At 43.1% G+C, this 71625-nt stretch overlaps 5 protein-coding genes across 7 annotated transcripts; 3 read left to right on the top strand and 2 right to left on the bottom strand.

Moving 5' to 3' along the window:
- Positions 1 to 8977: 8977 nt before the first annotated feature.
- sema6d (semaphorin 6D) lies at positions 8978 to 20583 on the top strand. 3 transcript variants are annotated; one of them, XM_076077853.1, is made up of 19 exons: positions 8978 to 9101; positions 9641 to 9752; positions 10869 to 10929; positions 11111 to 11173; positions 11274 to 11375; positions 11563 to 11653; positions 11895 to 12014; positions 12350 to 12438; positions 13225 to 13442; positions 13533 to 13664; positions 14222 to 14377; positions 14813 to 14983; positions 15322 to 15462; positions 15691 to 15768; positions 15887 to 15945; positions 16520 to 16576; positions 17090 to 17272; positions 19092 to 19333; positions 19453 to 20583. In XM_076077853.1, exons 1-19 carry the CDS (start codon positions 8978 to 8980, stop codon positions 20581 to 20583), a joined length of 3330 nt encoding a protein of 1109 aa, XP_075933968.1. The 3 variants fall into 3 exon arrangements, with proteins under 3 accessions (XP_075933968.1, XP_075933969.1, XP_075933970.1); XM_076077854.1 differs by lacking the exon at positions 17090 to 17272; XM_076077855.1 differs by lacking the exons at positions 16520 to 16576; positions 17090 to 17272.
- A 20438-nt stretch (positions 20584 to 41021) lies between these two features.
- Positions 41022 to 43840, bottom strand: rnf128a (ring finger protein 128a). The gene has a single exon (XM_076077979.1). It carries the CDS (start codon positions 43389 to 43391, stop codon positions 42306 to 42308), a length of 1086 nt encoding a protein of 361 aa, XP_075934094.1. The 5' UTR covers positions 43392 to 43840; the 3' UTR covers positions 41022 to 42305.
- A 2491-nt stretch (positions 43841 to 46331) lies between these two features.
- Positions 46332 to 54476, top strand: slc24a5 (solute carrier family 24 member 5). The gene is made up of 10 exons (XM_076077713.1): positions 46332 to 46341; positions 47851 to 47988; positions 48365 to 48544; positions 49344 to 49427; positions 49679 to 49782; positions 49921 to 50021; positions 51192 to 51475; positions 51563 to 51772; positions 52835 to 52936; positions 53458 to 54476. The coding sequence occupies exons 1-10, from the start codon at positions 46332 to 46334 to the stop codon at positions 53778 to 53780; spliced, it is 1536 nt and encodes a 511-aa protein (XP_075933828.1). The 3' UTR covers positions 53781 to 54476.
- A 101-nt stretch (positions 54477 to 54577) lies between these two features.
- Positions 54578 to 63087, bottom strand: myef2 (myelin expression factor 2). Its single transcript, XM_076077714.1, has 17 exons — positions 62907 to 63087; positions 61987 to 62189; positions 61203 to 61255; positions 60209 to 60216; positions 60013 to 60106; positions 59553 to 59744; positions 59313 to 59466; positions 59154 to 59203; positions 59010 to 59070; positions 58328 to 58456; positions 57925 to 57969; positions 57731 to 57826; positions 57504 to 57599; positions 57245 to 57304; positions 55654 to 55838; positions 55151 to 55202; positions 54578 to 54956 (listed from the first exon to the last, which is right to left on the bottom strand). The coding sequence occupies exons 1-17, from the start codon at positions 63014 to 63016 to the stop codon at positions 54793 to 54795; spliced, it is 1752 nt and encodes a 583-aa protein (XP_075933829.1). The 5' UTR covers positions 63017 to 63087; the 3' UTR covers positions 54578 to 54792.
- A 4170-nt stretch (positions 63088 to 67257) lies between these two features.
- On the top strand, positions 67258 to 67564 carry ctxn2 (cortexin 2). The gene has a single exon (XM_076077598.1). The coding sequence runs from the start codon at positions 67319 to 67321 to the stop codon at positions 67562 to 67564; it is 246 nt and encodes an 81-aa protein (XP_075933713.1). The 5' UTR covers positions 67258 to 67318.
- The last annotated feature ends 4061 nt before the right edge of the window (positions 67565 to 71625 follow it).

Genomic DNA, 71625 nt, shown 5'->3' with positions numbered 1-71625 from the left:
CTCTCAGCAGAGAAGTCTTTTCTTTTTTTTTTTGCTTGTTCCTTACTACAGACAATTGAGCTCTCTTTGACATGGTTGAATTCAACGAGACAACGTTTCATTTTGTACCCTTTGTTTTATATTCTCAAGTGCTCTAAACATCCGACCCTTTGGTTCCCTCCATCTTTTGGCCTCAGCCGCAACCTTTAAGCCTCTGGCCCCCATCTTTGACACATGGCCATCTGTACTGGCATTTCAGGCAGTAAATAAGGGAGTGGAGGGTTGTGCACTCTCTGGTAGACCCAACCTAAGGCCAAGCCCTCACATTCTCCTCTGCACCCCGAGGCCCACCCTCACACACCCCATGGGGTTGACCTACACACTGCAAAAGTCCCCAAGGGAGCATATCATGCTTTGGGAGAAGCACAGGCCTTCTTGCTCTGTCCACCACTCCCTTTACCCTCCACCCACATAATGCTACTCTCCCACCATCACCATTCATCTCTCCATCTCCCAACATCAATACATTCATCTGTCCATCCCTACTATCAATCCAAACATACGCTTATTCTCAAAGACCTTTGTCATTCACCCATCTGCTCCACTTATACGTCTGCTATATTTGTAAATCATGTCTCAATATCATCATCTATCCTCACAAAATGCGATTTCTTAAAAAAATCCTCTTCAATCAATTGAAATTTTTAATAACAGAAGGAAGAAAAGTCATTATTTGTTGGGCTAGTTAATTTAAAATGCGGCCTCAATCTCATCAGTGCAACTTTTCTTTTGTATTATCTTTCTTAAATAATCATCAATATATTACAGAAAATTGGATAATTTTTATTGTCTCGAGTGTGGGAAGACAGTGAAGCCATGATTTATCCTTCATGATTTTAACAGTTCATGTTAGTAGCAAAAATAATTACGCTACAAGCAGATTAAGAATTGTCAAAGCTAACAATAGTGCACCAAAACCCATTAAAACCTACTGAGATGGTGTCACATTGCCATTACACCCATGATAAAACCGCCAATTCACGGGAAAAAACAACCACTCAATACACCCACCAATCACCAGACACCCACAGATCCATATGTGTTCACCCACCCTGACACTCCTAGTACCTGCGTCTGCACAAACCTTCGACACATTGATCTATTCATCTTCCCCCTCCATCACCATAACAGATGCTCGTGCTGATTCAGTCCCCACGGGATACAGGGACATCGCACATAAGAAACCCAGGACCGAAAGACACATCGAGTGGCGAGATTGAAGCATGAGGGGCAAGAAGAAACAGACTATCTGTTGAGATAACCTTGGCGAGATTGGAGAGAAAAATAAAGAAAAACTATAGAAGGCCTGAGGAAAAAGAAATGAAGAGCCTAGATATCGAGAACTAGTACCCCCCCCCCCCCCAAAGAAAAGAAAAGAGGAAGAGGGTGGGACAAGTGAGGGACAAGTGGGAACAAAGACATGCAAGAAGTGCCAAACTGGGATCAGGCAGATCAGCAGTGCAAACTAGTGTTTCCTGTGCAAGTATTGAGATGCAGATCCCACTTTCACAGCTCATAATGGGGGCTGTCAGAAGTAAGTGTGTGTGTGTGTGTGTGTGTGTGTGTGTGTGTGTGTGTGTGAGGATGTTCGCTTGGGACGGATTCTCACACATCTGCTAACCTGCTTTTCTAATGGGGTGCAAATGGGCCTCCATTGTCCGGCCTTGCAGACCTGGTTGGAAACGACCTGACACGTTCGATGACGACTTCAGCTTCACATGCATACGGGGAACACTCACACTGAAGTGTACACACACATGTAGATGTCGTTTTTTTTTAAATTTGTGTTTCTAGTGCACAATAATATTTGCAGTGTACCATTTGTAACATATTTATGGTACATTAAGAAGTTATAGCCGTTTGCTAGAATACACGACGTATGAGTTTGTGGAGTTATATGACTTGAACTTTTACTCTACTCCGTTTCATATTTCTTAACAGAAAAAAACAGTTGCAGGAGGCTTAGCTGAAGGAGAAAATGTGTGCTTTAACCATCACCCTCTCAAAACCAAACATTTCTAAAGCTGTGTTTTACTAAGCAGCCACAACTCAGCTGAAATGATTTTTACTAGGCGCTATTGCTGACTTGGAGTTGGGGGATGGGGTTTACCAGAATGGAGGGGAAGGGGGGGGGTGCAATACGGGGTCACACAGGAGGAGAACTGTGAGGGAGGGGAGGGGTCGCTGTTTTCATTCTCTCTGGGCTCTAGGAAAGAAAGGAAGGAAGCCAGAGCGGAGCCCGAACCAAAGTGAGGAGAGATGGTCGGTGGGGGGAGGGACTGGAGCGAGAGCGCTGCTTATTGGTAGGCTGTGGCTCTCTCTCGCTGGATGGATTGATTTAGCACGGGTCGAATTACACCATTTGCCGTGCATTAGTTTGTTTTTCTCTCAGCCAGGAGAAGTTGGTTCACTACGACGCGCACAATACATATTTTCCTGGGGGATTACAGCCACACAAAAGGATACAAAATAAGAAATTCAGATGAGGTGAGTTTCTCGCCGCTCCGTGGATTTACTTTGTTGCGCCGCATTACGCAGTGAAAGTCGAGGGGGAAAACTAGAGAGAAGTCTTTGCTGGGATACTAAATATTTCTTTTGACCACGTCTCTATGTCGCGCTGCAAAACCGATGGTTGCAGGACAGAAATAGTTCGAGCCCTGACTATTTTTACTAATGCTTTGATGTGATTTACTATTCATTCATTCCTTTCGCGACCGACACCGTTTATCTGTCCTGCTCTGCTCCGAAGCGGTTTTTCCAGCGCTCCTAAAGCGGTGTAACGGAGGGTAAACCACATCTAAAGTCACCTCTTTATTTGCTGGACAGCTTCTCAGAAATCTTTATTACATTAGGTTATTTGAGTTGCACGCATCAAACTGGTGAAGCGAAAAGTGAGTGAGCTACTGGGGTAAACAAGCAGAGAAATAAGCTTTGTGTACATTTGTTTTTCTTTTATTCCGGTGGATATGTGCGATATCATGCTCTCCGTCAGTGCACACGCCCTCCATTATCTTTAATCAGCGTTAAATCAATGAGTGGACATGAAGTCAGAGCGCGCCTATAGTGAGGATAGCGCGTCGTTAATGTTTATGTCTTTTCCCTCTGGTTTCCAAAGTTAATGGTAGTGGAAGGGGGCTGGTGTATCGGTGTAAGAGGGAGGGGGGGCTTGTGTGGTCGTGGCACAGCTTTGAAGATCAGTCATCAGAGCGCAGGGGCCCGGGGACGGAGACAGAGCAGCCAGTCAAAATGCTCGTTTGTGGCGAGCGGAGCTGAAATCTGTGCGCAACTGGATCAAAAAAAGAGAAAAGTGGGGTCCGCATGGAGGTTAAAATGACAGGAATATTACATGCTGGGTGTTTGCTCTTAAATGGATTACCAAAGGAGTATGACATTCAGTCGGAGTGCCCCACTCACGAGTGAATTCGGACACGCAAGGTAGGTGTCCTCGATGGTTTTCAATTATTGATATAGTGAATTTTATTTCTTGGACACACTCAGTGCTGCAGCTTTTATTAAGACGGACATTTGGATTAAAAAAGGGACACATCTCTACTGTGTTCTGCGACCCGGAGAGCTACTCTGTGAACAGAATCTATACAAGGGAACCAAGTACTTGGATTTCAAAGTAAAAATATTCCAATTTTAAAAACAGATGTTCGCATATATTATGATGCATCGAGAGTAAAATCAGAGCCAGGCCAGTGTTGGTCTTTAACAGATCTGTCACGCAGAGACGTGTCCGTATTTTCCTACAATTGCAGTCACAATATCTCACCTCTTCTGTTGTGTATTGTTCCGAGTTGAGTTAATTATTCAAAAGGCATATATTTATAAAAAATAAAGTGTTTTCTGACATTTCGACTTCATAAAAATCAACTTAACGGAGTAAAGGACGTGATTGTACGGAGCATGCTGGCCAATATTCAACAATAAAAGACGAGTAGGACGCTCAGTTTGACTTGAAGGTTGTTTACTGCTCTCTCGCGGATGCCTTTAATCTATTTAATGTATCCCCAATTTCATTATGGTATTCTTATAGTGGATAATAAATTGGAGAAGCGCTCGTAACCCTTTTTTTGGGAGGCAGAGCAGCGCGAGAGCCCAGCCCTGCGCCTGCATTAAGTGCCGTGGAGGCAGTTAAACGCAGCCCCATCACAGTTGTCACTCCACCGCTGTCCCCCGCGTCTTTGTTGTCTTTTGTATGAGTCCTACATGTGGACTAAAGGGGTCTGAAAAGATTCACCACGGATAAACCTTGAATGCCTTTACGCCCCAGTCCGCACAATGCTCGCATTAGAGCCAGGGCTGCTGCATGGATTGTGTGCGCAAAAGGAGCAGAAGATCTCCAAGCAAAAAATCTTGAAAGATTACCCCGGACTGAAGGAAGAGAAACAGAAGAATAATGAGTTAAAGACAGAGATAATTAGACTGGTTCATTTGATTCATAAGGAGGCATTTAAGTGGGAGTAGAGTAGTTTTAGGAATTGTTCTGCTGTGTCTCATTATTTAAGGAAATTTGGCTGAATGAAGTAAATGATCAAAGGGAGATGAAGCATTTGGGCTTAATCTAAAGTAGTCTGCTGTGCTAAATTAATTCTTTCAAAAAATAACAAATAAGTGCACAGTCTAATTTAATTGAAGTTTAAATGTATTGATGCTATTCTCGCATACCACGGCAGTCCCTTTACAGATGTAAAAACAGAGCAGATCTGTGTAAAGCCCACAGATGTGTACATTTCCATTAAACTCTGGAGCGTCAGAGAGAGGAGAACCTCAGCTTAGTTACTGGAACCTACAAACGTGATATTGGCAGGAGCACCACACTCCGGCCAGGTCGAACGTCCGAACCAGCCGAGGGTTAGTTGGCAGCACAGCTGGCTGCTGCGCCTCACTTCACCTCACCGGCCACGGGGTCAGAACCCAGCGACCAGAACGATCCCCGTTAACCCCCGCGACAGCCGGCTGTAACCCCGGAACAACCGCCATTGAACCATACATTGATCAGTGTTAACCCTTTCCACCGTGTGCCTTATGGTTGCCCTAAACTGCTGCTTTGGAACCAGATTGTTCGATGCTAAATTGGTTTGAGTGATACAAGTTTGACCCTGTGCGCAGCATTTGGAGTCAGTATGTTTTTTATAGTTTGCTTTGTTCCCCCCCCCAGAACCCCCTTTTAGGAGCCCCAGAACAGCTCTCCCAAATGTAGGTCTACTGACCGGGGGTGGGGCTCTATTGTGTTGACTTGCCCAAAGCCCCCTTTGTTTCCTGGTCACACCTGCAGCTCGGCCCCTTTTGTGCTCTACTATAGCAGAACTACTGCTGAGAACAGCCTTTCTCCTGTTTCACTCCGCCTCTATCCAAGGTGGAGAAGAAAGGGAGGGAAGCACGGTTTAGGGTGGCACAGCCCTCTCCTTCTGCCAAGCCTCTGAAGCAACAAGTCCGACCAAGCCCCTCAGAAGTGATCCTTAGGCAAATAGCACGCGATTAGGGCCAGTGGTTATTATTGAAGTGGGAAAAAGGAGTAGTAATCATTTCTGGGCCCGTGTGGCGGCTGCTCTAATCATCTGGCTGACTCACTCTCCTGTGTGGCTGCTTCTTGATTACTTTCTCAGAGCAGTTGAGAGTTGAGACGACCGTGTTATAGGACGCATCCAGTTTTGGACGCGCGCGCACAGATTCAGACAGACATACGCCAAGCGCGAAGAGTAAAATTGCCTGAAACGAAACTCCTGGGCTATCTGATTCCCTGTGCCGTTAGGTTTACAGATCAGTGTGGCGCAAGATGACAAGCCTAGCAGCCTCGAGCACCAGCCATTGTTCTGCTGGGATTCCATCCACCCATCGCACTCGCACACTATCTACGAAACCTCACGCACCACTGTTTGTCTCCCTTTTATTAGCCCCAATTCCTCCCAGTAGGACTTCCCTGTGAAATCACATCCATTCAGTGTTGCGGTGGGGGAGAGGTTATGGCTGACATGTGCCAGTGAAAGCACAGATAAAAGGAGAATAGGTGTTAATCCGTCATTTAAAGCTTGGAACACTAAATTTTCAACTGTAACTACCAGAATTGGGCTACAGACCCACCATCAGTAGAAATAGCAATCCACCAGACCCCCTCCTCTTCTCCCCCTCCCCGTGTTTAACACCATGGGCCTGAGCCAACAACATCAGCAGGGAGAGTGCGTGGTTGTAGGACATTGAAAAGCCTGTAATAACAGAGGTAGAGAGAGGCAATGCTAAATGGGACCGAGTTGCGTGACAAGCCCAGCATCTCTAGGCTTGTTGAGGCCCATATATGTGTGTGTGTGTATGCACACACACACATACACACTGGAGGGCAGGAAACAGAGAGCGCAAAGGCATAGTCAATAGAAAACATGCTGGGCTCACTAGAGATTGAGAAGTAATTTTAGATCGCTGACCTCTGGATGTCTCCTGTTTCTGTTTTACATTAAAGTTTCGGAGGAAAGCCTTCGCCTCCACGGCGTGGCTATTACCATGCAAGGAATCATGGGAGATGGGAGCTGAGCTTCTGCCTCTCGTTGGGAGTGTTTTTCTCCTGAATTTTTTAGAGAGGGAGAATGGCAGGGGGAAAAAAGCGGTGTGTGCTTAAGAAGAGGGGATATAGAGCAGGACTCGAAACTCTGACAACCGAGGAAATGATTTACACGTGAACACAGTTCGGACTGGAAGCACAGCCTGCAGCTTGTATGATAGCACTATAGAATTGAAATGTGAAACTTGGTTTATTTACCTTTCATGGCTCCACTTTCTTTTCTATTATTATACGTTTGGTATCTATTCCTGTCCCTGGCTTCTCCCAGGAATTTGTCAATTTATTGCTTGGGTTTTCATAGAGCACATTTCATGGTGTGAGAGCGTCTGAACCTGGTCGTAAAAACAATAAGCTGCTATGCTTTTAAAGAACACCACTGTCTCTCTGCAGAGCAGTGTCATCATTTGTCGTTTAGATGAAGTTGCTGACAGTTGTCCTTCTGTAATGATGTGGGAGCCTGTGTGCATAGATCTGTAGATTGTTTGTGTCCAGAGATGCATTTGTATCTAGATTAGATGATGGTGACTGTGCCAGCATCATTGATGTTTTCAGTTATAGGGAGATATAGGCCCGGATTCAATCTTTCTATTTCTTCAAAAAACCAAACCCGTAATTTCACTATTAAGTGGACTAATTGAGATGAAGTGTTTTCTTGTCTAGGCTTGCATTACTTAGTCATAACGACATTGCTCTTTCAAAGGCCTCGGCATCCCACAGAGTGCTGAATAGCCATGATTACACATTGTTGATGACTAAAACACGCGGGTATTGCTCCGCTTCCATCTCCGCCGCATTCATTCTTTTTAGTGACACATCATTGTACAGGAACTGTTCAGCCCAAAATTGGATTATTAATGCCTGGAAAACACACTGTGCACTTTGTATCAACATGTAGGCTCTAAGGCAGTGCAGCCAATGTGTGTATTAGCCCATGTAATCCACAAACACTGACAAAAGGCTGTCATGCAGATGCCTTTAAACGCCTCATCTCACCTAGTTTTCTACTTGACGACCGTGTGTGTTACAGTTCATTTAGTGACGTAAACTGAAAGTGTTTGGAAAGATTAAAAAAAAACAAATATTTCCAGCCATTTACGAGATGAATGTGACCAGATTGTGAGTTAAAAAGTCCTCACATGGCTACAGGGATATAGTCAAGTCCATAGACTGCCTTTTTGTGGCTGCTGATCTGCTGTGCTTCCTGTGTGGATCAATCAAAGCACTAATGGCTTGGCAGGCAAGGCCCACAGACAGCACTGGAGCAGGTGTGCTTTGGGGCTAATTGAAAAAGGAGTCAATACTGTGTGTGTGTGTGTGTGTGTGTGTGTGTGTGTGTGTGTGTGTGTGTGTCTGTGTGTGTGCACATGCATCAGTCTTTGCATTACACCATTTGAAGGGGTGATTATGTATGTGCAGCCGTGTGTGTGTGTGTGTGTGTGTGTGTGTGTGTCACAGTGGGCTCCCAACTAATCCATCCCTCTGCCTGTGTGACGTCTGCCGGTAAATTGTTTATATCCGCTCAGGCTTTGCCTGCATGAATAATTTGTTTGCCTTATAAATATTTGAATGTACACCGATCATTAATATGCACAGACACAGTCTGTCTCTAAAGCACTCCTCCGTGCACTAACATACACACTAAACTCCTTCCACTCCCACAATAAATTATTACCAATGTAGTTGCTGGTGTATCATGTCTACAATCAGATGCAGTACAAGCTAGTATCCACCAAAAAATACTACCACGTCAAAACAACTGCATATGACTTGATCCTCCGAAAGACTAAGCTCAGTGAAGCCCTACACTGCAATAACGCTCACCCGCCCCGAGGAAAGGCACGAGCGATAACAGCCAACAGAGCGCTAATAGAAGTCAGCTAAGGTCAGAGCAGAGGCTACACTGGTGATGGTGATGAAGTTGCAATGTGCTGATTGGTGTTGAGCCTGGCCCAGGACAAACCAATGGGAGCACAGATGTACAGCGACAGCAGGCCCAACACATTTCTAACAGTGTGGACTTCCGCTGCATCCAACACACACGGTGACACCCCACCGGTCACTTGGCTGACCTTCCCATAGACGGCAGATGCAGCGAGAGGAAGAGGGGAAACGCCAAGCTCTGCCGCTGAGAGCTCAGTCATCAATAAGCACGAGAGGGCGTTACGCAAGCCTTATGTTTGCATTTCACCAGCGTGGCGGGCATCGGCGAGAAAAGGGAAAAACTTTGCTGCGGAAATTCTTCCCCTTTTTCATTGTTGTTTCACTCACAGAAGGTATAATATGACATGACGTGTTAAGCAATAAAAGCATGCATTTTGTGTGTGTTCGCAGGTAACATCTCCACTAGAGTGAAACAGGAAGTGTCGTCTGTGAGCAGCCATGGGCCAGAGAGCTGTGCTTCTGCTCAGTGAGCTGCTGCTGCTGCTGCTGACAGCCTCACGCACTCTCCTCGCAGTCAGCTTCCCCGAGGACACCGTGCCCCTCGACGTCGTTGACGCACACTGTGAGTATACACGCACGCAAACGAGCTCGGCGGTTACAATTACTGCGACGTCACTGAAAAAGTCACCACGGATCCTCAAACATACACTTTTTACTCACTCCAGTCACACGAGAAACAAACGCCGGCGGACTCCCTTTTCTAGCCGTGTCAGCAGTTCAGACGCTCGCATGCGATATTCATAGTAATAAAATCAATCTGCTCCATGGTCAGCTGTAGCATTAAGTGGATTTCATTCTCATCTCCGTGATGTACTGGAACAACAGAGAGATGTGCTGACACAGGCAGCCATTATCCAACGTGCAAACAAAACACAATGACACACAGATATAATTATACACAACATACCGTAGATCTTTACACCGTAATTGCAGCAGGATTTGTATAGAGCACACACACACACACACAGCATATGTCTTTCTAATCAGACCAGTACAGTTAAAAGTAGCAAGAGGTGGGTGTGTGTTTTCCGTGCAAGAGTGTCAGCTTCTACCGCGAGTTTCCCCGCTAACAGCGTGTGTGCGTGTGTGATGTCTTCACAGTTGCACGGCGGTACCCTGTGTTCAGAGGCAGGCCCTCTGGCAACGAGTCACAGCATCGCCTTGACTTTCAGCTGATGACCAAGATACAGGACACTCTGTTCATCGCTGGCAGGTAAACTCAACACACATACACATTATCTCTTTCACACATCCCCCACACCAATACACTCAGTCACTCCTTGGCAGGCAAACAGTGGCGTAAAGGGGGGAAAAAGCTCTTAGTGTTATTGGATCTGTTGCTTCTGGGCCTGCATCTGATGTATATGGCCGGTATTGATCGAGAAAGGGCGTCTATCATGCCGGCCTCACGCTCCGTCAGGGATTTCTTGGCATCTTTACATGTCTTTTTTTGGTATTTATGGGCCATGAGAATAATCTGACCGCCAGCACTAATATTGTAGCAGGAAATCAGCTCGACATCTCCAGTATAAAACTCCCACCTCTGGAGCCCCTGTAATCAGCGCCACATGCATCTCTGTTTTCAGGTGGATCCTCCTTTTGCCAGTTTGGGGTAGTCAGATGTTTTCACTAAACGTGAAGCAAAATGTTGTTCTCTACGGGTTGATGGAATTGGATTCTCATTGTTTTATTACATTTTTTATAACCGACGTATAATCAACACAATAAGTGGTCGTCATGTAAAATGGAACAGCAGAGAGGACAGCCAGGTTTTCATATAACAGGCAGTTTCACAAAAACAATTCACTGTGCATCAACACCCTGTTTGTTGTTCACATAATACAGACATTAGAATATGAATATTTTCAGGTTCTGACAGAAATCTACCCAGAGAAATTGGTTTAAACTCATTTCCCTAGGATTTTATATTACTGCGAACCAAAAATAGAAGAAGAGGCTGAAAGCATAGTTCCCAGTAAATGACATCATCTAATGACAAGTACCGTGCATCGAAATATATTCATAATGGCTAATAAATAGAATAATTGGGGAAACAATGCAAATGAGTTGCTGATTATGCATAAGAGTCCCTCTAAGAATGTGAAAACAAGAAAAGACTAAACCACATAGATGTGTTGAAAATGGTATTTTTAAGTCGAGACCTGAATTAATTTTGAATCAGAATTTTTACGCTTTTATTAATATTAGAAAATGACACCGATAAAGCCCCAGATTTTTTTATCTTTAAAAAAGAAAACATTGAAAATGTGTTGTAGCGATGGTTGTGCTGCGTCACTGAGCTGTGTGTTTTGTTGCTGTCTGTCCACAGAGATCAGGTGTACCTGGTCAGTCTGAGAGAATCCTACAGGAATGAGATCATTCCTTACAGGGTAAGATTCTCTCAATCCACACACACACACTAAAAGGGCTCTGGAGAAAATACAGAGCCATTCATCACCAACTGGACAGGTTGTAAAATGGAAAAGGGAGGACAGTGTGCGTGTGCACGAGTGTATGTGTGTTAGTAGTGTGCCGTGCTTGCGTCTAATGCTCCCATGCTGTTTTTCACAGAAGCTAACATGGCGATCGGGCCAATCTGACAGAGACACCTGTGCCGTCAAGGGAAAACACAGAGTACGTATAAAAGGGCCATTCCCAGACAAGAGGGTTTGTGAGAAGCGGAGCTAGCTGCCTCTAAACACGCTGTCCCATGTTGTGTGTGTCCGTTTTTCAGGACGAGTGCCACAACTTCATCAAAGTGCTGGTTCCCAGAAACGACGACCTGGTGTTCATCTGCGGTACCAACGGCTTCAACCCCATGTGCAGATACTACAGGGTCAGTATCCAGTGCCAGGGCCTCGCATGCTCAGATGTGCACTTTCAGTAATTTGAGTTTTATTTTCTTGCTAAATAAATTTGACTCGGCCCTGTTTGACTTGTGTTTTTCTATGTGGGTTTGTTCTCGCTGTGTCCCTTGACAAAAACATGTTTAAAGTTTCGGTTGATTGTTGTGTTCCCTTCAGCTGGATAACCTTGAGTTTGATGGAGAGGAGATCAATGGACTGGCACGATGCCCATTTGACTCCAAGCAAACCAACGTTGCCCTTTTCGCTGGTACGGTTCAAACACACACACGCCTCTGCACATAGTTAGTCCTTCCAGAGAAGAACTAATGGGTTCCTACTCGTGCTCTCATTATCACCTCTGTGTCTTTGCCACAGTAAAACTGTGCCTGCAGCGATAACGCCGTAGCTAATCAAGCCTTTTAAAAAGAAGAGAAACAACACAGCATTGACGAGCAGTGTATCCTACTTTCTGGTGACTGTACTCCTTGTTTTGTATTGCTTTTTTTCAGAGGGGAAGCTGTATTCGGCCACTGTAGCTGACTTCCAGGCCAGTGATTCTGTCATCTATCGCAGTATGGGTGATGGATCAGCCCTGAGGACCATCAAATACGACTCTAAATGGCTGAAAGGTAAGCGATTGCCTCTTCATCACTCTCAATCTTGATTTTTTTCTCTCTCCTTCTCCTTCCCGGAGAAACGCGTGTCCGCCTGACAGCTATCGAAATGTCCATGGTGCCTTCGCATGGTGTCTGCATGTACGTGGCTGTCAGAGCTGTTTTTAGATTGATAGAGAGCTCTCCTGCCTTGCCAAGCTCCATGGGGATATGGCCCGTTCTCTCCCAGGAAATCTAGGTCACCCCCAGTCATCTACAGCCTTGTACAAATCCCTGAAATATTCAACATGCACAGTGGTGGTGACGGTGCAGAAATACACTTCAACTCTCTGCTTCTGTCTCTCCCTCAGAACCTCATTTCCTGCACGCAGCAGAGTATGGGAATTATGTGTACTTTTTCTACCGGGAGATTGCGGTCGAGCACAGCAATCTGGGCAAGGTAAGACAGCGCACCTGCCGTTTATAATGCATTACATATTCCACACGGATACAGTATGCAGGCCTTTATCCACATAAAAAAAAGGCTTACACCCCCCTCAGTGCGTGCGTTTCTGCCACAAATGGCCCCAGTGGTAATGGGGCCCATTCAGGCGATGACAGTGCATCGCATTAGAGTACATGAGGAATTTCAACAGCCAGTGTTTGCTGGGAATGTTCTACTAATGTAAAACCATTACACGGTGAGAGGATTTGTCTCCCGGAGATGTGCGCTCTGTGTCTGCCACTACCTACGACACGTGCAGAGGGCATTAGGAGGCTCTACGTTTGAGGCCAACTTCAGATTTTTACCATCCATGCCTCATCCTGAGCCGGTCTGGCCGAGCCGCAGGAAGCCGGCATCCTCCATCAACCACCAGCCAATAAATATTTCAACCCTACTAATGCTTGGGTGACACCTGGCCTCTGATGGAGGTTTGCACTGGTGAATAATTAAAACCAACCGCTTCACACACTTCATTCATACTCTAAGCCTTGGTAATAAGTGCAATCAAACACACATTCACATGGCGCCGCATCGGGCCAGTCGAGGCCAATGGGATGTTCTATTTTTAGACGTTTGCTCCAGTCAGGGTGAAAAATCTCCGCACACAAAGTTAAAGATGGGGGCGTGTGTTTGCTACAGGATGGAGATGTTTTATTCAGCATGTTGAAGTGTTTTTAGTGACGTTCACTCAGCTGCCTTCCTCTTCCCCTCGCCTCTCTCTTAAACCCCTGCACCTCGCAGGTTGTGTATTCCCGCGTGGCCCGGATCTGTAAGAACGACGTCGGCGGGTCGCAGCGGGTGCTGGAGAAGCACTGGACGTCTTTCGTGAAGGCGAGGCTCAATTGCTCGGTGCCAGGGGAGTCCTTCTTCTACTTCGACGTGCTTCAGTCCATCACTGACATCATCAACATCAACGGAGAACCCTCGGTGGTGGGTGTGTTCACCACACAGATGAACAGGTGATCCCCGGCTGCTGTTGGCTGTTAAGGCAAATACGAAATTCAGGAGTCATACGTGGAGGTTACATTGATGTATGTCTTTCTCCTCAGTATCCCAGGGTCAGCAGTGTGTGCCTTCTCCATGGCCGACATAGAGACGGTATTCATGGGACGGTTCAAAGAGCAGAAGACCCCCGACTCCGTGTGGACTCCATTTCCAGAGGAGAAGCTGCCCAGACCTCGGTACGGATTACACTTTTCTTCTCCCCAAGAGAATTTACAAATTCTAAACCTTGAGCAGGTGGCGCTCGACTCCGCAGCTGTTTAACACCTGACATTTCTTTCCTATTTTCTAAACCCTTCTTTCTACGGGTTAAACAGAATGACATCAAATCTTTTTCACTAGTAAGGGACCAAGTTATTAGCTTTGAGCCAGCACACACATTCACCATCTGCTGATGATTCAATTATTAATTTGGCATAATTAGACGCGTTGCATATTTAACCTGTTTACAGTCAGCACGTATAGTTGCAGCCCTGCCCTGTGTCCAAAACACAAAGTCCACGAAGCACCTCATTACCCCGGTAAATCATTAATGGAGGATAACCATGCATATGTATATTTTATGTTGCCAGCTGAGGCCTTTTTGTGATCCTAATAAGCACCTGCTCCTCTCCCCCCACCCTCTCGTTGCACTTTTCACCCATTTCAATACACGCTTTTATTACTCCCCGGTGTGTGATCGTATAGGCTGATCTTTGACCTTTGGCTCTCTCTTCGTGTGCACCCTTCATCCTAGACCCGGGAGCTGTGCAGGTCATGGTCCAGCTGCGTCCCTAAAGAGCTCCATCGAGTTCCCGGACGATACCCTGCAGTTCATCAAGTCCCACCCCCTCATGGACACAGCTGTGCCTTCTATTGGGGATGAGCCGTGGTTCACCAAGACTCGCGTCAGGTATGGCAATACCTCCGTTTCTGATACCTTTTTTAGGACCTTAGTTTTTAGGAACAAATTCATTAGTATGTTTTACCGCAATATGCAAAACTTCGTTTAATGCTGTCTTATCACAAGAAACTCTCCAAGAACTTCGCCCAAGTAAAATAGTATCAAATTAACAAAGCTATCTTATAATGTGATTAAGAATAAACAAACAAAATCTTGACCAAGCAGACGTTCAATACTCAATGCTACAGACACCTTCAGAACAGCACTGAAAAAGTATTGAGGCTCAATACCCATTTGTGTCACACAAGGAGATATCAATATTGACACGTCTCTTAATTTACTGTGTAAGAGCCGAAGCGATTCATTTATTCAAAATGGACTCTCCTGTTTTGAATGGGATACCCCCCACTGTGAGTAACACATGCTCCTCTGCTGTGTGTGAAGGTACAGACTGACAGCGCTGGCTGTGGACAATGAAGCAGGACCTCACAAGAACCACACAGTGGTGTTCATCGGGGCCGAGTCTGGGGTTGTCCTCAAGGTTTTGGCCAAGACCTCTGTGTCTCTGAATGACAGCCTGCTTCTGGAGGAGATAGATGTCTTCAACGGGGCCAAGTATGAATACACTCAATTTTCACCCTCGCTCTCTTTCTGCCTCTCTTCTCCATTTCTCTTCCCCTTCTGACCGAGGAGTCAGCAACTCCTGAAGTGAAGCATCCTGGCACAGATGGCCGCGTCAGTCGGCTTTCTGTGCATGCACAGTATGAGTCTGATGTCTTTTTTGTGCTTATTTGTGGACGCGAGCATGCCCCACGTGGTGTGTTAGAGGTTAAACTGTGAGAGAAAGCTCATGCGACTCCTCCACCTAACAAGTGATTAAATCTACTGAGACTGAAACAGTAGACAGACTTATCTGATAAACCTCTGATCGGGTTTCTCTCTTCCCGTCCCAGATGCCTGTCTAACCATGAGGATGACAAGCGTGTCCTCTCGCTGCACGTGGACAAAGAGGCACACAGCCTGTATGTCGCCTTTTCAAGCTGTGTCATCCGAATTCCCCTGAGTCGCTGTGAAAGGCATTCGTCCTGCCACAAGTAAGTGACGCGCTGATGCACACGTAGGGGGTTAAAATGCACTCTGTACCGCCGGTCCTAGGTTTGTCACTTTATTGTTTTGAGTTTCAGTAAATGCCATAAAAGGGAATGATAACAGCTTCATCTTATGCCTTTTGGTTAATGTTCAGTCAGTCACAAATGATTATAGTGCACTTCCCTGAATGATTAAACCCGGTGTTCTGATGGTGTGTTTTTGTATGGCTCCAGGTCCTGCATTGCATCAAGGGATCCCTACTGTGGCTGGGTGCCACATGGGGCCTGTGAGAGGATACAGCCTGGTGTTTTGTGAGTTCATGCCTCAGCCTATGATATAAAGTGCAAATATTATAGATGAGAAAATGAGGTAAAGAATTTTTGCAACTCTTTGATTAATCCCTCCATCTCTTCTTTGCTCTCTTTTTAGGACTGGATATGAGCAAGACATTGAATTGGGAAACACTGCCCACCTGGGAGACTGCAACGGTACGAATCTCATCTCCATGCCATGCCGTCTATCCTAAGACACATGCTAACAAACACACACACACACACACACACAGATACACGTAAACTGACACATACATACACACAAACTCATCCCCACACACACCATGAGCCTGCACACTCACACCAGTAACCACTCCAGTAACTTGCCCCTACATAAGTCTATGTGCAGTATTAACACAAACATTTGCATACAGTACATGGCCACCTGTGAGGCAGAAACATGGACATGTACAAGTATGGGTCATGTTGAGCCGGTGCAAATGGTGGAGGTCTGAAGATTTCCGATGGCCAGAAAATGTGCCTTTGGCGATTTTACGGCAAAACGCCTTTTCCTTCATTTGTACCAACTAAACATGACCCCGGCTGAACCTCGGTATTGATCAGAACCAGAGGGCCTCCACTGACTCCAGTGAGAAAAGGACACTGCTAGCGGGTGCTTTATATCTTTATTATTAAACCAAATAAACTGCACTCTTAGTGTCTCTTAGGAATTTACGTTTTTACTCCTGAATTCCTTTATACTGATTTCTTGTCCTTTTAATTCTTTTAGCGTTTTTGGGCACTACATCAGCGCCAGATTACAAATCATTTGGCGACCCTACCTCTGGTTAGTTTGATCTTTTACTCAAATGGTTTCTTTCCTTGAGTTCAGCATCTCCAACCCTGTCTTTCCAGCACTACCACCATTCATCTTTTCTCACCAAACACCTCCCGAATGCTAATCACCTGCTTCATTCTCATCGTCACAAACAACAGACTCATAGGCGACATCGGTGCTCTATCTCAGCACAGATTCAAGTCCTCCTTTTCATTCATCACTTCCTGTTCCTCCTCTCTCTTGCATGCCCACCCACCATTCGTTGGCATCCTTACTGTTGTGTACCGACTTGTCCTTGAACCGCTGTATCCCCTCCCTTTCCCCCCTCCAAATTGTCTAAACAAAAAACAAAAAATGTGCTTTCATTGGTCTGTGAATGTGAACTGTGATACGGTTTATTCCCTATTTTGTCAGACACTAACCTTAAAAAATTCCACAATGCCCATGCCTACTAACCGGGACGATAACAGTATGCTTTACCCACGTCTGCACAGTTTGTTAACAATTTGTTTGTCACCACAGACATGGAGTTTTCATCACCGCCAGTCACAGTCCACCCCAGTGGGCCCATAGACCCCCCCGTACTCATACCCACTCAGAGCCCCAGCTCTGGGCCTGGTCCAGAGCTCTACGGCTCAGACCTTGCGCTGCAGGATGACCCAGCCACCTCCCATCCTTTAGACTCTATCCCAGGGGGCCAAGAGGGTAAGGCCCGCAGGGAGGCAGCCAACATGCTGCAATGAGTCGGATCTGATAGCTGCCAACAACTTTCACTAAGCCACACAAATGTGAATCTACACATAGCCTCACATAAGCAAACACACACATGCACACATTGGCAGCTATTTAGTGTTTCCGTTAGATAACATGGCAGATATTAATTTAGTCTCTTTTTCAAATTCATTTTCATACATAATATATTTTGGTATACACACTATATTTTTATGTTATTATTGTTTTCTTTCTTTCACATTTCCTTAGGTTCTTTCTTTCTTTTAACATATTTAATGCTAGTTTTCTAATCATTAAACCCTACACTCACTGTTCTCATAACGTTTTCTTTCAAATCTTTTGTTTGGATTTAGCTTGTGTCTCTGCCAGTATAGATTTTTTTAACTCGAGGGCTGCAGTCGAAAAGTCCAAAAATCTCTATGGAAAATGTCATGGGGTCAAGGAAAGATCGCAAGGAGAATTCATGAGGAGTTGGGAAAAGACCACCGTGGTGCTTAGAGAATCCGACTACACTTTCACTAAGCTACACAATTATGATGCGACGGCAGATGTCACTGACGTAGGTCTGCTATGACGAAACTACAACAAAAAGTTATACAAAAAGCGCAACTAAAACATGACCCGGCGAAATCTATTATTATGCATACAGGCTATATACGGAGCTTCTTTGGGCCACTTCACTCGGGGTGTGTGAAAAATATTTAGCTTTTTAACAATATAAATAATCTAGCATAGGCCTAGCTTGTTTTTGTTTTTATAGAGAATGACAGTTTGTTATATTTACTTTTCATTATATTTCGTATTCTTTTTTTAAATTTACTCATTTGTTACATGTTCGAAGTAAAAAAATACATACCAAATAAAACAAAAGGATTATTCATTTATCAACATGAATCACATTAGTTAATGAATGCATGAAAATAATTGGTAAACCTGTGCAAGATAGGAATATCGTCTGTTTTCATGGACGGCCGAATGGTCAGTTTAAATGTTCCTGCCGCAGGGAATTGTGGGACGGCATTATCTTCTTCTTTTTCTTTGCTAAAGGAAAATCCAGTGTTTCCTATGCTAAAGGAGCTAAGCTTTCCTTAGCATTTAGAGAATTCGAACAGCTCTTATCATCGATACTTCGGTTTCATTTCACTCAGTTAGGAACCTTCCGAAGCAAAAGGGACTTTTCGACCGCACCCTAGCTCTAGAAACACTTTACCCCGGCTGGTAGATCATTGACTGGGCCTGCTTTGCAACAACACTATTTTGGCCGCACGGTGGATGACTAACTCTTTTAATGTCTGTGGTTACTAACAAACTTCCAGTAGAGCAGCAAGAGCTGCTTCTTTTTCCTCTGAACAACTTCCTGCTGGGTCTTGCTCTTGTACCAACAGATTGATTTGGCTCTTCATCACAGTGCACTCCTAACCCTTTGGTAGCGGTTAGACGCATGACAGAAAGCCACTAGTGGAACGTGGATCAAGGCAACACTTTAAGTCTTCCCTTCTGAACTAATATAGCACTGCTTTTCATAGATGGTGAAATGGATGTGGGTACCTAACAGCTTCTGCCAATTTTCACCATTTCTTCTTCTTCATCTGGGCTTGAGATGAATAGGAATGTGTCAATAGTTATGGTTGACTGGATCCTTGTATGTGGGGAGGTGTAAAATCAGAAACTCATGCATGGAGGTGTTCTCACACAAACATGTACGTTTCTGCTTTGAAACGGGGAGGGGTGCTTCACTTAGCACTTTGATTCTTTTCACCAGGGCGTTAAACAATGCTTCGATGTTTTTTAGGAGTGTGGGATATCCGAGCAGGTGAGACCAACCAGATGGTCCACATGAACATCCTCATCACCTGCGTGTTTGCTGCGTTTCTCATGGGTGCCCTCCTGGCTGGTCTGATTGTTTTCTGCTACCGAGACTCATTCCTCCGTAAGCCAAGACGTGTCCACAAGGATGCAGAGTCTGCACCGTCCTGCTCCGACTCCACTGGAAGCTTTGTCAAGCTCAATGGCCTCTTTGACAGCCCTGTAAAGGTACTGCCATAAAACCAGCTCCAATGATGTATCACATTTTGTTGAGATGAGTGATTGAACAAGATATGTGAAACTGTGTCTAATCTTACTCTTTTGATTTTGTATTGTCACATTCTTAGGAGTACCAGACCAACATTGATTCTCCTAAGATGTACACCAATCTGCTGAGCAACGGCAAAGACCTGAATTCACCCAACGGAGACACCAAGACCATGATCTTGCGGGACGGCTGTCAGCCCCCTGAGCTGGCTGCCCTGCCTACACCTGAGTCCACCCCTGTGCTTCAGCAGAAAAGCCTGCAGCCCATCAATAACCAGTGGGAGAGGGCTCACACAAAGGCCAGCGGACCTTGTAAGGAGTCCAACTCATCAGCCAAGAGTCCTCAGTTCCTTCTTTCTTCTGCTGGTGCTCCTCCTAACTCCAACTCCAACCACCCTCACCTCGCCTTGGGACACTCCCACATCCCAAGTGCGGTTGTCCTGCCCAATGCCACACATGACCACTCTAACCTTGACAATGGAGATGATACACTGCCACATTCGTCTGAAAGGAAGCCGAGGAACCCAGACTCTAAGGGAAGTAGGAAAGACCCGAAAAGGTCTGTGGATGCCAGAAATACCCTAAATGACCTTTTAAAACACCTTAATGACTCAGTGGCCAACCCCAAGGCCATTCTTCAAGAGGGATCGGGGCCTCGGCCAAGGCAACAGCTCACTCTGGAGCCCATGGAGGAACTGACTGAATTACCCCCCAAGGTGCCCAGCCGTGAAGCTTCCCTGTACTCCCCCTCCTCCTCCCTGCCGAGGCACAGCCCCACCAAGAGGGTTGATGTACCCCTGCCCAGCACTCCCACAACGCCAACGGGCAGCCTGAGCATGGGGGGCACCCTGGAGAGGCAAAGAGGGGGGTATCAACTCCAACGGAGTGCCTCTCACAGGCACTCCTTATCCACCTCGCCAAATGGGGTAACCATGGGAGTGTCTGTGTCTCGCCAACACAGTATAAACAGAGGGGGTTACATGCCCCCAACACCCCCCTCCAGACTTGACTCCCAAGGTGGAGTGATGGGGGCGGGAATGCACTCAGCCCACCCATCTTCTGTTCCCCGACAGAGCTACAGTGGGTATGGTTCACTCCCTCGCACAGGGCTTCAACAGACCCCATCGCTAAAGCCAGATGTGCCCCCTAAACCCAATGGGTTTTCACCACAGACTCCACAGATGCGAGTGGTCAACAAGTACAGTTATTAAAAGAGCATGGACACTTCTGAGTGAGCTCTTGGCCTCGACTGTAAAGCTTTGAGCCCTGAGGGCTTGGGGGAAGGGGCTACAGATGGGGTAGGGCCTAGTGTGTGTTTGTGTATCGACTTGAGGTGTGTTCGCCCTTTAAATGATATGCACATTCACTCACGCTGAAAAAGGGAAAATCACACGTGGCCAAAGATACTCCTTGGGGCTTTTTTTTGCTCCCTACATCTCCATCTCCCTCCCTTGTCACGGTAGCCACAGGATATGAACAGTGGACAGTGGTGAATCTGCTGCTCCCCGTTGTATCTGGGCTTGGGTGTCTCCCGTTCCAATATTAGGTACGAGGTTTAGGACACCAGCTGGGACCGCTACAGCGTCTGTGTGTGGAGTGCTGGGTTTAAAGCCGTGGAATACTTGAAGAATGGGTCTCATTTGTCACTGCCCTTGAGCACTGTCTTCCCACTAATGTGAACTGAACAAAGAGGAGAGGTAGGCCTTTGTTGGTAGGATGGCTGAGGGCAGCGGAGAGGGAAATCCAAAAATGATAAGAGTGTGTGTGTGTGTGTGTGTGTGTGTGTTGCTTAAGATACATATGACCATGGACAGCTGAATCAAGCAGCAAGCGAACAGAGAAAAGGAGTGCAAATGAATGTGATTGTGTGTGTTGGTTGATTGGAAAGCAGATTTGTGTACAGGCAGTACACTTATTAAGCCTTCACACTTGTTTATCAAGAGTGGCCACATGCCAGAGGATGCAACTTAAGACCTGTCTAAGACCTAAGTCACTGTCTCATTTCAATAATATTATCACATCTTTGGTTAACTGAGATTAACTCATATTTTTGTGTCATTCTGTAGTGTTTTTGGTAATTAGGTTAAGATGAAGTGAAGTTGGTCATGCTGGGACAGGGACTCTGTAACTCACTTGGAAATTTTATTTAGTATTTGCTGCTATTGGTTTTAGACAGTGGCGTTTGTCTTGGATGCATTTTTTTCTCTACCAGACTGGGATAGCCCTTGATATGGGTGTGCACATCTGCCTGCTTGTTTGTGAGTGAGTGAGTGTGTGTGTGTGTGTGTGTGTGCGTGTGTGTGTGTGTGCGTGTGCGTGTTATATTGCAGAGGCTAAGAAGTACAGTTTTCAGCAACCAAACACACTGTTAAATCTGATATATTGGAAAAAATGCTTCTCTCCAGTACTGAAAACTCCCCTAACCTCCACTGCCCCTTTGTAGGAATTATACTGGCGGTTCAGGAGACTTCTTTCTTTATGTAGCAATGGTATTAAGAAAAAAAACATACATTTCTCATCTCATTCTATCAATTAATTTTGAACAAAATGATTTGCCTTTATAATGTTTTACTGTGTTATTTAAAGATCTTACCATACGACACTAAAGCAACACCAATGGTTAAGCCCATGTATATGAATTCAACATTTCAGGGCACTTCTGTTCCGTTAAACTTGTGTGTCCCCTAATACGATAACACTAGAATTGTCCTTCTACATTAATGCTATTAAAAGGTATATTAAACTGACCCTAGAACAATACATGGATGTAACACCTCTGTCATCTGCCGTGCTGGTTCTGCAGCCCGTGTTCCCTGTGCAGCTTCCCTGAGAGTGGCCAGTGTACAATCAACACAACAATTTACCAATGTGTCCAAATGAGTCATGCTGGGAATGACAAGATCCTGTATATACTTAAATACTATAAATGAGTATAAATATTTTTAGGCAAGTGAACCTGAATCTGTGCATTGTGTGCCTTATTCACAAAATGAGTTACTACAGTATATAATATTGGCAATGTCAATTAGTCCTCTGTATGTTATTGTCATACTATATCAACAATTTTTCTACTAAGCATTTTGAAAATCAGCAGGATGTGTTGGAAAATCACAAACTGAAGTGATGCGGAAAAGAAATTGACTGACAGGCACTCCACTTGTGAATGCTACTCTCACAAAAGGCCAGTGAAAACATTTATTTGGGGTATAAATCAATTATTTTCCTTTACTGCCGGTGTTGAAAAGAATGGTGTTAAACCACCACATAGAGGTGCCATGCAGTGAATGTATTTCCTTGACAATGGGATGTAGGGTGGTTAGATCTTGCACAGTGGAGCAGTCGGCTCCACGCAGCACATCCTGCCCACAGCCAATGTATTAACACAGTGTTCACATGAAAGCCATGGGCGGTGGTCACACAGAATCCGTAATCCCCCCAGGATCGCAGTGACAGGAATTGTTTCTATTGGTCAGTAGTGCCGACTGAGGGATCATTTCTCTTGGGTACATTATTTGGGGTGACATCTGCAATCCTATCCGAGGGTCAGTTGCCTGTTTATCCCAAAGCCACATTTTGTTTACAAGTGATGATTGTATGTAAAGACTTTCTGCCTGTCATCTTACCAGTGTTTTGGGCTCTCTTTTCTACTCGACACCTGCACACTCGACAACGCGAACATACACACTCGACATACAACGCTCAACTGCCTTGTACATTGCAATATGAACGGGGTCTTTCTGTTGCAATCTAAATTGAAGCCTTTATATTCCAGTCTGAGCTCTGTGTGTGTGTGCAGAAGAACCGGATTTTGTCATGTCATTTTGATTTGAATACTGTGTAACATGGTGATGCCAGGCCAGCTGTATATATGATCTCCAGAGTATTTCAGCGTGTAGACATGTTGTAAAGTTGTACTGTGAATGTGTAAATAATAATGATGGTCTTTGTTTCATGATATTTTTTGTTGATTTTTTTAACACGGCATGTATAGTTGAAATAAAACATTATGGCACAGAAAGAGTGGTCTTGGGGTTTTTTTCATGTCGACGACATGTAATTTAGCCTGGTTGGGTTTCATAAGTCGGCTCTTTATGTCATGTGTTTCTGGTGTGAGGGCATGACGGGGACCTGCAAAGAGTTAATAGTCAGATGCTCGGTGTCCTTTGAACTCAGCCTAAGAGCCATGAGATGCATTCGGTACTTACAGCATGACTTGGGTGGGTAATGTGTCCTGGCTGAGTTCTGTAAGCGGACTATCTGAGACACGAAGAGTCGGCCGAATGATTAAGAGCCTCAGACTATTTTTAGAGCCGGGTTGTTTTGAAGTTTGAGGCCAGCGCAGAGTCAACCACACCAGATAGCATGTGGGAAAGTTTCCAAAGTAGCATGTTCCTCGTGACACCGACCATCTGGACCAACTACTCCTCAAGGCATAAGATCTGAGCCATCAATGAGCTGTGGAAGAATGCATACATTGAGATGCATGCAGCGTAAACATCCAACACATGATGTCACGCACTGATAACCTTGTGATAAGATCAGCTTTCAACAACAAAGAGTAGAAAAAGGAGTGATGGTTGGTTGAAGGAGAGTCACTTTTCATGTGTTTCCGATTTGCAGTATGATAAATAATCAAAAAGACATACGCATGCACATACTGTAGTACTGAACTTCTCATAGCCATTCACGTAAAGTTCACACAAATACTGAAACAAGCAGAAAGATATGTCACAAAAATAGGATTTAGTGTCAAAACATAACAAGAAGGCAGATGTCCAAAACACAAACACGGGATGTCACGGTGGCTTGGCGGTCTAAAAACGCATACCACATAACAGCAACAACCCCGGTTTCAGTCCAGCCGGGGACCTTTGTTGCATGTCATCCCCCCTCTTTCTCCTCCCCACATTTCCTGTACGCCTTTTCTCAGTTTACTATCAATTAAAGCAAAAATGGTTCAAAAACGATTTTACAAAACATCACAAACAACTTTTGACCATCAAGCATCATTTTAAATGCTAACGTCCTGCAGAAGCTCAAGTCAACAAACGTGGTAGACATTAGCAGTCAAATATCAAGATTGAAAGAAAAAGGGTTTTTAATCTAACTATGAAAGAAGAAGAGCAGGAGGGCTCTGAGAGCGCGCCTCCTGCTTTTCTGCAGGGGATGTTCTGCTGCCCTTTGGCCGGGAGGCGTTTGTGGCTCATCGCTGCCGTCAGAATGTTGACACAAGTGCTCCTTCATTTGCTTTCAACAGGACCTCCTGAAAACTCGCACCTCCTAGCAATCTCTCTCTCTCTCTCTCACACACACACACAAGGGAAACATTCTCCCCTCTGGGTGTTCTAACGGGGGTTGGGGTGTGATTTGGTTGGGAATGGGGAACAACAAAGAGGCGCCTCTTGCTATTCTGATGTACATCCCATCCTCTCAATTTATCAGATGGTCTCTTTGAATTAGTGGAGGCAAATCAAACACATCCAATGATTCTGTAGCTGTTTCATTCACTTGTCCGTCCGCCTGGCCACACTTAGCCTCATTACTAGCACTGACTGTTCCCGGACAAAAAGCATGCGTTTGTTGTCATACTGACGTGTCTGTGTGTGTCTCTGCACGGGTGTGTGTGTGTGTGTGTGTGTGTGTGAGGGTGTGTGTTTATTTCACTTCACAAGGGACAGAGGAAGCAGATGCTGAAAAAAACCCCATCTCTTAGTTAGTGTAAGTGGAACACAGCGAGGCTACTCGTTTAGTAGATGCAGGAGGATGAAAGTAAATTGCTGAAGTACAAAGTAAAATGTGCTTTTATCTCGCGAGCAGATACAGAAAGACACAGTACAGAGTACATACTAACACAGAGAGAGGGATTCGGTCCGTTCCTCGGCTTTCTGCTCCGCTTTCTCTGCAGCCTTACTTTAGATATTTAAGGATGGTGATTAGACTGAAAATCATCCATCTGTACTCCTTCCTGTCCTCTTTTCTTAAAAGCCTGGAGGTGAAACCAGCAATTACATTTACAAGCCTCGGTCATGGAAAGGTGCTTAAAGGGTTTCTTTGTAGGCTTTAGCAAGTACATGTGCTCTCCCTCTCTGATGTACTAAAATCTGACGGAGTGTCCGTGCAATGCTTCATTTGAAAGCGGAATTAAATGACAGGGAAGAAGCCGAAATTGAGTTGGATTGAAAAAAAAGTTTTGCAGTGTGCTTTTGCGGTACAGCCTCTACAGTTGGGGAAAAGCCATCAAAGTCTAATCCATGTGCCAAGCACCCTTACATTGACAGTTGGCTAATGGCACACATTGCTTTGAAAAGTGACTTAAAAGGCAGGCAAGCAAAAGCAAGGAAGAGAAAGGGATTGTTGAAATATGAGGTGCAGACAGGAAGGGACGAGTAGCCTTTATGAGCACATACAGACATTTGGTTTGAAGATAAAACTATAAACAAAACAGCTTCATGAGAGAGAGAAAGCACATACAGTAAAGGGACTTTACCCGGTTCTCCAAAACTGAGATTTAGCAAAGTTCTGCAATCAACTGCTTTGACACCACAAAGAGAGACAGTGAGAGAGATGGCAGGAGGGAAAGAACTAGGCTGATTTTAATTCTTTGCTATATTATATAATGGCTGCTGAGATCTCCCTGCGGTGAATGGCTGCTGCGTTCCAAGATAACCTCTGGTAAATGACACGACAACCTCTTTTTATGCCTGCATCTGCACTGCCACCTGTGTTTTATCACGAGACATTATTGTTAAGGAGGCGTGTGGAAAGGGAGACATAAGGAAATAATTATGCTGAGTCAACAAAGGCAATGCATTATATTATCCAATGAAGTCCAGAAATTATTTTAAGAAAAAATAGAACATCAACGGTGTTACTCATCAGTTTTCTTTATTGCTTTCTTGCAGTCCAAACACAGCTCTGCTGCCTCGAGTTAACAAATTGTGCACTATTAGAATAATGATTTTTTTTTTATCTTCCGTTTCTCACCTGCACCGGAACACACCACCATACTTGCCTTCTTTCAATTAAATCATACCTCAATAAGGTAATTAAGCTCTATATTTACTGTAATAAGTTTCATTTTAACGTCTTAATCACACACACAACACTGAAGAGGCAGGAGAAGCACAGGCTGATTGTCAGCTGCAATACATGACACTGTAGTAAACTAAACATGCAAAAGGTGTAACTTCATTCAATTCATAAAATTGTCCTCCTGTTTAAAACATTTACATCTGACAGCATAGAGTGTGTCGTTAACCTGCCCTGTCACAGTTTATAAAGATATCCTGGTGACATGACATCACAGGACATCTGAACATAAGCATACTGTTATTACGATAAAGTGAAATGTTGACATGTTAGCGAGTAGGCTAATGTGTTAGTGATATGTATCCCCAAAGTAAGAGAGCTACAGTGCACAAGAGCTTTGTGTTACATGAGGTCAAAATATATCCAACATATATTTATAAGTTGTGCCAATTTATACCCATTAACAACCTCGGCGCTCAGCTTGTTAGCACTGCCTATGCTAACCTTAGGGGAGAAAAAGTTGATTTAATTTAACTTTAATTAAAATTTTTCATAATGTCTGCTGCTCTATTCTTGCAGGCTGAGACAGTGGATGTAATGTTAAGTGAAGACGAGCATTGGACAGAGTTATTCTAGCTTTGTTTGTAGCTAATTAAATTTGTAGTTATTGAATGTTACTAAAAATTTGGCTTTAACTTGAGTTTTTCCGTGGTAAACATTTTATCACTGCTGGCAGCCTGAACACATCTATGATATCACAGATACCACCCACTGCTGGGAAATATGTTGGATAATTAACTTTCAAACTTTGCCTCTAAACTTGGTAAAGGCAGTACTATGTGAAATTAGGTTGAACGAGAAAGTATTGAATCTAGACTCGGGCCATTCAGTATTACCATGCATAGCATCAACCCACTGATACAGGGCCCGTCTGAGAGAAAGAGTCAGGAGACACAGATAGAGAACAGTGTTAAGAGCAGGAGGAGAGAGTGAGATGAATATCTGCCCAATGTGGTTCTTTAAGATGCACAGGCCCTGCTCCAGCACCTGCAAGCAAAAGGGCTTATCTGTCAGGTTTCATCTGCTCACCAGGCCGTGTGTGTGTGTGTGTGTGTGTGTGTGTGTGTGTGTGTCTGTGTGTGTGTGTTTGTGTGTGTGTGTGTTTAAAAAGAGTGTTTTGGAGAAGGGATGGGTGAGTGGGGCAAGTTGCAGCAAGCCTATCAAGCACATATTCACTTACTGAGACGGTAAACACCTGAAAGAGTTTAACTCTTGTTGTGAGGGTAGCGCCTGATCAGGTTAAGGATTATCACAAAAAAAGCATCCATCTGATATATAACCCCTCCTCCTTGTCTAGGAGGAAAAAAACAACTTCATTTCTTTTTTTTCTCTCCCTTTTATTTTGGTTTCTTTCCACTCTCTTTATCCGCCCCCCTCTGAAGCCTGACTCAGGCCCTTTACAGTGTGGGTGTTCTGGCAGCTTTGTTGGTAAACCAGTGGATTATCCCAATTGCTTTATGACTAAAGCCTAGCCTGCTATTACGTTGCTTTGTCATAAGGAAATCACATCTTCCCAGACACCCTGCACGCACACACACACCCCACGCCCAAGGGTTGACGAGAACGTACACATCACAGTCGACGGGGCCCTAAATCACCTGCTAAAACTCGAGCCTGGGAATGCCCCTGATGCACGAATACGCACAAACACACACAAACACACAATCGTGTAGGCCTACCCACGGGCAAATACTGTGGCTGAATGAGCAGGATGCTGTAATAATGATAAAAAGATTTCGCCTTGTGCAGCAATTCTTCATCACATAACAAAGAGCCCTTTTAATTGCTGTTCGGATCAGAATAATACAATCAGACATGAATTACTCATCAGAGCACACCTGCGCCAGGACGAGCCATATGAATTACAAGAAAAAATACAATGTAACTATGTGGGGCAGTTGTAAGTGCAGCTCTCTGCTTTTGTTACCGGGCTTAATGGAACATAGCTTGGATCTGACGTTGGCTAACAACATGAAGTTAGCTCCATCCTGCATTAGTGCCACAGCAAATTAATTCTCCCGACAGATCAATGGGCTTATGGTCCATACACATCAGCACAGAGAGATTTCAGGAGCGGGCTGCTGTATCAGCTGCCTAATTTTCTGCCCCTACGCCACAGCCATCCTCCAACCAACCGTGTTTATCATTAAGAAGAAATCAGATCAACACACACGCCAGAGCAGAGCCAACAACTTTCATCTGTATTAGATACAAACACAAACGTTCCCCTCGCTGCACTAGACACAGAGTCCAGATCAATACGTAATGGGCGTCCCACTGAGAAGATGAGCTCTCTCTGACTCTTCCCATCCTGATTGAACACTGTCTCTTTGTGCTGCTACGGGCATTCTGCGGCCTCGGAGAGAGCGAAGGACTTAAGGAGGGTAAGCTGGAAGGAAAATAAGGAGCGAGGACAGAGAGTGGCAGAGGGGAGAAGATGGCCCGGAAAGGAGGGAAGAGCGGAGTGCCAAGATGTTGCACAACAACCCTTAGTCGTTCCAACAGGCAGAATTATCATTCAGGGCAAAAACACATCAACAACGATCCAATACCATGGACTTACAGGATACAGCTTAGAGCCATCCCCATCCTCAACAGCACATACCCACACATAACCTAAAATAAGCTTTCAGATATTCTCATCTCTCTAAATATAGATATGAAAAATCATATCGTATGAGATACCTATCAAAGTTATTGTAACCCTTTAAGGATGAGCGGTATATAATAACAAAGCACATGGAAAAGCCCATTTCTCAGTGCTTTGACATCCTTAAGCTGTCTGTGGCAATAAGCCTAGAGTCCATTTGTTCCTGCTGTAGATGCAAACCTTTAAATAGTGTCATAAATATAAAGTTGAATTTTAAAAAGGCTTAGGAGTCTTCTGGAAAAAGCTATGGCCTGTAGTTTTGAGCAAACGTAACTCAAAACGAGTAAATAGTGCGTTTCTCGAGGGCTAGTTTCAAATAGCGGATTAATACACTTTTGGTGAGGATTTAGAGTGGGATTGATACAAAACAAATTGCAGTGCCCATGTTTGTGGTAATGACGTAACATGACAGCCAGTGTGAATGTGTAGCACATTCATCTTTTTTTTTTTTGGTATTTAAAAATGGAGGGCTACGGCACAGAGGAATAAACTAAATCAGACACGGGCTACACAAGCAATACTTGCAAATCATTTTTTAAATTAATTTGTTTAGGCAAGTTGTTTGTTCAGACAAGAGTCACATTAACAAAAATGTATACTAACCTACCCAAAACATAAACACAATACTAGCCAAATTGGAATCACTCATTTAAAGTGGGAGTTGTCGTTCTACAACGTAAAATCTTTTTTAAAAATCATAAACCTGAACCCAATTTCCAAACCTGCAGGACTAGCTGCTTTCACAATATGTTTTTTTATGCTAAATCTTTGTGCATGAAGTGCTTTTAAAAGCTACATCATGTGGAGCCAAGAACCTTTAGTCCCCGACAGTCGGCCCTTGAGTGCTGCTCTTACAATTCCGGCTCGTCAGAGTAGTAGCCTTAGCTTAGCAGTTGTGCCTCTGCATGATGTGGAAAGTAAAAAGGCTGTCGACTGGCCTTAGGAGCACTTCAAAAAGCCCAAAGCAGTGTGAGCTGGAGCACAAGTGACAGACACACACAGGGGGCCAATGGCCTGTGTGCGTGTTTGTCTGTGTGTACTGTTGCGGCATAGGTGCATGTGTGTTTGCGTGTGCTTATGCATGTGTTATGTTTGTGGGTGTGTGTGTGTGCTGGATGAGGGGAGGCCTATTAAAAAGCTGCCTGAGGAGAGGGCTTTCAGTTGGGAATTTATGGGGGGGCAGAAAGGATGGCAGGGCCATTGTGTGTCAGAGTTCCATCCTGAGAGCTGGAATTAGAGCCTTTCTCCTCTGCTCGGCTGTAAGACTCTGTACCACCACGACACCGTCTTTAATTAGAGCGGCTCTGAGGAGACAGCCGCGAGAGAAGAAGGGAGGGAGGAATGTCGAGCGCCGAAGATAAGAAAGAGACAAACGAGAAAAACAGCATAATCGTTGGAGGAAAGATGGGGAAAGAGAAAAGAAAAATTGGATTCACACCGTTTGGCAATGCTGTGCAAGTCTGATTGGAAGTTTAATGAGTTGAATGATAACAACATGATGTGAAATATGATAAAGGCTATCCCTGGTGGTGTCATGAGAATCTCTGTTGCATGCCACTGATTGGAAGTAGCAGCTAATATGACTAACTTTCGCAGGGTGCATTTGACTTTCAGTCCTATTAACTTCCATCCTTTCAGGCCTCCTCACATAAACAATGTTGAGCAGTGCATGATGCGCCTTCGTGGAGGTTATAGCCCAATCAAATTAGGTACACAAACAATAATGGATGATAATGAATGTGAGCATTATCTCCAAATAGAGTGGCCATTAATATTGATGATTGTTTTTATTCTGACGCTTTACAAACCGAAGCAACATCAATATTTGTCGGAGCAAATGAGCACGGGAATGTACATTTATCAGTGATTGGATAACTAAATGGATAGATGGGGGAGATAAACACAGGCTGGTGTCTCCTCTGCTGATGATCTGTCCGTTTAGGCTTGTAAGGTTCATTTATGTTAAATGGGTTTGATTGTTATGGGTGGTAAACAATGTGTCAAGCTTTATTCCAAAACAACTCATTCCGCTTAACAGTTAATGCCTTTAAGGCCTGCTGGTAAAAGGGTTTGTCTTGTTTGTTAACTGGCAGAGCAATCAAAGGGGATGTCCAATTGAAAAGGGAGATAATACTGGATGTCGGTGTATATGCTGCTGCAGATTTGTAGGTGCGTGTGTGTGTGTGCCTTTAAACTCCCACCTGATAAACCTCCTCACAAAGAAAAAGTGATGGTGATGATGGATTTTCTGAGACTCTCATGTCATAACACTGTAAAGCGATTAAATGGGGAAAAAGGCCTATCATGGGACATCACAAGACTGGGTCTACAGTACACACACACACACACACACACACACACACACACACCCCTAGCGTGAGGTGTGTGTTGACCCTGGCTATATTTGGGCTTTCTCTCTCCAGTGTGTCTTAATCCTGCTGTCTGCCGCGTTCCACCTGATTAGTCTGATCATTCACTTCTGACAAGCCCATTTCTTAACCCTTCACACAAACACACACACACACACACACACGCACACAAACACACATGATACATCACACACACCGACAATCTGGCTCGAAGGGGCGAGGAAATAAAAGCCTGAAGAGAATGACGCGTTGGCCCCAGTCACTCACAAGGGAAATATCCCATCATAGCCCTCGGTTACCAGCGTCACACATCACTTCACATGGCCAGTCGCAAACACTTAGTTCATTTAGTGTGAGGCGCACGCGCACACACACACATAATTAAAGCTGATCAACGTATAAAAATCCCTCAGGAAAAGGTTTCCACTCCAAAATATGAATGACGAGCCCATGTGTATTCTCTTGGGGGATTACAGTGCAGAGAGATAGAAAGGTATCAGGGAGGCCAGAAACGAATGCAAATGTGAGCCTCGACTGTGGGGTAGAAGCTGGGTTTCCCATACAATGCCTGAACAATATTGTCCTTCACCTGCTGAGATCTAAAGCAGTAATCAAGAGGCGCGGAGAGCCATGGCGACTATTTCTGAGCGGGGGACCCTCGCTCTCCCTGACTGACTCCCTCAGGCTGCAGATAAGAGTCACCATAGTGTGTGTGTGTGCTCATGCATGTAGGTGAAGGAAGTGTATCCCTCCCCCTCCGGTAAGCTCTCTCTCTCTCTCTCTCTCTCTCTCTCTCTCTCTCTCTCTCTCTCTCTCTCTCTCTCTCTCTCTCTCTCTCTCTCTCTCTCTCTCTCTCTCTCTCTCTCTCTCTCTCTCTCTCTCTCTCTCTCTCTCTCTCTCTCTCTCTCTCTCTCTCTCTCTCTCTCTCTCTCTCTCTCTCTCATTGATCCTGTATTCAAAGCAGTTCCTCGATGACTAACCTGCTGTTAGAGCTGTTGTTGCAGTCGGAGTTGATTTAGTTGAGCTCGTCGTGCCTGAACTCCGAGGGACCATTCTGCTCAGTGGCAGTAAATTACATTTATTTACAAGAGAGAGAGGAAAAGGTGTGAGTGTGGGTGTTTTATCTATGTTAATGTCAATGTCCAAACCAAGTTGGTAGCACTCTATAATGAGGCACATTTTATAACCGGTATACAATTCACAACTAGAATCACTGTTAATGGTTAATAAATACTTCCAGCATGACGCCTGTTTTATCTTTTTAAGTATCACCTTAAAAGGAATAGTTTGACATTTTGGGGAATTATTCGCTTTCTGACAGAGAGTATAAGATGAGAGGATTGATACCATCCTCATGTCTGTAGGATAAATATGTAGCTGGAGCCAGCGGCCCATTAGCCTAGCTTAGCATAAAGACAGGAAACAGAGACAAAAAGCTAGCTCACTAACTAACACGTTATATCTTGTTTATTTAATACGTGTATACATTATTAATTAATAAGTGTATTAATGACAATTTGCTATTTTGTAGGGCGTCATGAAGAAACTTCTTGTTTAGATTCTGTAACCATTGGACACCAGGCTAGCTGTCTTCCCCCCTTTTTCGAGTCTTTGTGCTAAGCTAAGCTAGCCAGCTGCTGGATGTAGCCTTATATGTGACAAGAGTTATGTAAGAAACTATTCAAATTCCTTTCCTTCATCAAAAGGAGTCCTCCGATCATCAACTGTTGGACCATTTAACTTATGGAAAAGAGTTGCAAAGCATCTGTACCAAAACAGCCTCTTGACATTTACAAGTGTAGACGCGATGGTTTCTCATTTTCTAAAAAGCCATCATGTCTGCAGTTATATATGATAATACATTATTAATAAAGGGGTTTTGACCACAATTCATCAAGTCTGCAGTTGTAAATGTTAATTTGTTGTTAATAAATGGACTGTGGTCCAGATGCTCGGCAGCATTTTCCAGAAAGTAAGTGATCAGTCTTCCTGATGAACTAGAGAATAAACTGCAAGTGCTATCTTCAGGGGAAATCTGATCACACAGATCAAAATTTCACAACCTGGCAACCCAAAAGTTGTTTTCATTAACTTTGTTATCAGGACAAAAGGTATCCTTATTAGAAAATGGTGCCACCGCTTCTGAAACCGAGCAAGGACCTCATGATATTCCCCTGGTGGCCTCCTAACCTCACCTAAACCACAAATCCCAGATCAGTCTAGACCACACAGGAAACTCTCACAAAGAGCCGTGGCTGCAGTTTGAAGAGGGTGAACACAAACAAACTTTGTCAAGTGATTCCCTCTATCTCTCTCATCGGCGTAACAATCCTCCTCCCGCCTGAGGCCAAGATCCTCTTTGTTTACGCAACGTCGCATGGTGTTCTAGATGACCCTACCTGAAGCCAGGGACTCGTATCCATTTCCCAGCTCCAGCTCCAGGTCCCTCCCCCTGCTCAGGCCTCAGCTCAGCCACAGACCAGCTATCCCATTGCTTGGACAAAGGAAGCTTCACTGGGATGTAACTCATGCCTGCACATATAGAAAGTCAGGACAAAGCCTTCTATTCTCCTCTAGCAACAACAACACCGTTTGTCTTCTCTTACAAAAGCAAACACATTGTGTGCATCTCTGCCAGCGAGAACTAAAAGAGTTGCAAACAGCCTGAACATTTGGTTAAATTAGACACAAAGACAATACGTAACAATTACACACTATGGAACAATAACATATTATTTACATGCTCATGAATTTATTCTGTGTATGCACATGCTACTATCCAGAATGGCTGATCAGAGGAGAGCTAAAGATGCTTGAGCAAGCCAAGGCCCCTCTGGTCAGCCCAGAGGCCCGTCCAACTGCTCCTGATATTGTGATATTAGTGTGAAGTGTGAAGTGTCATTTTAGGAAAAAAAGGCATGTACTCGCACTTATGTCTATTGTAGCGTTTAAAAACACATTAGAAACATCACATATCCCGTCATTTGCAAACTCACAAGCTACAATTTATAATAAATACATAAAATATCTATATTTTATATTTTTGGTGACATGAACATTGAAACAGCAATTGAACTCGGTCTGTTCAATGCAGACGATACACTTTTCATTTGTCAGCTGATTTGCGCTGTTAACAGTGTTTTAGCATACAGGTTTGTAACAGAAAGAAATAAAGAAGTCACTCCTATTTGTCAATCAGGATCTTATCTCAGAGTTAAGTTCCCTTAACTGCAGCTTATATGACTGCCATGAGACTGCCAGTGTGTGTAAAACGGTATTGCACAACATAAAAGTTCAGGTCACGAGGAACAAAAATGATGATTATGTTGTTTCCATCAACAAGATATGGAGGTGGGGCAAAACACAAAATGTATTATCATTATAATTATTATAAGTAATTAAAAAACATGAGCTGATCAAGCATGAGGGCCACAACTGTGTGCATTACATAAGAAGTGGAGGTACTTACTGTGACGTTTGAAGCCAAAATGTTATAATTAACTTTCCTGAACTGAAAACACACTGTTAAGGTTCTAAGACAAAAAAAACACAGACAACACGCAAACCGATTCCGAGAAATAGTGGATTTTCCATTCTATAAGTACAACATATGCATCTGGCGATTATCTGCAACTCAATGACACGTAATGCCCACACACTAACCCCAGTGACATACGCACACTCAACACTAGAGTATCTAGATTAGATGGTATGTGAGTGAGGCTATTTGTATGATGATACATGTGGTTGACTCTAATATCCACTACAGTGGAGGCAGTTCACACTCTTATTAGCATCAGTCTTACTAACATCTAAAGTGTTCTTCGGTGCTGACTTGTCCTCTAGATTCAAACAGAGCTGCAGCCTCCTTCTCTTCCTCCCACATTACCGTATCATCCTCCCCCTTCACTTTCCACAGTATATTATTTCACAACGTGAAAGCATCTGCTGTATATACCAATTTAATCCAGCGGACATAACCCACCCTGGCATGGCGACTTGGCATGAATGTAAACGCAGAGAAACCTGGTATTGGTAAAGGAAACACGTGGCAGACACGGGAAACAACAGATAAGGCGCGTTGAGATGAACCAGAAAACAGACTGGGGAGATGTCTGGTTTAGCAGAAGTGGACCGCTCACAAAGACAAATATTTTGTAGGACGTCATGTATACTGTACTATAGAATTCATCAAGCCAGGCTCAAAATAGCAAAGAGTCTCATCTGAGCTTACAGCTCACCGTTTCACCCTGAAGACTGAGGATATTACTTTATTACAAATTATTAATTAGATCACAGTCCAGTTGCAATAATCTGCCTCGTGCAAAACATTTTAATTCTGCCGAGTAGCTCTTGACACCCAGATACAAATATAATGAGTCTGCTTTGACAAAATATTTGGCTAATCTCTTAATTAAAGAAAATAATAAACAGTTATTCATTCGTTCTTTTATATTTCAGTATCAAATACATAATCTACAAAAAACAATATTACATGTATGCAAAAAGGGACAAAAACTAAATACCGGCATCTCTCTGTTCATACTAAAAGGATGAGGAACTCTCTATCTGCATCAAGTCCGCTCAAATTGTAGCGACTATTCCTTTAAAAATGCAGCTGAAGTTGAGCCATGTCCTAGCACTGACCCTTGGTGTACAAAAAGTAGGACAAACCTCCGAGTGACTTTTATTGGTAAACCAAATGGCAGCCACAGCTTGTGGACAAACTGTGCAGGGAAGCCGAGGCAGGCCCGCGACAGATGGTCGGGAGTGAACGGGTGATGTCGACAATGTGTACCGAGTCCTGGAAAGCACATTCAGGACTCGGCACAGGAAGAGACAGAGAAGAAACTGCAGCTTCTGTTGTGTCCCTGTCGACACATGTAAACCCGCACGCACAACGGACGAAGACAAACACAGATATACACGTGCACAAAAAGGACAGAAAAAGACAAGGTCGGCAGGAACAGACAAAGAGGGACGCTGCAGCCTGTAGCCTATATTTGCTGCCAACTCTCTGGGACTTGTGCACACTCAATTTTTCAACTGACATTCATTTTCGCTGTTCCCAGCTCTACCTCACCTGCTCTCTCCCTTACGTCAGAATCCTAACACAAACATCACCCCCTCCAATCCCCACGCGACGCCTCTGTTGCTCTTCTCTTTGTCCTGCTGGCTCTTTTGCAATTAAGCAAATGGGTCATTAATTAATCGCCGCAGGCAACAGGACACAGGAGGAGTTAATCAGACTGGATGGATGGACTGCTGGGAAAGAGCGCGACACACAAACACGCATACACATGCGTGCCCGCTTTCACAAACTATTGACATTTCTGAGAAGTGAGCCTCCGGTAGGACGTGCATGAATAAAATTACAGAAAGTAGCAGGAGTTGATGAAAAGCAGCTTGATCATTGATTCGTGTTGTCAAACTGTGCTGAGTGGCAGTTTCTTCTAGAGAGGAAACTTCGGTTGAAGCCTTGCCTCGGGCCATCAACATTCAGAGTAAGACAAGAGGATATTTCTCTAGCGTGTGGTGGTACACAGCTCAATCGTCGAGACTGCTGACAAATCATTTCTGTGAAGTATGTACAAACAGGACTATACAGGATTTGTATTGGCTGGACTTATACTTTAAAAACAAAATGGTTTCATAAGTACAGGGCCGGTCCGGGACAGGCGTGGGCTCAGTGCTGAGACATCACTTTGGCTGTTGAGACAGAGGCTGATTGTGAATGCAGAACCCCACAGCACACAGCAGGAAGTGCCGAAAATAAAAGGGAAGGCAACTATTATTACTATTGATTGTGATTAAAAACATAAGTAGGGCTGCAGCTAATCATTATTTTCATTATCTATTAATCTCCTGATAATTATCTCAATTAATTGTTTGGTTGTTGTTTTTACAGTGAAAGCAACATATTTCAATTCAGCTTGTTTTCACCCACTTACAATTCAAAACTCAACAATATTCAGTTTGCTGCCACATAAGATAAAGAAAAAGCAACCAATCTTTACAATAACAATTCTGGAGCCAGCAAATGTTTGTTTTTTCTTAATAAATTGGACTCTTTATATACAAATGTAATTGTTTATCAGAATAATTGACAAATTGATTAACCGACTATACATTTCTGCAAGACAAAAACTAATTACTATCCACTAATGCCCACCACCTCCACCACACACGCAGGAGTATGTACACAAGAAATCGAGCCATCAAACCTGCCCAGAGTATCATGAGTCGAAGAAGTTTTTCTTGATTTAACATAATGCTCTATTAATATTTCTCCAGTAGATGGCAGACTTTTAATCATTGCAGCCCATTTGGCAGCTACACCGAACCAGATCCAGCACTTCTATAGCAAGAAGTGATACAAAGGGAAAGGCGAAAGGCCCCATTTTTTCACACCTATAATGCGGCCTCTCGAACAAACACTTCCTTCCTCTGCCATTGAGTCAGAGCGGAAGAGGTGTTTCTTCTTCGGACATCCTCTCTTTTCCTTTAACCTCACATGCCTGACCTTTTGATGTCTGTCAGCAGGAAAAGGAGAGCAACAGGGAGGTGACCTGGCCAACATGTCAAAGGAAAAGACAGGATAGGGCAGTAACAACAATGACACAGGATGCGAGTTGTTTTGTCCAGTGCACTCAGCACTATCTGATAACAAGAGGAAGGAAAGGAAGACAATATCAAGCTAAAGCTAAGATTCTCACCTGGACAAACCTCAAAAACTGTGGTGGTGGCGTTATGCAGAAAACGTCAAGCAGACTTTTCTGCATTAGATAATGCTGGCGGTAGAAATCCCTGCATTGAAACTACCGAGTCAGAAAGTATTCATTTTATTTCATAAAAGAGCCAGAGTCTCCCTCATAATGTGAACGGATTGGCCAAAATACATAAACCCTGCTGAGACGAAAATGAGTTGTGACTAGTACACCCAATATTTGCACTTCATGCAAATGAAACTTTAAGAATGTGGAGTGGGGGAGTATATATTTATCTACCAGAGCATTTGATCTAACAGTCTGGGTAAGCAGTAAGAGAGTAAAACAATGTTTTATGCTGTACTTACTGATGAAATTGATTCATTTGTTTTTTTACTGCACTTTTATAATCAAATTTCCCCCCTTCATTAAGGAAATTACTCAGACAGTCTGGGACAACAGAGCCTGAGACAAGACCAACTACTGTAATGTGATTACAAAGACTTTCTTCTGCTCTGCTAAAGCTGCACAGCAGAGGGAGCGAGCACACGGACAGACAGACAGACAGACAGAAAGATGGATAGATAGAACTCTTCAGCTGTATCATTAAAGTATACAGTGAAGTATTATATTTCGTTTTGATCGGGTATATTACAATGTGCTTCCACTCAAGCAAGAAATTGACCCAGTACCTAAAGATCCAAAATGAAAGGATGGGACTGGAGCTTGTGACTTATTTTACCTTTGATTTGCAGGGACTGAATTGAAATTCATTGTGAATAGGGATTTTCCCCACCAGGTGGTGGTGCAGGGCTACCATAAACATCCACAGGGGCCGACTGAGACACAGCAAGGAGCATGGGCCTGCAGCCTGAACATAAAGCAACGTCTTCATGTTTATTTAACCACAAACACAGCCCTACATTTTGTTTGTTTATTATTCAGTCCCAAGCCTCCAGGTTTATTCGTCGCCGTAGAAAACACGAGATATTTACTGTGATTAGAGGGTACAGGAGCAGATAAGCTCTCAGGCCACTACAGTAGTTAGTTCCACGGTTTGATTCCTATCTGGAACTGAAGGTCAAGTGCGGTATTAGAGTCCAGCCACAGACTAGTATGCCATTAAATGAAAACCTTCTGACTCAATTTTCTCTTTAACAACTGCAATAAATCAGAGAAGCACCACCGCTGAGCAGAGCGTGCCTCTAACCGGGGGGTTGCCAGTTGTTCCCAGCCTGGCCAGTTAGTTCAGTATTGATTCTCTGTCTCGCTGTGATATCACTATAACCATCTGACCTATGAATGCTGAGCTCACAGCGCTGGCCTGAAATCCAGAGCACACTGCTCTCGGAGGGGAGAGGGAACACCAGGACTCCGGAGCTCTGGGCTCCAGACTGCAGAGCTTTCAGTAAAAGAAACTCCTGCCCTCGACTCGTGTCCCGTTTGTGTTCCTGCTTCAGCCTCTACAACTTTAACCATATCCGCCCTCACGTGCCTCGACCCCATACACACACATACACAGACTTTTAAAAACTCTGTGATAAATCCTTTAGTCCTTGGACACCTTGGAGAGAATTTGAGACTCAACAGGATCCATGCATCCATTATCTTTAACCTGTTCAGGGTCTGGAGCCGATCCCACCCCGGACAGGTCGCCAGACTATTGCAGGGCTGACATTTAGAGACAGACAACCATTCACGCTCACATCTACACCTACGGGCAATTTAGAGTCATCAATCATCCTGCGTGTCTTTGGACCATGCCGGAGAACCTGGGGAGAACCCACGCTGACAAGGGGGCCCGTCTAGCCCGGGTGCTAACCACCACACCACCTTGCAGCCCCACTTGACAGGATGTTGAAATGAAAATTATTATTTAAAAAAAACACATTGAAGGGCCATCATAGCGGGGATGAATTACCAAGCATGCCAATGGGGCCACTGCCTCTGACCATAGGGGCCTCAGACCTAGATAGACTGAAGGCAAAGCACCTTGACACACAAGTTATTATTAGAAATCTAAAATATAGCGGATGACTCCGAGTAAATAAATGAAATTAAATGCAATAAGTAAGGAGTGTGATGGGACGCTCTAGAGCAGCGGTTCCCATCCTGGGGGTGGGGACCTCTCAAGGGATCCCAAGTCTAAAAAATGAAGAATTCAGTATTGGATGTGCATATATATCTTTTTCGGATTTTGCTTTTCACCTGTGAAATATTAGATTCTTTCAGGCCTCTAAAAATCCTTTAAATGAAAAAAATCAGAGAAGAAAAATCCTGCTTTGGTTGAACTGCTCAACTTATACTAAAGACATAGTCTGTGCTGATGAGTCACAAGTGGGCATTACTTCTTTTCACAATCAGCTGTTCACACAAGCATAAAGTCCTGACTCACAAAACTTCAAAAGAAGTCCTCCACTTCCATTGCATACTTTACTGTGGGCTGCTTCTAAAACACAATGGAAGGATCATAAAAAAATATGATTTCCATTCCATTGCCGTGCAGCTGCATATCTCTGCTTGCTCGGTCAGGCCCTACTTATGTGATAAAATGATTATCCACCTCAAGCTCAAGGTGTGTGCGGATCGGCTCCCACCTGTGCAGAAGTAATTACAGTTTCACTCCTCTCCCACAGTTATTGGGAACGAGAACATAACTCTGAAAGTGAGACACTAACTACACACTGACCCGCCTGATGGAGTGTAATACACCTGCACATTCACACTCGTGCACAACCATGTATTTCCCCTCCACAAACACACACACACACACACACACACACACACACACACACACACACAGAAACAACATTCTTAAAAATGATACATGCTCGTAAATTAGGCCTCATTTTGAGGGATTTATTGCATTCTAATAAGCATCAATGTGATTTAATACAGCAAGTAATGTTACATTTTACAGAACAATTTAAGACTTCTGGAATCTGTAAAACAGCAGTGAAAATGATTCAATATAGAAAAATATATGTGTTGCCATAATCAGCATATTCCCACCAGCAAACAAAGACATTAAACAATTGTTTAGGTTTATCATCTACTGAGGGACACACTAAATCTGGGAATTGCACAAATCTTAAACGTGTTCCATAATTTAGCCATGTGAGAGTTCAGAGGTAGACCACTGGAATTGAATAAACACCAGTCCAAATAATTCAAGGGAAAGTCCTGGAAGACCAATTCAAGAACAACTGTCTGTGCTTTGCACATGATCAGCTGTTTCGAGAAGGGAAATGGCTATACATGAATTATGTATTTTATCTACAGATAGGACTTGACATGATTGATAAATAGATCTCAACATACGTAATTTCAAAATCCAATACACATAAAATGAATTTCCCCCAACCAATAAGTCAAGATAAGATTTTTGGGAAGCATATCATCAACAGTTCTTATGACATTTATTGCATTGCCACATTCATAAACGTAGCTAGAGGCTGACAAATTATTAAGGACTGGAACATTCTTATTCATACGTGGCAAACAAGTTCCTACAAACCGCGTTTCATAAGAGTTTTAGCCCCTCAGGTGATGTTTTACACTCATCCTCGTGCAAAGCGTCAAGCTACATATCCTGTTAAGGGTGTGTTCATAAAGGTGTGTTTGTAGGTGAATTGAGAGAAATAAATTCTGCTCTGAACTATAAACAAAAACAATGATCAATTGTGAGGGACTGTGAGCAATGAGAGTTTTTTTTTGGGAGGAAATTTGGCCCAGATTTCAAACAGATATTCAAATACTCTACTGCACTTCCTCCCTGACCAGTGTCGAGCTGGTGAGTCCACTATGCAAAGCAGAAATTTGACACTGGCATCACCTCACGACTACTCAGTTTCTAAAAATCTATTCTAACCATCTAAAAGGTCACTTTATGAACACACCCCGTAATTTACACACCAAGGCAGAGGAAAGGTAGTGCCATCCAAGCTAATTACACAAGGTCCATTAACAATTAAAATCCTTTGAATTTTATCTAATAATCTATTTCAGCCAGCATCTCCTGTTGGAAAACGATAGCTTAATTCCATTTGTGTTGGTTCAGCGTATCCCAGAAACATATGTAAAGACCAGGCTGTGTCTCGGTTTGTTGCTGTTGTTGTTCATCGTCTCCCGGCCATCGAGTCTCCCTCGAAGGCCCCATTGTCATAGCGATGCTGATGACTCTCCGGGTCAGGGCTCGCACGGTCAGTCAGTGGCACCTCGTACATGGGTTCCCCTCCCGTCACTGTGATCACTGTGACCTCTGGTGGTGACTCGGAGGACAGGCTCTCTTTTGTTTCCTCGTCAACCCCCAGGGCCTTCAGGATGTCGCACTTACACATGGGGCAGGTCCGCCTCTGCAGCAGCCAGGGCTCGATGCAGGCTTTGTGGAAGATATGGTCGCATGTTAGCACCGTCACCACTTCCCCTGCCTTGTAGGACTCGATGCACACGGCACACACATGGGAGTCAGAGGTGATTTCCTCATCCCCCGTCTTGAGTTTGCGCACTTGCAGACGCCTAATCGCTTTCGTGGCCTCCGATTTCAGCTTCCTCTCGGTGCGCCTGTGCGCGTTCAGACTGTAGAGACGGTTCGCAGAGATAAACACAAAGTAGGCGATGGAGGCGGCAGTCACAATGAAGAAGGCGATGGACAGGAAGTAAAGCCAGTATGTGTCCATCCAGGGTCCATGAGGGCTGCCTAAATCAATAAGCATCCTCACATCTGTCCCATTGATCACCAACCGCACAATCTCCATGCCCTGAGAGTTGCCAATCATGATAGCCACAATACCCGTTGCATCCGAGTGTGCCATGTGAGTGGTGCTGTTGCCACTGCCATCCATATTATACACAACCACACCAGCTGCTCCTTGACGTTTGGCAGCGTTGATCTTCTGACTGAAGGTGCAGTTGCCCCTTTTTACCAGGGCTATCCAAGGAGGGCTGCTGGAATTGCGATTGTAGACGGGATCCGAGCCGCAGCCTTTGGGGTCTCCCTTGGGAAGCGCAACAACACCCGAGGCTTTCTCCAGGAGAGAGTTACGACCGTACACCCCACAGTCACAGTATTTGTCCACAGTCTCGTTGTTTCTTTTATCGTAGCTTATTTCCACCATGGCTGTCCAAAACACCAAGGCAGCTGAATAGTGAACGAGCCCTGACAAACACAGCAAAAGCAGCAGACAGTGTTGTGTCTTACCCATGGTAACGCTCGTCTTAAAAACAACAGCCCTTTGTTAGCGTCTTTAGCTTCTTCAAAACTGCTTTGTTAGTCCCAGTTCCTGGTTGGTTCGAGCAACAGCGGTCTGACTGCGGCTATGGTTTCATCCAAGCTGCTGTCTACTGTAATCTGATATGAGCCTTTGGTAACACAACACGAGCTATGCGTCAGCCACTCACCTCTCGTTATCTTCCTGAACCTTGAACACTGAGCACTCCTCGTATAGAGGGCAGGGTGCTGGTATTCAACAAGTAAAAGTGCACAAAACACACAGACCTGTGCAGTTTCGAGAGCCAAGAAACAACCTGCGAGAAGGCAAGAGGCGATAAGCAAATGATAAGATTTCGTGGACATAGGTCAATAACACGGAACAATCCTGTGGAGCTAATAAAAGCTGCTATGTTTCCCTTGTGTAATGACGAGCACAGCAACTCAGCCAGTCTTTCTGGTTTATCTCGTTTCCTTCCCCTATTTCTGTGGCTGAGGTCACTGTTGTGAAAACCAAACTGACAAGTCATACTCCTCTACCTTGTGGTAATTTACTCTGAATGACAGACAGTCTGCTTCTACCACACACTTTAACAAACACACACACACATTATAAATGTGACCTTTAAATCATTTTAGAATTGCACATATTATATAATAATGTTTGCGTTTGGATACCTCGAAGCACTTAAAGAGCTTTATTCTACATAGCTAACATACCAGTGACAACTGAAACTAATAGGGTATTGCCGAGTTTCCATTGTATCTTCTTTCAAGTGAAAGCACACACACACACACACACACACACACACACACACACACACACACACACACACACACACACACACACACACACACACACACACACACACACACACACACACACACACACACACACACACACACACACACGCACACACACACACACACTGCAGTGCACTGTCCTGACTAGAATGTGCTATTAAATAATTTATCTCAGTGGGACAAACATCTGTAAATAAAAAAAGAGCCAGGTATTTATTCTTAGTATGGCTGCAAACCCACAGTTCTTGATAACAGGAACAATGGTGGTGCTATGACCCTTAACTTCCTGAAACTGAAATAATTACCTCGACACAGCAGAAAGTCAAGCACAGCGTGAACCCCATTAATACCATATTAACCGCAGAGAAAAATGGTGTGTTTTTCTGTTTAAACATTCTACTGTAATGGTGTGACTTTAGGAATCACATTTTCAAGATGTCCTAAATGATATCCTCTGACGCTTTCTGCTTCAATGCTGACATCTCCTGGTCAAAGACAATAACTGTGATACTCACCAAAACACCCAGGCCGATACACTGATAATGAGAGCTGATATAATGTGCGATATACTGTAAGTCTATGTCATGAATACAGACCATTTCGTCCCAAATATACCTGTAATTTTAGTAGTATTCCATATTGTAGGCTAGGCTGGTGATAAAAATAGGCCAACATATAAAAATACCACGAAATAAATGTAATTAGAAAACTGAAGTCACATCTTCTGCAGAGTGCATATGTTATATGCTAAATACTAAATTAATATATAAGGATTATTAAATAGATAAGTTATGAATGAATACAGACAAATATACAGTATATTTTATCCCCCAAAAGTAAAATAATGTTTTCACTTAGTGAAAATGGCAGAATAAAATAAAATGGAAATCGGGGGGTAAATCTTGTAGAAATAAATCGAAGACCTTAGAAAAAAGGATATTTTGAAACGGCTGGAATTAAATAAAAAACAATAAACTCAGTTATTGGGAATTTAACTTATGTATAAAATGTATTGGATTGTTTCACAATTTCATAGTTGAATTTATATGATTATTTATTGAATCATTTCATTTATTTAAACACTTTGGATCTCCATAACATCCAAGATGGTCACACACAGCTACACATTTCCTTAAAAGCAGTCAACAAGGTGACTCGCAAGTTTTTAATAAAAAGCCATGAAACCAATCCAATCATACCACACAGGGGCGCCATTTACTCAATGTTTACGTCATCATTTGACAGTAAACAACACTGTTTTGACTAAATGTCCTCCATCATAACAAAAGAAGCACGTGCAGCCTAATGGGGTTATCGGGCTGGCCCTTCTAATATAATCAAAATGCTCAGAAGACCTTTTAAGGAATTATATAGGTTATATATTATGCTTCGCATTCATATAACCTGCTACTTCAGTGTAAAACATGCAATCTATCAGTTTAGAGCAGGGCAACTGACAAAGAAATAAGGAAAGACACTTACAACTTGTTTTGAAGCTCCGTCTCTGCAGTGAAGACAGACCGTCCATCTGTTTAATGTCTCCTGAGCACACATGTTCAGTGGTCTGTGTGGGGGCAACGTGGGACATGTCCTAACAAGCCCCACACCCTGTCACACCCCTTTTCGGTCCGAGAGTCTACTTGTTGGTAGCCTATAATAAGAGTTGTAATATAAGTTAGTTCAAGCCTATAGTTTGAGTATTCATACATGTGTATCCTAACTGTAACATCTGTATTGTTATAGATCATAAACCATGCAGGGTTGGAAAGAGTACTAGAGTTTTATCCTCAAATAAAAGTATGGTTTGGAATTTGGACTCAAATACAAGTAATATTGCTTTGATAAAAATGTAGGCGATATATAAAAGTAAAACGTAGGTCAGTTAAAATGCACTCTGAGTAAACGTTACTGCGTTACATTTATAAAAAGGTAAGGAGGGTGAAGAACATAAGTTTGGCCTATATAACGGAATTATGGGATCTAAGTAAAAACAAACACAGTTAGGTCACAATATAGAAAACTCTAACGTAAACAATAAAGGACCCCACGGCGGGTGCACACCTGAGCGCGCGCGCGCACACAAGCATAGTACAGTGCGTTGAGGTTGACGAGAGAGCTAGTGTCACTGCTTATGAATGAGTGTGTTGTGTTCACCTATCTGACTGCGAGTCTTGTCCACAGCCGAGACCTCCTCAATCTTCTCAGTGCACACAATACCACCAGTCCACCCTGGCCTCCCTGTCCCAGTAGGCCTGTTACCAGTCCACGCAGCGTCTCTGTCCCAATATAACCAGTGTGCACCTGTGGCTCAGGCGACGTGCTAGGTGTGTTTGATTTGGGTCACTTGGCGCGCGGGCCTGGTGGTGGATTAAAATGACTGCTTAAATGAATCTATGCAAACTGTTTAACGTGGACTGTATACAGCGTGGACACAGTTCCAGTGACGTCAACCATTGGTTTCTGAAGAGCCGGTGTGTTTGTGAAGTTTACATTTGGTTTTAGCCGGGTGGCTCCTGTCCGGCCCTCGCCATCTTGGCAATGACGTTACAGCCTCTCAGCTGATCCTCCCCCCAAAAAATGGGCAAAGAGGTGGATCGTCGGTGGAGTTGAGGCGGGTCCAGGTGACTCAAAGGTGACAGCTAGCGACACCCATCTGTCACTCACAGCGGCCTAAATTGAAATATAATTTAAACCTGTGAGTTGGATAAAAATGTACCCCTTGTACCGTTGTAGCAATTATCTCTGGTACCAGGCTGTAAACATGTTTATTTCTGCTGCAATCTTTTTATTTTAGTTTTTATTCTAGTCTGTATTGAATACCACTTGAAATGCAGCAAGTAATACTTGATATATTTCTTATCTTTAGCTTTTTGTTTTATTAATTACAATTTTTTTAATAACTAAAAACGTCACAGTATAGAGAGTAGCCTAAATGCGATTCGTTACAGTTCTAACCCTGAAACCAATACATCTCTCTTCATCTATATTGACATAGATCTACAGATGTGTGATCGTCTGCTGATGAAAGCTCCGATCCCTTTGTCACACACACACATATACTATATTGTTGTATTTATTCCTCGTTTTATAGTAACTGAAAAGTATGGCTTTTGCTAAACCCTGTCAGAGGGCTATACCAACAATAAAAATATACTTTTGCAAAGAGTTAATATCTCTTCGTAGCCTCTAATAAACATGAAGGTAAAGTATAACTCATAAGCATCAAAGCATTGCTGTCTGACCTGCAGAGCTCCCTACATACATTTCTGTTACCAGAAAGAAAAGAAAGTACTTTCCCACAATCAAAGACGTGTGTTAAAGTGGGTTTCATCATGAATGGCTGCACCCCTGATGTGCCTCAGGGCTGGAGCGTGTTCAAGTCGAGTGGAATGACTGCAACTCGTGATACCCCCCCCCCCCTATTCTTGGTAGCGCCAGGCCTTAAAAGATGCTTTCTCGCCCCAATAATCTTCTCTCTGCAGCTTGTAGTCGTAGTGTAGTGTTAGATGCAGCGCCTTCAAGCAGCTTCAGCCAACATTTAACCTTTTTTTGCAAGCTTGTTATAGAGTAAAGAAACATATGACTCCTTGGAATACTTGCTAGTTTCACTGCATTGACTCCAGTGACCATGAATAACATTAGGCCTGCAGCTCTGAAGAAAAAGAGGAAAGATTTTATACCTTACTTTTTAGGATTCGTAATATTTTTATATTGCGCGGTTCATCTTGTATCATTCACAGCAAAAACAGCTCAGGAAACCCATTCTACCAGGGTGCGTCGGGCTCTTGGTAAGAATCATCATTGTGTGTGATTTTGCTTATTTTATTATTGTGTGTTTTTAAATCTCCCAAACTTTTAAATACATTTGTTTCATTATTCTAATCTGTTTTAGTGTGTCATTACAAATGTCACAGTTTGGTGTTTTTACAAAGTGTGAGTGATCGTTTGTGGTTCAGCAACTGTGACAGTGTTTGCTCTGTAATCCTCATGTCTTATTGGCATGAAAGTACCGTGTAACTGCCATTAAGCGCTCAAACAATCTCGGAGCAGTAGGCTGCTCCATCAACAGGCTGGTTTGTTTGTCAGTGACGTGTGTGTGTGTGTGTGTGTGTGTGTGTGTGTGTGTGTGTGTGTGTGTGTGTGTCCTGTGTCCTGCTGTTTCAGAGAATGAGACAGAATGCATCTCACCACAGTCCTCCGAGTTTCCTGACGGCTTCTTCACGGTGCAGGAGAGGAAGGATGGAGGCCTCGTTATTTATTTCATGCTTATTTTCTACATGCTTCTGGCTGTCGCAATAATCTGCGACGATTACTTTCTGCCTTCCTTAGAAGTGATCAGTGACCGTGAGTGGCATATCATTGCATTGCATCATCACATGAATGCTATGCTAAGTAATAGTAATAGTAATGCTGTGATATACTGTGATTATGGGAATAATGAGGGTTTACAAGATTACTACTACAGGCAAAGGATTAGGGTGCACAGATATTGTAGGGCTCTTAAGAAAAAGCCTAACTAAATATGTGGACAGATTTAGTAAAAGTCAGTTTGTTTAATTGATTGAACAGTGTTTTTAGTTGGATTTTAATAAAAGGAAATGGTGTTTCCATTCAAATGAACTAACGATTATTTCATCATCTATTAATCTGTCTATTTTTTTTTCCAATGAATCAGTTAATCATTTGGCCGATGAAAAGTCTCACAAAATTGTGAAAAATGCCCAACACAAGTTCTGAGAGTCCAAGGGGATGTCTTCAAATGTCTTGTTTTGATTGACCAACAGACCAAAACCGAAATATAGTCGGTTCAAAATGATTTGGAACTGAGAAAAGCAGCAAATGCTCACATTTTAGAAGCTGGAACCAGCAAATGTTCAGAATTCTTTCTTGATTGAATGATGGAATGATTGTAAACAAGCTGTAAACGTAACTAATAAACAACATAACATACTAGTACAAAATGCATTACCAAAGCCCTAAAATACATATTACAGGCATGAAGCATCAGTTTTCGTTCCCTGGTCTTATTAGAGGTTGTTTGTGCTATTGTTGCATGGGACTGTGTATAATCAGGTGTTTCTATTATTTTGTACACACCATGTAAATTGTCACGTACTCTTGGTGTTTCATGTGTCTCTCTCAGGCCTGGGACTGTCTCAGGATGTAGCAGGAGCCACATTTATGGCAGCTGGGAGTTCTGCACCTGAGCTGGTCACAGCCTTTCTGGGTAATTATTCATGACTATTTACAACAATGTTGATGGTGACACCACCATGCGTGGTCACTGTCACTGTGTCCCCTCACAACCCGATGTACTGTGACTCCGCCACCCTTTGGGAATAGAAATAGACTGTGGCCTTTGATCAGGACGTCCTCTCAGCTCTTTATTTGCTCTCCAGATATGTCCTCTTCCTTTTTCCTCAATGCTTCCACATTGTCCCTGTGCTCAATGCTAAGACGTGCCTTTATTTGTGTCAGGTGTGTTCGTGACAAAGGGAGACATCGGGGTCAGCACCATTGTGGGATCAGCGGTCTACAACCTGCTTGGAATCTGCGCAGCATGTGGACTCTTGGCCCCTCTGGTACATTATGACACACGCACACACTCGCAAAGGTTAACTACATGTAAGAGCGTCACCTTTACTGGGTCAAAGCGGAAGAATCATTGTGCGCTGTGTCGTATAAGCTTATACAACATGTATTTTTGTTTCCTTTATTAGGCTGGGCGCCTCACCTGTTGGCCACTGTTCAGGGACTGCCTGGCATATGCCATCAGTGTTTCTGCTGTTATTGCCATCATTTCTGATAACAAGGTGTACTGGTGAGTTTAAGTGCACGTCAAGATCTGGTTGATCTTCAGACCTTACAGCACTGACATGTAAGGTGGCCGTAAAAGCCGAAGTCAGATACAGCTATTTATTGCATCTTGTGACACTAAAAGGAACAAATGAAAACTGATCTCCAACCAAGTACGAGCAGTACAGTACTGTGACTCACTGACATTTATTACACTGACAGTACAGCGCAGTACATGTTCCTTCAATAAGACAATAACACATCATAAACACAGCACTAGTAGCAGTCCTTGTTTATGAAAGATTTCCATGTGTATTACTTACCTTTGGTGATAGCACAGTGAGACACAGTATTAGCTTAAAAACAGCACAGCTTTTCTATTGTCAAGATATGGAGTTTCATAAAATTGGAACCACATTTTTGTGTTGTAAGATATATATAAAAAGAATATATCAAAACTGTACTAAATAGTAACCAAAACATGGCTAAACACAATATATTGGTGTGAAGAAGAGGTCTAGTAATAGAAACAAGACCATTTTTTTAGGAAGAACTGCCAAAGTAATCCCCTTAAAGATGCTAAATTCAACATTCAGAGCATTAATATAGAAGCAAACAACTATTTGCTATGTTAAAATATAGTTAAGCAAATCTACCCGGAACAGATAATGAAATCACTCTCCCTCTTCCTTGTTGACATAGTCGGGCTGACCGCGTGTGCTTTTAGTGCATATTCGTGCACGTGAGCGTGACCCACTGGCTAGCTCACGGCTGCTGCAATGCTGCGGTTACAGCTGTAATGGCGTTGTCACAGAAGCTTAGCACCCCACCCTTGGGTTCCCCCTGAGGTAAACACTGTTAGCACTATTAGCTGCGAGCCACCGGTTCAGCCGTCGCTATGTCGAGACGTTGAGAGGCAGTAGAAATACTCCCAATATCGTATATAGCACCTTCAATCTATTGATTTTCACGATTGAAAATATATTTTAAAAATCATCTTTTAAGCAAGGTGAATTTGATTAGATATTGCCAGAGCTTTTGACCGCCCTCTTCAGCAAATTGAACTTGAAGCTCAGGTGTTATCACTTATGGCCAAGTTCCATTCGCTGAAGCAGGTCTTGGGACTTTATTCACCACTCACATCTGTCCCCAAGGTGAAGAACGAATGCCAGGGCTCAAAACGTTTTGTTTACAGGTATGACGCTGCGTGTCTGCTGCTGGTCTATGCCGTCTACATCGTGGTCCTGTGCTTTGACCTTCGCATCAGTGAGTTTGTCCTGAGGAAGCTGAGCCCTTGCTGCACCTGTCTGGGTAAAGGATCAGGTGAGAAGACTGAGACGCAGCCTCTGATGGGCTGGAGCGACGAAACCAGTCTGCGAGTTCACAGTCGCTCCAGGACAGACAGCGGGATCTTCCAGGACGACTCGGGATACTCTCACCTGTCCCTCAGCCTGCATGGCCTCAACGAGATTCCTGAAGGTAAAACGCACGTCTTCTTAGTGCACTGTTTTCCAGTATGACGCGTTACAAATCCGCTCATAGCATGTTCGTCTGCTTGCGTTCCAGCAGAGCATAAAAGTGTGTTTGCCGTGCCGGAGAGCGACCTGAAGCGGATCCTCTGGGTTCTGTCTCTGCCCATCATCACTCTGCTTTTCCTGACCATCCCTGACTGCAGGAGAAGGTTCTGGAAGGGATGGTTCATGATAACCTTCCTCATGTCAGCGGTCTGGATCTCAGCTTTCACGTACATAATGGTGTGGATGGTCACTGTTGTCGGTGAGATCATTGTTTTAACTTTCTGTTTTTCTGTCAGTGGTTTCAGTTCAGTTGCAGGTGTACATCTAATGCACCACGTTATAGAGCCTTTGTTGATCACAAGTGTTTGAAACTTGTGAGAAAAAATGTCAGATTTGCAGAGAATCACATGTTGGTCTGCTGGCTAATTCCTGAGATGCCATTGTCCTGGAAAGTTAAGAGGGGGGTTATTGTAGCTCCAGTGGGCCATGTTCATAACCAGGATTACAGCCTGCTTCACCCTGAAGGAAACAGTCATGTGAGCGGTGTACGTACAGACGTACCCACAGGCACTGGTCCAACAACATAAAACTGACCTAGGATCAGGCCAAAAGGGGTATCTTCATCATGTGACGGTGGTAGGTCTACTGGAGTATAATGAGATTATTATCCCGTAGTCTTCAGACCGGCTCACATGGAAGGAGAGTTTAGTCTTATGAAAGAGCAGCAGGCATGGGACTGAGCAGGTACAACTCAAGCATACAGTGTGCCATTGAGGATGTTGGTTCAGAATATCTGGACTAACTGTAAATGTTTGTTTCCCTCACAATGGCCTCCAACCAGAGTTATAGCTGCTAGGTCGTGTCCTCTGTAATGTGTCTGGAAATTCGGGTGGTTTATAGTGGATTTAAAGATTACACATATTACACCTGTTGGGTTTTGTAAGACTTGTTCAAATATTCTTAGACTGAATTTGGCAGTTTGGCGAAAAGAAAAATCAATAAAATTAAAATTAAAGGAAGTAAGTAGTCTCGATTGCACGCCCGCCACAAGCGTAGAAGAAAACATTTACAGTACTTATAAAGTACACATTGTAGAGTCAAGTTAGGGACTTATTGAAATTTTCTTAGGTGGGCGTGGTTCCGCTTGTGGAATTTGGTCTTGTGACCTCAGTATTTCTAAAATCCTGCTACAGGCCTGCCTCTAGTGATTATTTATTAACCCTCTAGCTACAGTAAAGATCAGCTGCTGTTCTCACCCCATAGCTAGCTTGATGTTGTTGGATGTGGACTTTGATTGTGGGTTTGTGTTATGTTTACACAGGCGAGACCCTTGGCATCCCTGAAACAGTTATGGGACTCACTCTCCTTGCTGCCGGAACCAGTATACCCGACACCGTAGCCAGTGTGATGGTGGCCAGAGAAGGTAAACATCAGTTGCAATTCACAGCCATCCTGAATACAGTTTGTTAAACTAGATCTTGATGATCAGTTTGGCACCTTGTATGGCAAACTCTGCCATCAGTGTATGAACATAGTGTAAATTGCTTTGAAAGGTTTTATAGATGGAAGTCCATTTTACCATCTTAAATGCTCATTCACAGCAAATTTGGGTTTATTATTTTGCCAAAGGAGCCGGGGTTCGAACCACCGATCTACCGATTAGTGGACGACCTGCTCTACCTCATAAATCACTCGCCCTTACTTTGACGCCAGCCATAACTAAACGATTATCAAAATTAAGAATAATATGCTTCCCAAGTTCCTTCTACATATAGTTGGGCACTGCGCTCTTGCTGAAAGACATCTAAGTGGGAACTATTGATTACTCATTCACTTTGCTGACTCACTTTCCCAGCAGCCATTATAGAAATGACAAGTTAAAAATACTTATATTGTCTTAGTGAGACCTAAATCCAGTCTGTAAACATGTTTTCTGTTTATCAGGGAAAGCTGACATGGCCATGTCCAACATTGTGGGCTCTAATGTTTTCGACATGCTGTGCCTGGGCCTGCCTTGGTTCATCAAAACTGTCTTTGTGGACACCAACAACCCTGTAGAGGTCAACAGCACTGGACTGGTCTTCATTTCCGCCACGCTCCTCCTTTCCATCGTCTTCCTCTTTGTATCCGTTCACATTAACGGATGGAAGTTGGACTGGAAGTTGGGACTCGTTTCTCTCTTCTGCTACATCGTCTTTGCCACTCTGTCCATCCTCTACGAGCTGGGGATCATTGGGAATAATCCCATAAGATTGTGCAGTGACTGAGATCTGACCTCACTGAAGCCACATTGACTCAAACAACAGCCCCAAAACACAACTTAACTGTGAAGTCTAAGGAAATGTGGTCCCGCTCACACTAAGATATTGTGCCATAGAAGACGTGTGCTGGTCACATCTCATGAAGAGGATGATCTCAATTCATATATATATAAATATATATATTTAACTTAAGGTGGAAGTGTGCTAAAGATCATTCTCTTGTGTGTGCCTGTCAGATCCAGGCCTGCTTCATCATCATACAACTAAGACCCATTATCATGTTCTGCAATTGTTCTTCTTACTCAAGGCCCAAAAACAGAAAATGGGCTGTCCCAGGAGTGACTGCCGAGTTCAAATAAATCCAGAACTGAAGAGTCAGAGTCAAGTAATAAAAGGTGTCAACTAAGCTTATTTGGCCTTGTCCTTTTGAAGTGGGTGAAAAGAGGCCCGGTCTACACAACACTGAACCGATAAGCTTTTATGAGCAAGTCTTAATGGCTTTCAAAGTTATAAAATTAGTAAAAAACAAAACAAACAAAAAAACTTTCCACTTGTCTTCTAACTAAAAAGTAAAACATTGTAAATGGACTATCTTGTTCTGCTGAAACAAAAAAAATACAACACTTGGGAGTTCTGGCAATTTAAATAGCTTCCTGTGATAAGTGTCAAGAGTCCAAGCCTGATAACATCCGTCCATTCTGTTCTCACTTTATTCCACCCTCTGCGGTTAATGTGCAAACTGCCACTTTTCAAGAGGCCACTGCACGGCAGCGTTGAGCAATGATGGAAAACAGAAAAACCACCAGGTTTAAAAATTAAAAAGTTTATTTGTCCAAATAAACGTCAAATTAAAAGGGGTTTACAAAACAAAAGATAAGAACTATGTAGTATATATAAACAAAACAAAAAACAGTGGACACATGGAGATATGAAATAATTGTGTTTTTAAAACAAAACAAAAGATCATTGGCAAAAGGGCTGAATGTGGAAGTGTGTTAGCGTGACTTCTACAAAAGATTTAGGCGTTCCGATCGATACGGACGTCCACCTCTCGGCCGTTGATCTTGGTTCCATTCATCATCCTGCAGGCCTTCTCAGCACTATCTGGACAGTCAAATCTCACTGTTCCACAGCCCTTTGACTTCCCGTTCTCCATCTTGATCTCTGCGAACATTACCTGGCCTGCAGTAGACAAGAACGAGCCATGAGTGCATTCCGAAACCACAACGTTTCACCAAGTGTTGATGAATGTTAAACCGGAAATTTGGGCATTCCGGTCCAAAGACCATTCATGATAAAGTGTCAGAGGGAGGTCTTTGAGCGGCTCGTAAATTTAGCAATAAAGATTGAATTCATACTAAACAAAAAGGACATACCACATTGACTGAACTTCTCCTTCAGCTTTTGCCAAGTCAGATCATAGGACAGCTGCAACACACAAACGTACACAGTTAATACATTTATGAACATTAACATATTTGAGGCTTTGCAAAACTGGTACAAGATGCAATTAATAAGATGAGTGCATTAATAACGCTTATAGTATAAATACAACATTAAAAGAGTCTGACTCAGAGGGAAAACATGCCAACAGTTAAAACCTTCCTGTAAACTACAGCACCATTTCATTCATCTAAAGCACACCAATCATGAACTAATTCACAGCATCATTAGCATTTATATTAATGCACGGCACGCTCGGGCTGTTTCCCTTTAAAACCGTAATCAATACTGGGGCCTCAAAGCATAGAGGAAATGCATCTATCAATGGAACGGTCATTAAATAAGTGGGGAGGTCTTTGAGATGGCTCTGTAACTCCAATCATAATATATAAAGACACTTCTATACGAGCAAAGTTCTCACATAATCCACACTTACATTTCGCACAAAGATCTGACAGCCAGCTTTGGACCCAGAGCCTCGGTCAGACATGCCTCCACCCATGTGACTCGGCCCCCCACCTCCATAGCCGCCAAAGCCACGGCTCATGTCCATTCCTGACATGCCCATGCGATCAAAGTTGGACCCCATCCGGTCCATCGACATGTTTCCCATTCCACCACCTGCAATTTAACACACACATCACAGAACTATTTAATCTAATATACTGAATATTTGAATACCTGCATATCGAAACGTGCATTCATTAATCATTACAATGATTCCTTTCACCATCTTCAACACAAAGTTTCTTTGACACTCAATTTCCAATTTTGTTTTTTTCTGTACAACTCCGTTAGCCTGATTGTAATCACACAACAAGTGCAAAGCAGTGGCATCTGAGCACACAAACGGTGTGCACCTGCTATTTTGGTTCATGTACATGCAGCAGTGCAAAGGGGCCGGCTGAAGTGGAGAACAAATCGGAGGGTGTGGTGATTAATAAATAAATGGCCAATTACATCACTGTTCTCATGGCTCTGAAACAGGTGTGCCAATCACAGTGAGATAAGACAACAATACAATCGATGGACAAATGGAAAGTTCCTCTCAGGAATCTGGATGAAGAGCTGCACAACGTGAACACACACAGGACCACAAATCTGCGGGTTCGTTTTTACTGAAATTGTACAATGATCAAAGAAAGAAAGAATAACAAAAAAAAAAAATAATGTAGATGAAGCTCATTAAAGGCCCGTATCAATCCAACGGTATTTCAATATTCATTTTACGGTATGACGCGTCAAAAATGATGACATATCAAGAAACAACAGCGCTCTCACCGATACGCCATCCGACAAACCGCGTTATAATGGACAAGTCTGATGTGTGTGAAGGTTTATGGGGTTATTCTGTTATCTTGGCTACATTTGTACACAAATTTAAAAAAAGGCAAACCCTGCCTGGAGCGCCGTGCTTAATGGCAATAATAATAATATTAATAATAATAACGGTCAGAGCACTACTTGTGCTAGTCGTTGGCGGCCAAGAATCTTTTCAATATAAAGTAAAAGCATAAATTAGAAGACGTGTTATAAATATTAGATTACTTCTGGTGCAGTCTGTCTGGCTCCACACAAGTATGTAACATAGATCACTGTTGATCCTACTTCAGTCTGCATCATTCATCATCGTTCAGGGACTTCAAGCTAATGCTTTGACTGAGGTCACCTGATTGAAGGAGTCTATTGGGCCTCCTTGTTACCATCACTTATACAGCAAGGCCTGACACTTTATGACTTTATACATCACGGTACACAAACACTCATTCCTCCTTTTACACGATCGGCCGTATAAACTGTCAAAAGACTATAAAATGGTAATGGCTAATAACTTTCAGATGTCAACCGTAATAGAGAGCTAACTGAATGTAGCTTACAAGTGCCTCCAATGCTAATAGTTATCTACAGTATAGGGGAGGAATTGACTCATTTTGTAAAAATATAAAAAATAAAATCAAAGTATTGATACACACCACTAAAATTGATTTAACATATTTAGAAACGCTGTAGATGTAATATCTTAATACCTATTCCAGTCCCCATGTGCCCCATGCCACCACTGCTCATGCCGCCTCCAAATCCTCCACCTAAAGGAAGAGAATGCAAGTCGGTGTAGATTAGACCACAGCTCAACGATTTCACATCAGCAAACATCAGCCCGTACACAAAAAGCAACCCCTAAATCTCATCATAACTCAAACCCAAGCTACACAGAGGAACATGCATAACCTCCACTGTGTCTGCAGTGCAATGATGAGGATTCAGGGTTGTCAGAGTATCACTTACCCATTCCTCCAAAAGAGTCGCCAAATCCTCGATTCATTGGCATTTCGGTGTGGCCAAAGTCACGATCCATCCCACCCATTCCTGACCGGTACATATCTCAACACAGAAAGAAAAGTAACCTTAGCCTTAAGTTACCAATAACCCAACGGTGCCTCTCATTGTTTACAGTACAACATCCCACAGCTGAGCCTCATCTCTAACCAGTATGAGTGATCACGCTCACTCACCTCCCATCCGGCCACCTGGCGCCATGTCTCTCCCTCCAAAGCCACCCATGTTGCCCATACTGTCCATGCCCCCAAAGCCCCCACCACCACTCATTCCTGTCAAAAGCAGCACTTAGTTTGAACAGTAATCTCTCCTTGCCTCCACAAAAAGATGTTTTTTCACAGGACAAAATCAGAAGTAGTAAAAGCCTTACCTCCTCCAAGTCTGTTCATTCCACCATAGCCTTGGGCTTCCATACCTATGGCAAAAGATGATATCAGTCAGGCCATGTAAAACACTGTACTGTATCCATTTATATCCAATATATATCCCTGGAAAGGTACTGGGTGTAGCCTGATTGTCAAACACTGTACAGAGCATGTCGCCAGTCACATCAGAACACCTAGTAAGGTTGTCCTGTATATCAGCTGGTAGGTTGGTTGCCAACATATTAATTATTACAGAATAATGTTCAAAACAGCTGCCTTTTGATGCTCATGTGTTGACCAGCTAGTGGAGAGGCATCTGATTCTCTTTGATAAACATTTGTCTGTAGAGACAACATAGGATGTGATGTTTCTAGGATACGTAAGCATTTCTGCACAAACAGAACTGACCTCCAGGCCCTATCGAGCCCATGCCGCCTCCTCCTCCTCCTCCTCCTGCAGCACCACCACCGCTCTGACGGTTGGCGTTTATAGGCTGCCCTCCGGGTCCCAGTCCCATGCCAATACCACCTAGACCCCCTACACACAAAGTACACAAGAAAAGATTTGACAGTTTGAACTATGGGATTCACTAGCACAAATAAGAGTGGATTACATAACATAAAATAATGTATACCTAATATACCCAACACCAACTATGCAGACATTCATTGCGAATATTATGCAGTTAATACAAAGTCGAAATATGCTAAGACATATCTTTATGCTCCTTTACTGCATCAGAAAGCACCAACTATCAAGAATGGAGGATGAACTGCTCAGGGCCTATTTAACATCAAAGGTACACAGACATTGCTGTTGGGTAGACCAGATGTTTATTTATACAATAAACAACCTGGCCTTTTAAAGACATGCCAAGGAATTTGCCTCCGATACAAGTATTTAAATATTTAACTGCAGTCGCAACCGCTACATCTTTTATCGTGCCTTTACGTGTGAAGCAGCCTGCAGTTGACAGATAACATCATATGCAATATGTTCCCAGCGGGTATCATACATCTTACACTGAGATTATTACTATGGATATGGAGTTTGATATCAACAACTGACGGGATGAAAACAGAGTACTCACGAGGTAACTGAGGTGTTTTCTCCACTTGGCGGAAATCCTCAAGAGGAACAGATTTCTCATCCTATGAAGCCACATAAACAACTGTTAAATTTCATTTCCACAGCCTCTTCATCTTAAGTTACATAAGAACTAAAATCAACATACCATTTTAACGTGCATCTGCCTGTCAAACAGCATCTGTCCATTGAACATGGCTGAGTCCAGAGTCAAGAAGAAGGCCACGGTAAATATACAAATCATTACTTTGTGTGCATTTTCTGTTATCTTTCTTCTTTTTTGTGTGTGTGCAACTCTGAAGGATACATATTGCCTGCACAGCCTCGAGTGACTGCTCGAAAGTCACTGTTCCCATCCCGCGGCTCTTGCCATCTTTATCCTCCTTTACATCGGCTCGTTTCACCAAGCCCGCCATGCCAAACACCTCCTTCAGCTTCTTCCAGCCCACCTTGAAATCCAGCTGTGAAACACACACAGTGCTATTATTAATAAGCATGAACAATCATCACCAGCTAGATTTGGATATGGTTTACAGTATGGACTCACGTTGGCCACAAACACCGTGGTGCCCAGTCGTCCGGCCTGCAGTGCATGGATGACGTCAGGTGGGATGTTGGGGTTGTTGGTAATGGAGGGCGGGATGTTCATCCCACCAGGCCCCATGTCCTGCCCATGACCCCCCTGCTGTCCTCCTCCCATGCGCTGCAGCACACGCCGAGCATGTTCCCCATCAGGGTCCTTATCAGAAAATACGGTAAAATTGACAGAAGTTCAGTGTACAGTAACATGACAGATGTTTGCGTTGGGATTATTTACTTCTTCAAATCTGAGCCACAACATAAGACAGTAACACTGAAACACAACTGTATACCCGCCACTAGTCTGAGACAAATTTTATATAGTGAAGTCTATATAGTGATTTACATCTTGAAACCAAAACAAGTAGTTAAAGAAAACAGTACAATCAAAGTTTTGCTGTAATCATTTGACCATAATTTGCTCTCACCTCCTTGATGTTTAGGGGCCTTCCACTCAAGTCATGCTTATTCATAGTTTCTATCGCCTTCTTCACAAACTCCTCATCTTTGAACTCCACCACACTATTGGAATCAGGAAAACAGGGGCAAAAGATGACTCCATGCACGTGTGAAATAATTTAAAAAAAGAAGTTCTATGTTCATGAGAATAAGGTAGCGTCTTACCCACAACCCTAACCAGGGGGCATCATGGGAGTCCAGGTCACACACACATCCAAAGTCGAGGGAGTGAACACAATACAGTTAAAATCAAGACAAAGCAGTTGAACATTATGAATCTAATACATCAACATGCTTTTAGTATTTTCTACAGTGCATGTCGGCCATATTTTGCCCGTGAGCTTGAGCCAACAGGTTTTTGGTTGTGTTTAAATCTACTGCAAAGACTAAAAGGCTCATAAGAGTACATTTTTTCAATCATTATTGCAAACAATGTTGAAAATGAATACTTTTAAAAATAATAAAACAATGGTTTATGTTTTTTTTTTTTTAAGTTTTGGTTAAAACATTTGCCACCAACAGATACCTATGCATTGTAATTTATGTGAAACATTTTGATGTTTTGAACTGGACACAAATACCATGGTAGCAAATTTTAAAAAACTGCATTAACAAATGTATTTCGTACATTGTTTAGGATTGACCAGTTTCACCACTGCAATAAAGAAAAATGCCGTGGTCCATCTTTACATGTATGCATTTTGCCATTCAATATGAAAACATAATTAAAAAAGGCACTGCAGGATCAGTCAAGACTATTTTGTTCCTTTGAAGTGACAGCTGTGCCATATAACAGAATTGTAAAATAAGATTTTGAGACATGAGGGTCAATCAATGAGACAAATCACACAACCCACATTTCCCTTTGGAAAATGGCCAAACAAACAAACTTTTACACCAATTGAAATAACAACAACAAAAGCAAAAGTGCACTCTTAGATGAGTTCATTAGGCTACTTTTCCAAAATCAACAGGACATCTCCCTTTCAAATGAGTATCAATCATTAGCCAACTATCAGGCTCTAAACACAACCCACAGTCTCTCCAGTTCAGTAACTTAGTAAGACCCAAAGGATCGGAACCTAAAAGAGCACTTGATTAATGAGAGCCTGCTGAGGGCATTTAAAACCTCGTGCAGCAAGTTGGCCACATCACTTACCCTTGACTTTCCTTCTGAATCCTTAAAGAGCTCCACGTATGTAACCTCACCAACTACATGAGACATACAAAGGAAAAATACCAAAAGAACAAAAGTAATTTGAGTCACCAAGTCGCCGGAGATGTCCCATTAATGATCAACAGTCAGCCCAGACCAACATCCCACCAGACAACACCATGCCTTTCTGGGCAGTGACTGAGACACCCAAAGGCCAAGGCCAGAGAGAAACACAGCTACATTAAACCTGGGAAATTCAAAAGACTTCAACATGATCAGTTTGTCAACAGATTCCATTCATGGCAGTTGAGTTTTAAGCTGTCCTTTGAGCTTTTTAAAAAGGCCACTTGAGACCCCGTAATTCAGAAAGTAAAACATTACAATATTTTCATGGATATAGTCAAGATTCACCTTGCAACAGATGCAACAAAATCATTCAACAATCAATTCTACGACTGGTTTGAGGTTACATTTTGGAGCTAACAATGCCATAAAACAAGTGACAATGTAACTAACTTCATCTTCCATTTCTCACAGACAATATCAGCCCAAACTAAATTGGTGTCCATCCAAAAAAAATGTATTAAAACACCGATAACCTAGTATCACACTATGTTGGTTCCCTACTATGTGCGAGAAGTACATCCAGAGAAAGCTACAAACTAATTGACTATTGCTAGAAGCAGGATGCAACACCTGGTAAGAAAGGGGAAAAAGGGTCAAGAACTTATCGGCTAAAGACTTAGAGAGAGAAGGGAGACGCCATCCCCATCACTGGGGACATTACCTTTCTCACGCATTAGATCTTTAATTGCCTGCCACTTCATATCATAGGGGATATTGCTGATGAAAACCCGGTTCCTATGACCACCCTTCTTTTCTCCACCATGTTTGTCTTTGTAGGGATGGAAGCGGCTCCCTCTTCTGCTCCCAGAGGACTTCTCTTTAGAGTCATGCTTTTCTTCGGGAAGCTTAGTTTCCTCAGCATCCCTACAAAATGCATAAAGCTACAAGTCAGACAACAGCAGCCCATCTCAAAAACAGTCGGGGATCACATGGACATCAAATGCAAATAAAAGACCAGTGAACGTATTATTAATTGGTCATATTATGCGTTTTGCATTTATGGTGGTAATGTGCTTTTTGAAAATATTGATACTCCTTTGTTTTTTTTCTTTAATAAAGAATAAATGGAGCAACTCTACAAATGTTACATTAAAGGCACTACTTACCTTGAGGGCACATGCACCAAAAGGTACTAGATAGCATAATAAAATATGAACACTTGTATTGTTATAAAGAACCTTGGAATATGAATATGTGCTAGGACAACGTGTGAGTGTATAGGGAGATTATTTAGCACAAAGAAAAAAAAAAAAATCACCTTTACTAAACAAGTAGGCCTGGCTAGTGAAGAGGATACATATGTGAGTGGCAGATACGATGCTATAGCTAGCTAGCATAGCTCAATAACACTAGCTTGCAGTGCCATTAGCATCTCGACTCTCCAGCTAAAAATTACACAACATACTTAAGCGGCATGTAAGCCACGAACCCAACATATATCACACGGGTACGTTGCGGTTACAATGATTGGCAACTGACGTTGAAGGCGCCTTGGCTAACAATAGCTAGCATCACAGGACTCCATTTTAGCTAACGGCTGCACAGACGGCGCGGACAGAACAATGAATCGTTTTCACGCACGTTTTCATGCCATTGGGTGTTTCTTCAGAAGCCTCCTCGGATTCGGACATGACGGATGCAGTCGATCCCTCTTGGTTTGGCTCATCATCAAGAATTACAACATCTTCCATGGTGATGTTTGTTCTCCCCACAAAACGCAAGATGCCCCTGTCCCCTACGCAGTTCAAAATGTGACGTGAGACTTGTGCCTCCAACACGAGATTTGGGTCTCTAACGCGAGATTTGGATCTCCGCTGTTGTGAGGCAGCCTGTGTGGATAGAGTATAAACGGTACAGATGTCAGTGTTATTGGAGTATAAACACAAATCAAAATGGGAATATTTAAAGAGATTGAGCACATTATTTTTCCAAGTGTAGGTGACAGTTTCAGGGTTCAGCAAGTGAATTAGAGAGTGAGTGAGTGACTAAATAGTGAGCAGAAAGTGACCCGTCCTGATGGATGCATGTCTGCCTGAGCAGTACCCAGGCCCCAGAAAGCCTGGACATTTGATGTAGCCTATCTACTAGGAACCAGTAAGTCCCTGAATACTCATCAATACGCTCATGATGTAGGGCAGAACGAGCCACAGCAATGCATAATTCCACTTCAATTCAAAATCTGACATTTCAATATCATAAAGTTGATTTTAGATTAGAAAACTGTCCAGTTGTTAATTGTTAAATGTTATTTGAGATATGAAGAATGCAACCTTTTGACCTTAATAACCATAGTTTTATGCTAAACAAAAAGTATTATTTAGACATTTAACACGTGTTTACATCTGAGCAATGCTTCAAAGCAAGTCCTGCTGGAAAACAAGCAACTCCAACTGGGCAGTTGCTTAAAATGTCAGGTTTAAGGGTACATTTTTTTTCATTTGAATCTTAACAGCCAAGCCATTTTAAAGTCACTTTTGGGATACCCATTTACAAAGTGTCCTGATTCCAATACTGCTGCTTAGTTTTGCTGCATGCTGTTGCCACAAACTCAACAACATGGTGCAACATCACTTTGGAAAATAACTACATTTTTTACTTCAATCAGGAACGGATGCCAGTGCTAAGTCAGGTTCAATGAAGGACAGATTGCAACATCTTTCAATTACAACCATAGCTCGGGTAACATAGCAGAGATGTTAACAAGTATTGCTCTGTAAATGTAAAACCAGGTCAATAAACTGATAATATATTTCCTTTATTTTGAAGCTTCCTTCCCTGAACTGGAATGGGACTTTCTGAGTAGCAAAACACATTCAGTAAAGTAACTTTAGAATTTTTCAAGCAACAATATAGTCAGGCTGTCACATTAACATTTCATGTATTGTTTATTTATGGTGTGATGCCACAAAGTAACATTAGAGATTTTTAAAGAATATTTTGGTGGTCATATTTGCTTTATTGGCAACAACAGCTGTATTTCTCTTGTCTTGTACACTATAATATGCACAATCACCTTGACAATATGTCTTTAATAACAATATTGCAGATTATTGTATATATTTTAAAAAGGCAGACCTCTATGTCAATTGAATTAAGTTGTTGGCACCAGGATAATTAGTAATTACAGCAGTCAGGCTAAGGGGGTAAGCCTAATGAAGTATTTAAAGTATTTGCAACTTCACTGCATCCGTCTTTGTACTTACTTGTACAGATGTGTAGAGTTCATTAACATCAAAGCGGGATACTGTTAGAGCACTTCATAGAATCATTGTTTTACAGTTCTCAATATCAGTTCTGCTCTTGGCCTGTTGTCTGTCTGAGATAAAAGTCGAACAATCTTTATCATTTTGTCCTATGAACGCTGGGTAGTATTTTGAAAATGCTTTATGCAACAGGTGTAGATTACCTTCACAGTTCCAAAGCACAAGTCCAAAGCACATCAGCACACATTTGATAAAGGCAAGTCATTGAACTTCTGTTCATTCTCACACGAGTGGACCTCTGAAATCCTCTCTAATAATGACATACAATTCACACTGTCTGTAACGTGACATCATCACTGGTGACTTTACACGAGAGTTTACGATTTCGACCTCAACGAGGTAAAATGTCTAACAATGTCATTGTCTGTACAGTGTGGGACATCTCCTCATCCAATTTGCAAGAGCTGTCCTTGAAATGAATGGGAGATAAAAATTTAGTAGCTGACTCATTCGGCAAATCACAGTGGTGCCACACGATCACTATTTCTACCCAAGTACAGCCAAGTTTTAACAGCACAGCAGGACTGTGACCCAAGAAAAATAAAGCTTTGAAGTAAAAGTAAATGCAAAGGAGGTTATTCATCTCTGTGTTTTTGTTCTCTCAGGGAATTATTCTGCTGTAATATTCCCTGAGAGAATTATTCTGCTGTTTACAACCAAAATAAAGAAGGAAATGGAGCTCTCTGTACCATTTTTAAGCCAATAATTATTGCACATCAAACACCAGCTCCCTCATGGCGGCATGCTTTATCCTTAGATCCGAGTCACTGCACCACTGTGACATAAACTACATCGCTGATATGAATTTGCACTGCATAACATGGAAACCGATGGCCAGCCGCTTCACTGCTGCATTCTGCTACAGTGGGCAATCAGATGACCTGCTGTCTAGTTTTCCTGTACAATACTGCTTTTCATTCACTACAGTAAATACCAGCCTCTTCTCCCTCAGCAGGTCCAGGGAGCTCGTAAGCCTTTAAGCAGAGGGGGCTAATTCAATTTGACGACAGCAAACTGCAGCAATTAAAAAACACATCATCAAACCAGGCTTGGAGGATGATGCTGTGATGTACCAAAAATACCTTTGCAGCAGCATTTTACTAGCCAGGAGCGGTGAGAGGCAGCATTGTTGGCTATACCATGATATTCCTGTCACATTTTGGTGGAGTCATTTTTTTACATTTTTTTTTTTAGAAAAGCCACAAAAATCCAGGGGAGGGGAGTATGAAGAGAGAAGAAAAAGAAGAGGCGGATTGCTTGTTTATGCTGCTGCATCCGTCCCCAGTGTTGCTGAGGAGGGGAATGTTGTGAATGACTGAGGCAGCGGAGTGAGACTAACAAGTGGTTGCCATGCAGCAGGAGCAAGCGTGCGTGCTTCTGGAGGGAGAGATAGAGAAACAGAATGATAATCAGTACGAGGCAGCAAGTAAGGGAGCACAAGGAGAGGAGCTGTATCTCTGGTGAGAGACACATATCATAGCTTGATCCAGCCTCTCCCTCGCTTCCCCGTTTCTCTCTTTATCTCTACAGCCTTTTTTGTTTAGATGGGAGGTTAGCCTCGCACATGCAGCGTGTCAGCGATGGATGGATTCATGGATATGTGTCTGAGGACTCCAAGAAAGAGGAGTTGGTCACAGGAAACAGCAGCAACAGGTCTGTGAGGATGGAACGATAATGACGGTGAGATGCTTGCTTCCCCCCCCCCAGACATCCTCACTTGAGAATCTGTCCATGCAGTCTTTGTCTTTCACCCTACCTCACTCCCCTCCTCTCTCTCCTCTCTCACACCATGCATACTTGTGCAATGTCCCGCTCATCATCCTACTTCCTTCTCCCTCGTCTGTCTTTCCCAATTCTCCCTGTATGTACCCTCCCTCTCTCATCCGCACCCCCTCCCTTCCTCTCACCCGATCCACCTGCTGCTTGAGTTCATATGAAAGATTAAGGAGGAAAAGAATGAGAGGAGCAGACTTCCACCTGTGTGACTACACCAATTTCCTGATTATGTTTGGTCAACCCCCGTCGCTTTCTTGTCTAATGGAATTACGCTGTATGGCAGGCGTCTGCTCGCACGCAACAGGTATAGAGAGCCCTCTCTTCTAAACCAAACATACATAACATCACATCTTCATGAGATGTGACGTTTTCATTGACACCATGCCGCTTTGCCTGTGTTTAACAGCTGGCTATGCACTGCGACACACTGTAATTCTAACCCGACTTCAAGGGATGTAGCCTTGGCATTGGCTCATATCACTGAACACATTTCCCTGCAGTCTCCCTCACTCTTCTGTTCATGTTTGCTTTTTGTAATTTTCTGCAAAATTCCCAGAGGAGCAGAGAGAGAGAGAGGGAGAGAGAGAGGGAGAGAGAAAGAGAGAGAGAGAGAGAGATTGAAGTCTCCGGGCATCTGTTTGATACCACATTCAAAAAAAGGCTATTTATAGCTACCTTTAACCCTTCACGTTTCATGGTCAGCTCATTTCACAATATTTAATTGTGGAATTTCTGTATTTTCTCCTTCCCATATCTGTTATTTCCCCCAGCCGACACAGTGTATTCATTATACGTGGTAATATTTATTATGTTGATTAAATGGATCCTCACGGCAGAGGAGACAAGACGGCACTCATCTGAAGCCATCATGTGATCTCTGTCCAGGTAACATGCAGGCTTCGAAACGCCTGACCCTATCAGAGGAGAGATGAGGCACCTAGATGTTGGTTTACCATGTGTAGCGTCCACTACAACCACTCCCTTGCTGCCATGAGCGGAAACGACATGATGGTGCACTCTCTGACTCTGGAGCAGAAGACAGCTTTTGCCTTCGTGGGGATGCTACTGGTGTTCCTGGGGCTGCTGATAGTAAGGTGTTTCAGGATCCTGCTGGACCCCTACAGCAGCATGCCTTCCTCCAACTGGGCCGATGGCATCGAGGGGCTGGAGAAAGGGACGTTTGAGTACGCCCTTACTTAACACAGGGACACACACATCCATGGATGTCCTCACAAACAGAAATGCCTATAGACACATACATATATATATATATATATATACACATGTACACACGGATACACTTGCACACATGCAAACACACGCAAGCCACAGCCCTGCACCACCATTGCACCTGACACACCTTTAAGACATCTCTCTGTGACGGACCGGACCAAGAGACTGAAGCTGCGTATGTTGTTCAATGTGTGTGCACTTTTAGTTTAGAGCCAGTGTGGAGTCTCCCTGCTGTGTGTGACGAGTTGTCTGTTGTTGTGTGCGTCTGAGCGAGTGTGATGCAGCTGCTGTGTCATATTCTTTGCTCTTCTGCCAAGGGGGTGTGCGTTTCAGCTCATCGATTTACACAGAAATGGCTGAAGCTCCCTTTAACCCACACCCACAAGTTGAATGTCTGTGGACGATGAGAGGTGGATGCTCGCAGGACAATGTGGGGGATTAGGGTGCAACGTGGGATTATTCAGATGTATTTTGAAGACTCAGGGACAAGATTCCTTATGTGAACTCAGAATGGGAAACAGAGTGGCTGCACCTCTGCACAGCAGAGCTGTTCTGCACAGGGATGTATATGGTTGGATACAGGGTATTATGTCTTTGTGGAGTAATCAAATCCAATCTGTTGGTGATCCAAAGGAATGCTGCTGCTGCTGCTGCTGCTGCTGCTGCTGCTGCGTGTGTGTGCAGATTGGTCCTTTCCGTGGCATCATGCAGTGAAAGGCAACTGAACAAACTGTGATTTACATTGTGGTGTTACTGTTTCTAAATGACGCAAACGAAAGTTCAAACTGTTTACTTGCGATAGTGTGTCTGCAAAGACATACAACGATGTTGATTTATAGACTGTCAACGGTTCCGTCTGTCAAGCGTTCTGTCTAAAGGTTGGCTGATGCGACCAAGCCAAAGAACTTTTAAAGGAAATGAGGAGTGGAAACTAGGAAGGACTCACTCGCTCTGCACTGCTAGTTTTCTAATGACAGTGATAAACTCTCACTCTACCTGTCTGCAGAGGAAAAGGTCACATGGAAAACAGGGGTGGGATGTCTGTCAGCGCTGGACGTGAACATCTTTTTCCTCCTATTCTCAGCCATGCTCACCCTTTCTCACCTGCTCTCCTCCTTCCAGACAGAGGAGGACGGGGCAGTCGTAAAAAGAGATTCTGTAATACGGCAGACCGGTGAAAGATTTGAGTGTTCCTTTGCTAATTTCTACGGTCTACGGTTTCTCCTTAGTGCTGTGAATCTGCCTTACTGTGACCTTCAATGGGTTAATGTGCCTTCATCTAGAAACATTAGAGCACCTGTTTGTGCGTGCATGTGTGTGTGTGTGTGTGTGTGTGCGTGCACGCGTGTGTGTGGCATATCATGATGACAGATCGTCTCCTGACCTGTTGCTTGCTCAGCTGGTAGTAAAGATTTATCATTGATATAGTTTTGATTCAATGATGTGAAATAAATAGAATTTCTTCAATTTAAAATATTTAATATCTTTGTTTTTTGTCTCTCTTATTGCAATCTGCGAAGCACGTCGAATAAAATGTGTGTGTGTGTGATCAGTTTTTACAAAGTAGCATGATACTTTAGGGGACCGTCTTGGCTACAGGACTTAGCAGAGGTGCGGAATGCATCTTTACGAAAATGTCAAGCCTTTATGTCTTCTCTGCTTCTAAACTCTGCCGGTAGTTGTCCAACGTCGCTGTGGCAACAGACAGAGAGGGAGCAACACAAAGAGACAATCCAAATTTGAATAAACCTTGGAAGGAGTAGATTCTCTAACAGGAACGTATCGTGTGTGTGTGTGTGTGTATGTGCACTGACGGTCTTGTTCACACTCTGAGGCCAGACCACCACACACACCTCCCTCGACACATGTCACCCGTCATGAATGCGATCGTTATTGCACCATTGTCTCCATCACCTATGTGACACCCTTATCTGAAATCTATTTTAGTGGAAAAATACACAGCCCCATTGCTCCTTAGTCTACAAGCCCACCTAGGAAAATAACTGACCCAACTAGGAAGGGTTGTAAATCTATTAAATTTTAACAAATGTGCCACTTTGAATTGTTTTTTCATATCTCGGTGTTCAGTAAGTTGTCTGAAGTTCATTTGAAATACCAATCACTTCCTCTTTGTGAACAAGGTTAGACAACTGACGTCATCTTTGCAAATAAAGGGAAGAATTATGAGGACATTTTATAGTTACACTACGCATATTTTAAGTGATCTTACATTCTTTTGCATGCAACAAGAAAAATAGATATCAGGAACAATCAAAATGATGAGAAATATTCAGATTTCAGGGACACAGAAGTTATTAGGACACTAATGCAACAGACTCCTTGTTACATAGTATAGGACCAATGACTCAGCTGAATATTGCACCTTAGCTTTTGCTGATTATCAATCATCAGTTTTATAACTTGTGGTCTTCGGACCTCACAAGCTATGTCCTTGATTTGTTGTGATAAGACCAATAGATAGAATAAGCCTTTCTATTACTAGCTATCCAAACAGCAATGTAATATACAATTATTGTGAACTCCAGTACCGTAAATTCCCCAAAATAGCTTGAGGCAATCAGGTCAGTGAAGTGGCCAAAGTAATTATTTTGTTGATATTATATTTTGATAATAAAAAAGGCAATATTTTATGCTTTAGTCTTGATGTAACCTCATTTTTTACACTACACAAAAACACGTTATCAGCGGATAAAGTGGAGAATTCTGTTGCTGCTGCAGACGTTGACCACGGTGACATGAACTAATTACTCTTCCTCAAATAGATGAAATCCTGTTCTCAAACGAGCCGGACGCCGACTTGAAATCTGAAGCCTCAGCTAAGGCTGTGTTGGATTTTAGACTTTACCATGTTGAAAACCTCTAAGGGATAGGTCAATGATTACCTACCATGACACGTATTAATGTTTCATATCAGTTATTAATGATTATAAAGCTGTTATGTTTAATAATTTACTTTTAAATGAATCGAAACGACATTTTACTATTTTGCTTTTGTCATTTGCAGGATTCTTCAAAAGGAGCAATATACAACATTCAGAGCATTAGTAGAGCAGCAAACAACTATTTGCTACATAAAGATATAGTGGAGTCATTTCTACCTGAGCAGAGAATGAAGTCGCTCTTCCTCTGCGTGTGTTTGCCATACTTTGCACTGTTAGCGCTGCTAGCTCTGCACCGTTGGCTGCGAGCCGGCTAAGGCACTGCCATGTTGAGAAGTAATGGAAATGCTCCCAATCTCGGATTATGCACCTTTAAATAATATTCTTTAAAAATATAGAAAATAATATCTGATGATCAGTTTCTCTATAACAAAGCATACATAATAGATCATGTTTGATGGAGATATTTCATTATATTTCTGATTGGCAGGTATAATTAAGAGAACTATACTGACTGGAGTATATACAGGTGCTGGTCATATAATTAGAATATCATCAAAAAGTTGATTTATTTCACTAATTCCATTCAAAAAGTGAAACTTGTCTATTATATTCATTCATTACACACAGACTGATATATTTCAAATGTTTATTTCTTTTAATTTTGATGATTATAACTGACAACTAAGGAAAATCCCAAATTCAGTATCTCAGAAAATTAGAATATTACTTAAGACCAATACAAAGAAAGGATTTTTAGAAATCTTGGCCAACTGAAAAGTATGAACATGAAAAGTATGAGCATGTACAGCACTCAATACTTAGTTGGGGCTCCTTTTGCCTGAATTACTGCAGCAATGCGGCGTGGCATGGAGTCGATCAGTCTGTGGCACTGCTCAGGTGTTATGAGAGCCCAGGTTGCTCTGATAGTGGCCTTCAGCTCTTCTGCATTGTTGGGTCTGGCATTTCGCATCATCCTCTTCACAATACCCCATAGATTTTCTATGGGGTTAAGGTCAGGCGAGTTTGCTGGCCAATTAAGAACAGGGATACCATGGTCCTTAAACCAGGTACTGGTTGCTTTGGCACTGTGTGCAGGTGCCAAGTCCTGTTGGAAAATGAAATCTG

This window comes from Anarhichas minor, unplaced genomic scaffold (assembly GCF_050575085.1).
Source record: "Anarhichas minor isolate MPS153535 unplaced genomic scaffold, ASM5057508v1 ptg000062l, whole genome shotgun sequence".
Lineage (NCBI taxonomy): Eukaryota > Metazoa > Chordata > Actinopteri > Perciformes > Anarhichadidae > Anarhichas > Anarhichas minor.
Note: the sequence above shows the minus strand (reverse complement) of the source record. Positions and strands in the feature narration are given on the sequence as shown.

Coding starts and splice junctions, on each gene's coding strand:
- slc24a5 (XM_076077713.1), top strand. Junction 50,022..51,191: donor TCTGATAACAAGGTGTACTG/GTGAGTTTAAGT, acceptor TTTTGTTTACAG/GTATGACGCTGCGTGTCTGC. Junction 52,937..53,457: donor TGTGATGGTGGCCAGAGAAG/GTAAACATCAGT, acceptor TCTGTTTATCAG/GGAAAGCTGACATGGCCATG.
- myef2 (XM_076077714.1), bottom strand. CDS start 63,016: ATGGAAGATGTTGTAATTCTTGATGATGAGCCAAACCAAGAGGGATCG. Junction 62,190..62,906: donor ACACCCAATGGCATGAAAAC/GTGCGTGAAAAC, acceptor TGCATTTTGTAG/GGATGCTGAGGAAACTAAGC. Junction 59,204..59,312: donor CGAGGCTGTGCAGGCAATAT/GTATCCTTCAGA, acceptor CTCTGGACTCAG/CCATGTTCAATGGACAGATG.
- ctxn2 (XM_076077598.1), top strand. CDS start 67,319: ATGTGTAGCGTCCACTACAACCACTCCCTTGCTGCCATGAGCGGAAAC.
- sema6d (XM_076077853.1), top strand. CDS start 8,978: ATGGGCCAGAGAGCTGTGCTTCTGCTCAGTGAGCTGCTGCTGCTGCTG. Junction 14,984..15,321: donor GATGTCTTCAACGGGGCCAA/GTATGAATACAC, acceptor TTCCCGTCCCAG/ATGCCTGTCTAACCATGAGG. Junction 15,946..16,519: donor CCACCTGGGAGACTGCAACG/GTACGAATCTCA, acceptor TAATTCTTTTAG/CGTTTTTGGGCACTACATCA.
- rnf128a (XM_076077979.1), bottom strand. CDS start 43,391: ATGGGTAAGACACAACACTGTCTGCTGCTTTTGCTGTGTTTGTCAGGG.